At 36.9% G+C, this 64,244-nt stretch overlaps 4 protein-coding genes across 4 annotated transcripts; 2 read left to right on the forward strand and 2 right to left on the reverse strand.

The window, feature by feature from the left end:
• Window positions 13,132-14,280, reverse strand: LOC100513011 (olfactory receptor 10C1-like). The gene has a single exon (XM_013997598.2). It carries the CDS (start codon window positions 14,071-14,073, stop codon window positions 13,132-13,134), a length of 942 nt encoding a protein of 313 aa, XP_013853052.1. The 5' UTR covers window positions 14,074-14,280.
• LOC100737602 (olfactory receptor 10C1-like) lies at window positions 17,829-18,770 on the reverse strand. Its single transcript, XM_021091219.1, has one exon. It carries the CDS (start codon window positions 18,768-18,770, stop codon window positions 17,829-17,831), a length of 942 nt encoding a protein of 313 aa, XP_020946878.1.
• Window positions 28,523-30,075, forward strand: LOC110260841 (olfactory receptor 10A7-like). The gene has a single exon (XM_021093110.1). The coding sequence runs from the start codon at window positions 28,899-28,901 to the stop codon at window positions 29,847-29,849; it is 951 nt and encodes a 316-aa protein (XP_020948769.1). The 5' UTR covers window positions 28,523-28,898; the 3' UTR covers window positions 29,850-30,075.
• Window positions 46,335-47,274, forward strand: LOC110260842 (olfactory receptor 2AP1-like). Its single transcript, XM_021093111.1, has one exon. It carries the CDS (start codon window positions 46,335-46,337, stop codon window positions 47,271-47,273), a length of 939 nt encoding a protein of 312 aa, XP_020948770.1. The 3' UTR covers window position 47,274.

The raw sequence follows: 64,244 nt of genomic DNA on the forward strand, positions 1-64,244 counted from the left end.
AAAAAGATGTGGTACAAAACAAATACAATGGAATATTACTAAGCCATAAAGAAGAATGAAATGATGCCATTTGCAGCAACATGATAGACCTAGAAATTATCATACTAAGTGAAGTAAGAGGGACAGAGAAAGACAAATATATCACTTGTATGTGGAATTAAATGATACAGATGAACTTATTTACAAAACAGACTCAGACATAGAAAAGAAACCTATGGTTACCAAAGGGAAAGTGGAGGAGGAGTCACTTAGGAGTTTGGGATTAAAATATGCACATTGCTGTATCTAAAATAGATTACTAACAAGGACCTACTGTATAGCACAAGAAACTGTACTCAGTTTATTGTAATAACCTATAATGGAAATTAATATAAAAATTTATATGTATATATAATGTAAAAGAATGTATATATACACACATTTGTTTCAATTTGCTATACCCTTGAAAGTAACACAACACTGTAAATCAACCATATATCAGTAAAATTTTTAAGAAAGGAAAAACGCATTGAAAAATTGAAAAGAAATCTTATTTTGGTTTCTATGATTTTGTTATTATGCTGTACCACTACAGCATATATCATCATGTTCATAGTACTTTCAACTTTGGTACTCTACCTTTCATTTGTAATAGAATCAGAGTCAGGGCAGTTTGCATATATATATATATAAGAGAAATAAATGGTTGACAACCACAGTAATTCTCTATTCTAGCTTTTTATTATTTTCCTTTTCTTGATATTCATTTTAATTAATTAAATCATCAATACTTAGCTTATTTATGTATTATTATTTTTGTAGAATAACACAATTTTATATTTTTAATGCAAGGTATTTAAAAATCATAGTATTTTCAATATTGGTGTATTTTCATTTGATAATTTTATACATACTACTACATAAAATTATTTTCTGTTATCTCAAATTGCAAGTTTAATTTCTTAATAGAATTAAGGATTATTTTAGGTTTTGTTTGCTTTGTTTCAAAATTTGTTAATTTGAAGAAATTTGAGAAATTTCCTTTTTTTCTCTTTTTAAAATTTTTTTCATGTTTTGCTACAGTTTTTTTGAAAATTTCATATTGCCCTATATTTATGTCTTATAATGTTATTTTTTAAACTTAATGTGTTATCAAATCAATCATTTTCTATGGACAACTTTGGGGAAATGTGTTTTATGTTTGATAAATTGTTTAATATATATGTAACAGAAATTCATTGACTTTTCTTATTTCCCATATTTTAATTTGTCTACTTATTCTGTTGCTAATTATAGGAGTATATAAATATTCTATAATATAGTTCTAATTACAGTCAAATTATCCTTATATTTAAATTTTTAAAAGTACATTTTCTATGCTGTTCATATGAGATACATATTTGTTACTGTTTCCCTCTTGTGGATTGAACCAAAAACCAGTGTGAAGAAGAAAAACATGGCAATTTTTGAAGACTCACTTAAATGTGATAACTTGTGAATGACAAGCAAAATTGTGACTCTAAAGTGAGTACTTTAAGGGAGTTGGCAAATCTCTTGTTTTAGATGTTTGTTTCATTTTCTGTAAAATATGATAGGTATCTGGTCATCTGTGTTGAATATGATTCATCCAGGGGCATAGAGCAGGAAACGGAGCGTGCATTAGTTTGCATAGATTTTTAAATTTAGTCTTTAAAATAGTCTGTGATATAAGATTGGAATCCTTGAGAATTTTAAATAAGAAACCCTCAAAATGTGTTATGACTAGCCCATGTGCACATTTCTTATTGGTGTCAATTTACCACTAGAATCTAGCTCTCTTTATTCCAAATTCCATGTTTTTTTTTTTTTCCACAAAACCTTACACAAGATAGATTAGATAAGAAAAGATATTTCTTGATACTTATGGTTCCCCCCCCCAAATCCTGAGGATCTGTGTAACTGGTTAAGAGAATTTTCAGATTAATTTTTTTAGAAGAGAGTGTCCTCTTAATTATGCAAGAGGACCAAATCCCTGTATGATACCCTTTCATCTGAGGTGTCTAATGTGTCTTCTGGAGTTTATAGTAAAAAGAAAGTTACATCTTTAATGCAGTAAACCCTGGAGACCAATCAGAAACTCACATAGTACTTTTCTCTTGTGGCCATTAATCATCTGTATCCCTGGAGAGTATTTATAAGAATATTTTAAATTAAAGATGAAGTCATCCTCGGGGCAGGACGTTTGGAGCCAGTTCTACTCGGATGGCTTCCAAAGAGTGTGATTCCCCATGGATGTCTAAAATAACCCTGCATTTTCACAGCTAAGTGTGCCAGTTAGAGAGATACCTGGGAGAGATGGAATCATGCCTTAGAGAGGGTTAATTGAGAAAATGGGGCTCCATTTGTCTCAAGGTACAGTGGGGTGTAGTGTAGCTAATTTCTCAAACTTCTTCAGACAAATTGATCTGTTTTGCCATAATTAGTTATAGGTTACACCAGGGCAACCAGGTGATTCCCACTGGTAGAGGAAAACTTTTGTATCCTGCTGTGAATTATCTTAAATAAAGCCCATGTAAAATAATTCAGAATTTTAATCAGTTTCATTGGGCCCTATTAAAAAGTAAATTTAGGCAAAGAACAAAATTAGAAAGAAATTTAGGAAATCTCTGCGTAGGTGATTATAAGGCAAGACAAGCTTGAACTACTTTTAAGTGGTACAGTAGATGTTTAAAAATATAGAGTTAGAGACAAGTATTTACTTATGTTTTTATGCTTGTCATACCCACAGATACACGCAAGAATCTCTTGGGTGAATGTCGGTCTTTTTGGTGTCGTTTCCAAAGAGTTCATATGTTAAAAGTAATTTTAGTGTATATGAAAACACTATTATTTTCTGACTCCTTCCATCTTTTTGTTTTTTAAAATCTATTTGAAAGAGTGATTTATAGCCTCCTGTTTAAACTTATTTTACATTTCTTAATGTCTGGAAGTTAGTTTAGAACTTATTTTCATTTATTATTCTTTCAGTGGAAATAGTGGTCTTATATTATTCATCAGGTTTAATAAATATAATCTACAAAAAATGGGGAACATAAAAACTCTTTCTAAAACTTTTTTCTTTATATATGGACAAATTTGAATCATTGTTTCTCTTCTAACACACACATGTAAAGTAATATTTTACCCAATTCACACACACATGTAAGGTGATATTTTACCCAATTTCTTGGGATTTTAAATATGCATACTTAAATATATAACTTAAAAATCAGTTTGAATAGCGAGATGCAATTAAACCATTTCTCTTGAGAGGCTATTATTGGGACAATTAAAGAAGATATTTCCAATAGTCAATCAGATAAACACACTATAATCTTTACTTCATTCAGTTAATGTACTCATTATTTGTATTCCCTTCAAGGTCACATATATAGATTATAAATGTTTTATGTATATAATTTCCTCAGGGTTATTGTTTGATTGACTAGATTGAGCAGTTGCTTTGAACTACATTAGAATATGTTGTAGTATGATGAAGTGTTCTGAACTAGTTCTTTTAACCAGAGCTGCTATACAAAGAATAATGAATTAATTTCATCACTCATGATTCTAGGATTTGATAGCAACTAAATATCAAAATCATATCACAAGCAACCTTAATAACAATTAATTATACACAGGATTTGAGGAATGGCTACCAAAAAAATCCTCCAAATCTTCTCAAAGACACCTACTATATTCAACCATCTGAAGGAGTTTTCTTCCCATCACCCACCAAGTGTTTGGAATAAGTCTGGGAAGATAATTGTGGGGAGGAATTCTCTGACTGTGATGATTTAAATTGATAGATATGAAAAAGTGATTTGGTGAAACTGATGAGTCTAATTTACATAAAACAATATGTAAGGTATTTTTACTTATATTTTCGGAATAATTAAAAAGAAAAACAAAGCTCTTCATCAAAAATAAGACATTTTATGCCTTCTGAATGAACCTATTTCTAGACACTAAATATTTGAGCTATAATTAAAATGTTTCTTTTACATTTTCCAGAACCTCATATCATTTAGAGGTGGGGGATTGATTATTTTAAGCAAGAGAGATAATGTTTTAAAATTTAAAGTTTTTCCCTAAAGTAGATAGAGATTGTTGTTATTTTTAAGTAAGAGAATTTCAGGGTTTTTTTTTTTTTATTTTTTATTTTGGTAATTTAGAGCCGCACCCATGGCATACGGAGGTTCCCAGGCTAGGGGGTCAAATCAGAGCTACAGCTGCCAGCCTACACCACAGCCACAGCAAGGCCAGCTCTGAGCCACATCTGCAATCTACACCACAGCTCACGCCAATGCCGGATCCTTAACCCACTGAGCGAGGCTAGGGATCTTACCTGAAACCTCATGGTTTTTAGTTGGATTCGTTTCTGCTACGCCATGACGGGAACTCCAAGAATTTCAGTTTTGATAATAGGTTATCAGATGATTATGGGACAGAAACTGATTATTCTTAGTGACAAGTTTAATTGTATTTGTCTATCTTATAACATTCATGCATATAAGTTATCCCCCCAAAGATTGGAAACCATATTTCACCTCAAGATGGAGGGTAGTGATCAGCAAGGAGGGAGACAATGGAGATTTAAATTTTAGTTACCTTCCTTTAGTGTCTAACACCTTCAAATGCAAAATTTGTTGTTTTTTAGGTCAGGGATCGGCCTTAACTAATTTAACTTAAACAGTTCAAAGGGAATCCTTTGTATATATTTCCTAAATGAATAACTAATTAGGATATACTTGAATAGTTTCATCAATTGAGAATTTTGTATTTTTGAAAGTCAGCTATTTCAGTTTTAAGTGACGTTTTCTTCATACTAAGCAGAAGGGTGCTTTCCTCTAGGTTTTTCCCACTGTTTTTAATTCTACCCTTTTCATCTTTGAGAATAAATTAAGCCTCTTGTCCTTTTCATGTGTAATGATAACAGACTTCGGTTTTCTTGTATAATATTCAGCTTCCCTAATAACTTCGATCAAACCTTAAATATCATGACCAAACATAGCATTCCTGATCACCCTTGTGTTCTGGCTGTATTATTTTATCTGGGTCTTTCAAATGTACTAACACTTAGAATTGAACAGAATGCTTATTTATTTATTTATTTATTTATTATTTAAAAAATATATCAGTATTTAATTTTTTTTGTTTTTTATAATGATTTTTATTTTTTCCATTATAGCTGGTTTAAAAATACTTATTTAGTTTGTGTTCCTTGAAAGATGGAGATACAGTCTGAGAATCTCTTGGATTGAATATTTTGGAAATCACTGATGGAATTGATGATGAGAGACAGTAGCTGTCTCTCCTCTTAAGCAGCTTATAAGTTATTTTGTATATTATAACTTCTGGGAAGTTATAAATGCTATTTTAGGTAATTGAGTTAGGAGACAAAAAATGAATCATTTGTAACACACTCTTCCTTGGATGTATGCACAAAACAAAGAAGCAGAGGAAGGAATGACCCTCTTTCTTTGGGTAAATTTTAAATAATTAAATGAGGTAATATGTTTAATAAAATCGCATATGTAATATTATCTTGAGAGGTAAAATTTCACAAAGTATCAGATTTAAAAAAAAAATAAAGATATTCAGACTTGATCTATGTTCAGATACAATCACTACAAATTCTGTCCACCAGATGGCACTGCTGGAGGGGCTTTTCCATGGCCAAGTCCAGAGTCTTCCTAACTCCATACAGTGAAATAAACTGCCTCTGATTTTAACAAGCTGGTAGGATGGGACTATAGCTATATGTCATTACCTTCCTTAAAGGCATTTATTTGCAAGTTAGTATCTTGAAATTATTATATTGTTTATATTGTGAACACATATAATTTGGTATTAAACATACAAAATCCTATTCTGGGTTATTTTCCTTGCTGCCAAATTAGTCAGTGTTGCCAGATTAGTCAGTAATTATTAACCAGTGTTTGGCATCTGCTTTTCCATGGTGGCAATTGTATATGGAAATTGAGAAAACATTATTTTTGAGTCTTATCTAAGCATTATTTTTAAAAATTCAAAAATTAAAACAGAACGACAGTGCACATATCCACATCTAGGAAAGGTTCTAGACACTTTAGTCTGTGTATTTGGGAAATTTTTCTTAAGTCAGGTGATCTGTCACAAAGATTACTTTTGCATCATATAATTTGTTCTGTTTTTTCCTTCTGAGGAAAATAAGAAAACCTCATAAAATTACATGTATGTGTAACTGGGTCCCCATGCTGTACAGTGGGAAAAAAAAGTGTATTGGGGGAAATAACAATAAAAAAAAAATCCCTAGGAATCCAGCCAAATGGATGCCTCTGAATTGTTTATCCTATAATATATGAGTGACATTTGTTAGAGAAATTTGCATCATTCTTGACTTACTCTTAAAGGATTTATGGATGTTTGATTAAGTAATGGAATTTATTGAAATCTATTTTAATTCATGAAATTTGTGGGGAAAACCGCTGAATATTTTAACCATATAAAGACATATCAAGCTAGAAGAAGACTGTGTGGAAATAATTAATCTTTTCTAGAAGAGTAAAAAGGTAGAGTTAAAAAAAATAGCAGTTCTCTGTCTCCAGAACTTCAGTTAAAATGGCTTTTGAATTACTGAAGTTTTCATTTACTGGTGAGGAATGCCTCATCTCTGAAAGATGTAAGCAAATGGTAGAAGAGAGGGGATCATTATGGTCTCATGCAGTAGAGAACTGCAGAGTTTGTATGACTAAAGCTGGGTTTGCTGGCCTGCAAGTCATCCTGACTCAAGATAATGCAGCTCTGGGCAGTGTTTTCCTCCCATCGACATCATAGTCACATTCTCCTCTATCCTTTTGCTCCAGCCTTCGGGAGCTCCAGAGATATATTCCCAAGTTCAAGTCTAATGGAAAAGGTATTACTGTCTTCCATCAACCTAAATAAGAATTAGTTTGATTGGTGCTAGCATGTCATCTAAGAACTGGGAAACTGTGTCCAATGAAAAAGAAGGCAAAGGGACAATGGTTGCTCTATGGTGCTAGCATGTCATCTAAACTGGGAAACTGTGTCCAATGAAAAAGAAGGCAAAGGGACAATGGTTGCTAAGAAGATAAAAATTTGAAAAATATCTCTTACAGATTAGGATTAATAAAGGATATAGAAACGAAAGGATCCTGAAATGTATGATTAAATCGATTTCTTCCCTCCATCTCAGGGTTGGAGGAGTGTCAAGAAAATGTACAAATGGAGCATTTTATACACTTCTAATTTCCTATCAAATTTCTGAAATTACAAATACAAACTCACTAAGCTAATTTTGGGATTGGGGGTAAGATTAGGTATATTAATACCATATGACTGAATTGATACTCTGTATCCGTGTTGTTGCTTTAGCCTCTGGTTTCCCACCCTCCTTTTATGCTTAAGAAGCTTTATTTACCCTAACTAGTTTATTCTTCAAGTTCTAACTTCCTGAGTTCTCTGTTTCCATTATCAACAGAAAGCTTATATTTGGGATGAGGCCTAATCAGGCCCTGGGTATTTAGATAGTTGCCTGAACAAGTTATATGCTTTTCCAGTGTGCTTGCAAGCCTCATCACTACATCTATCTTATGACAATTGGGGAGTTTCCTATGAACAATTAACCAAAACATTTTAAGCATGTTTTATAAATGATTTTTCGTCATCTCTGCAATAAGCAGAAAGTGAAATACTACACCATTTAGCCACTTCTGAGTGTTAACCCTTAAGAAAAGGGTATAATTTGAAGAAAAAATGCAATAGCATGCTCTTTAAGATCATGAATTTGTCATTTATAAATGGCGCTACCATTGGTTAGTTTCTTAAATGCTCTGAAATAAAGATCATTATTTCATCTTTATAATGGAAATAATAATACCCTAATTGAAATGTTGAGAGATCCAAGGGAGATAGACTCTGTAAAACACTCAGGAGAATATCTGGCCAAATGAATATTTGATATAATTATTACTGTCCACCCTCTTCTAAGGAGAGGTAGCCTGAGGTGAGATCGACACTATGTTCTCACAATGGCCAGTTGTCTAATTATAGAGAAATATTTGAAAAGTACAAGGTCCTTGGAATAATGTTTGGAGAAGCAGTATAAACTCGAGTATCTTAAATGGGTTAAAATCTTGAAAATAACTATACCATTTTTTTTCTTACTTGTATACAATGAAATTAATTGAATGTCTAGAGTGATTAGGCTGTGAATTAAATTCTGGAATACAGTAATAAACAAGACATGGCCCTGCCTTCAGAAAGCTACAGTTAAGTGAAAACACAGATATTAATAGAAGAAACACAACTAAATGAACACTTAAAGCATGTTAAATATGGAAAGAAAACACGGGACCCAATGAAAGCTAGGCAGTGTCATAAAATATGTAAATAGGAAGAAGGAATGTCGTTATGGAGATAAAGGAAAAAGATTTCATAAATAAGTGATTATTGAATGGAGATTTGAAGGAAGAGTGTGGATTAATTCTATGAAGAGATGAGTTATTGGAGAGGGAGATTCTAGGGAGAGGAAGCACGATGAACCTTCTGTGCATGATGAGATGGTGTTCAGGAAACTAGAAGGAGTCATTGAAACTGGAACAGAGAGAACATCATGCTAGATAAGGTCTGTGAGAATAAAAAGGAACCAACTCATACAGAGACATTTTGGTCATGTTAATCATTTTATCCTAAAAGTTATGGGAACTATTGTATGCACTCAAACATAGTCGTGGCTTAATGAAATTTATGTTTTGGAACTATCACCATGACTAAGGTCAGTCAGACTGGCTGTAGAGGGGGAAATGATGACAGTTTGGACTATGCCAGAGAAATAAGGAGAAGTGAATGGGTTTTTATGGTTCCTGTGTATAATTGTCATTATTTTGTGATAGGTTGAACATGGTGACAAAGAGAGCTATGCTACAAGGACAACCTTAAGACTCCTGTCTTCCATACAGAGTGGATGGGATATTAGTTTGTGCTAAAAATGGAAAATTTTTACATAGTCTTCAAGGTGGGGTTCACGCTTAAGTTTGCTTTGGGCATGTTCAGTTGAGATGCCTTGAATTTCCGTGTGAGATATCAACTAGAAACTGGACTTCAAATTTCAGATTGGTGCTATGGGATGTTAGCGGTTAATGCACTGAAATTAAGATGAAGCAGAACATTTTATTTTTTTATTTTTTGCCACAGCCATGGCATGTAGTAGTTCCCTGGCCAGGGATCAAACCTGTGCCGCGGCAGTGACCCAAACCACTGCAGTTGCAATGCCAGATCTTTAATCCATGGTGCCACAAGAGAATTCCCCGTGGGGAGCATTTTAAATGTCATTGAAACATGTATAATACTGGAGACTACATATTATGAACCAGCTTCAGGAATTGATCTTTATGTTCTTACAAATCATTTACTGAAGGAGTTGGGTAAATATGAACTTTTGAGGACAAAATTGGGTTTAAAATGATAACTATCTTTAAAAGCTTTGCAGGAAACATTATGCTAATAAGCTTTTACCAAATGATATTTACAATTTCAAATATGCCCAACACCTGTTCTTCCTTTATTATTTTTCTATTGCTTTGAAATGACAGCTCCTTGCAATAAAAATGTTTCTTGATATGTGCTCTTAGAATGGCAAACATCTCCTTCTTCTATAACATGAGGTTTGGGTTTAATGTTTCTAGTATGCATTAAAGGCTTTCTTACTAAAATAGTTGAAAATTTTTGAAAGAGTAGTAAAAGAACTCTGAAGGTAAGGTAAGTTTTATGTACATTGTATTTTATGAATTTATAGCTCAGCATATTAATTATGAGAAAATTACCAATTTTCCATTGATAAGATCCTCATTGTTTTTGGTAAATTCTCGTACTTGGGAAATAGTGTGGGAATAGGTGATCTAGTCATTCAAATTTCTGCTTAAGCTAGGGTATAACATAAATGCTATATGTAACAGGCTTTCATATAACAGAATCAAATATTTGTAACAGAAAGTTTCAATTCGTTAGGAAAACAACTATGGAATGGCTTTAGTTTTTCCCAATCAACTGTTTCATATGGCTCTTTTGATTCCCCCTCTTATATATCTGAACTCTCTCTCAGTTTTGGTAACTTTCAGATGTCTTTTAATTATTGACATTTAGTGAATTGGTATTTTAAAACTTTCATCACACTTAATTCAGAACTCAGCCAATGCCTAACAGTTTCTAGACCCTATGATGTCCGGTAAATGGATGCTAGGGATGATAAATAGGAAAAGGGCACATTTCTCTACTGAGTGAGAAAAAGGCAATCATAGGGTGTAGTTTTTAGTGAGATCCAGTTGTTGCTATTGAAGCTGTTAGATTTCCATTTTTCTGATTCTTTGATTTCTTCCATCAGAGCTTTATAGTTTTTCTCGTGTCGATTTTATACATATATCATTAAGTTTATGCATAGGTTGATTATTTTTTTCAAGTATTCGCTACTCCATTCCTTTCAAACCCTGCTTTTAGAGATTCCTACAGTGAACCTCAAAAGTGCAGCAATAATAGGGTGTGAAACAGTTCTCCCATTTTTGTTCATAGAGCCCCCAGAGTCCAGCAGGTACAAGCAAGGTATGTCTAGAACATTCAGTCATTTGAAGCTCCACTCAAATGGGAGTACTTCAGCTGCTCCAGGGGCCACATTTCAGCAAGCATCCAGATGGTCCAACTGCACCTTTTAATAGGCATTCTGATTTCTACAGTGATTCTCTTTGAAGCACGCTCAACCTGCTCAATATGATTTGGTGAGCTTGAAGCCCCCACCCCCTTCCCATCTAGTGTGAGAAGCAGAAGGGAAAAAGCTCATCATGAACCTGCAGTTTAACAAGTACAACTGTTCCAACTTACCTCACACCCTCCTCAGTCAGCTTTATATACAGGTGGCTGCCACCCCGGAGGTGGCTGGGGTGATCTTCTGTCTTTTTAGGAAACCCACTTATTATTGGCTCATCCACAATCTTTTCAGAATTTAAAGACCCTCTTTCCTTGAGCTTTGTGCTCTTCTGGAATGGCTAAACAAGTGAAAAAGGTCCATTCCACACATGTCCCATCTTAAAAACATAGTTCCTGTGAATGTAATATTGAATTTACTTTATGATTTTAAAAAATGCTTTAATAATTAAAAAACAGAATGAGTCAGATTGTATCATGATGGGGGTCTTGTGGAGGTACTGACTACTGAAGATTCTGGTACTTAAAAAAATCAATTTGGTCCCTGGGAGAGATGTTAAGTAGTCTTGATGTGGGGGAGCTGTGTTGGGCACGTCTCCCAGAAGCAGGCATGGACTGGGAGGCATCTCATGGGTGTCCACAGCTTTCTATTATGTAAGCTCGAGATCTGCACACGTCTTTTTTCTGAGGTTGCTTTTTTGGAGCCTCCCCTCATTCTTCTAAACCAGCTGTCAGTGTTGATATGTCTCATGGTATGTGTGGAAAATGGTCTTTTAAATTTTTACCTTGAGGAGGAACTCCTTTGAAGCTCAAGCAATAACATGGCACTCAAGTTTGGTAAAGAGATTTCTCTCATCTCTTTTCCTGGGAATTCAGCCCCACTCTGAAATCCAGGAGAACTGGAGGTTGAGAAATACGTAGCCACTACTTCTGTCACAAGCATGGGTTTCTGAATAGTTTGGTAATAAGTAGCAACAGCCAGTCTTCTCTAAGTGGTTTTGGAGAACAGTGAGTGTTTAAAAATGAGGGCAAAGCAACAGAAGAGATCAGATCCTCTGTTATGACTGACAGTTGTTAGATTAACCTATATGTTTATGTGCACGCATGCATGGGCGTGTGCCCACATGTGCATGTGCGCACAGGTGAAGTATTTGTTTTGTGTCTCAGAGACAACTAACTAAGGGACCGCTTTGGAAGGGGAGAACCTCTGCTATAACACAGCTCTGCCTGTGGAGCCTCAGTCACTCTTCTTCTCCCTCCCATCTGAGGTTATCACACTGTCCCATGTGTAGTTACAAACACTCACTCTCAACTGGAGAGAACACATTCGCATTGTTCAGTCATGGTACAAATATGAGTATATTTGCCCAGCTTCTACTTCCGGTGGTGTTTAGTCTCTGAGTTTAAAATGTCCAGACGTGTAATTCTAATTGATAAATATTGCACAGTCTGACCATCACTGTCCTGAAACTTAGGACATGGGTGATGATGAGACTAGAATGATAATGTGAACAAAGCATTATACTGCATGTTCAATGCAGAGAAAGACATAAAACATGGTGACAAAAACACAACTACAGTTTAAAATGCATGCATAGTAGCACAGGATGAGGAAACAAGGGCTCATGGTAAACTGGACAGAGATAGCAAACAGCACAATTTCAAATGGGAGGCATCAACACAAGCCAGTTTCACTACAGGCAAGCTGTCACAAAAAAAGCACTGGATCTTTCCTGTTCCACTTGGCTGAGCACATATTTAACATACATTTCTCTAAAACCCATTCATTCATAAGAAAACCTATAAAATTAATGGATAACAGCAAAGGAAGAATCTAATTTTGGATAAGGAATCAGTGTCCCTCATTGAATTTCCTAGTTAAATACTTAGAGGGTGTATTATAGTGTACATCACTCATCAATATTTGTTAACAGTTGATTATTGAAGATGTGTGATCATTAAGATGTGCAGAGAACAGAGTAATTAGGGGAGTGTACTCCACTTAAGAAGTTAAATTATACAATCTTATACTTGTCACTGAATTATATTAATTACTTCATATTCATTTTGAATTTTTTCCACTAAAACATTACATTTTCCCTAGTCAAATGGTATGAAACATACTAACCTTAATACTCTTACCATTGAAGAAGGGAAATATGAATGGTGTCCAGGACACCGGAGATGCTCAGCAATTTTGTTGATTGAATATGGTTGATTGAATAAATGATAAACAGTTTAAATCATTTAATAAATATAAGGTAAACAAAAGAGCCTACCAAATAATTCCCACTTTCACAAACATAGTACAAACAATCCATGTCTTTATTGGTTCTCATGCTGTGAGTACCTTAGTGACAATACATATTAGAGGGGTCAGGAAACCTTGGGTAACCTCTTTGTACCACAGTGTAAGTATCAGCTATGAAGGCTGGTTTAGGCCATTTGCCTGAGAGAGTTCCTGTGCGTTAGTTTTTGGAAGGCTTCCTTCACTTCCTTGTTCCTCAAGGTGTAAATAACAGGATTCAGAGCAGGCGTGACCACCGTGTACATGAGTGCCGTTGCTTTATCTGATGCTGGAGTGTGTGCAGTCTTTGGTTGGAGGTAGGTGAACAAGGCAGTGCCATAGAACAGAGACACAACCAGGATGTGAGAAGAGCAAGTGGAGAAAGCTTTGCGTCTGCCGGCTGCTGAGGGGATTCTCACGATGGTCACCAGAATGCGCGCATAGGAGCACAGGATGAGGAAACAGGGGCTCATAATGAACAGAACAGAAACAGCAAATATCACAATCTCATTACGGGAGGTGTCCACACAAGCCAGTTTCACCACAGGCATGATGTCACAGAAAAAGTGCTGGATCTCTCCTGTTCCGCAGAAGGGCAGAGTGAAGATCCATGTGATCTGGGCTGCCTCCACCACGACCCCAGTGGTCCACGAGGCTGCAGCCAACTTGAGACACACTGGAGGGCCCATCAGGAGCGTGTAATGCAGAGGGTGACAGATAGCTATGAAGCGGTCATAAGCCATGGCTGCCAGCAGGCAGCACTCTGTCAGTCCCAAGATGCTAAATACGTACATCTGGGCTGCACAGCCTCCCACGCTTATGGTCTTGGTCTCCACAAGCAGGTGCACCAGCATCTGAGGCACCACGCTGGTGATATAGCACATCTCCAGGAAGGAGAGGTTCACCAGGAAGAAATACATGGGTGTGTGCAGGGCAGGGGTGACCCTGATCAAGCTGATGATGATGAGGTTTCCTCCCACTGTGAACAAGTAAATGGCTAAGACCAGCACGAACAGCACAGGTTGTAACTCTGCCAGAGAGGAAAATGCCACAAGTGTGAATCTGGTGCAGAGGGACTGGTTTCCACTCATCCTCGGCCCCGAGCCAGACCTCTGTGGAGACAGCAGAGAGGGCACCTAATATGTGAGGGAATCCAGACGCCTAGCCTACGTCTCTATGGAAGTCCGAAACAGGAGCTTTCCTAGGATCACAGGTCCGACATGAGAACCTCTCCATAGGAAACCCTTGGATACCTGGCTAAAGCTTTCAGCACAACTGCCCAATTTCAATGCATGCAGACTTTCTTCCTGATGTGGAGTTTTGGATTTTCACAGAAAGTTACATAAAGTAATTTCTTTAAATGACATAATCTGATTTTTTATCTTATTGTTATTCTAAACATATGTGCACATTATACCCATTCCTGTTATGATGTATATGTATGCATTGGTTCTTAATTCATTTTTCTTTTTTAATATACTGACTTTTATTTTTTCCATTACAGCTGGTTTACAGTGTTTTGTCAATTTTCTGCTGTATAGCATGCATTCTAATTGTAAAGGAGTCTCATGAAACCCAAGTGTCTCGAGGAAGATATAGAGGAGCTGTATTCAGTTCTTCTGGATTCCACAATTTTTGTTTAAAGCCACACTTAAGGTTTAGGAAGGGGGGATGGTGCTAGTCATTCACCTATTCATTTCCTTACATATTTTCTCTCCTTTGATTTGAAACAAATGAGGCCATAATTATGCCACTAAAATTCATCAAAGTCAAAATGAACAATCTCCTTTCCACAACCCCAGTGCCATTTAAGAGGAAATTTTGGATGGGAGCACGTACCTAGAACCACAAGGCAAACTTTCTGTTTCTGGTTGGGCCTCTAGATGTCCTGAAGTTCCACCTTATAATATGAGGCTATGATAGGCAGTGTTTCTACTCTGACAAGAGGCCGTAGGGATTGCATCCAGTGACCGGTTTAATTATGTCTCAAGAGAATTTGTTCCAAAGCAACAGTGATGAACATTAATGTAAATTTGGTTTTCATTATTTGAATGCATTTTCCATTGGTAATCTATTGCTTGTTAGATACATCACTTAAACATCAGTGGGAAAAACTAGAAGTTAGAATGGTTTTCCGTCTTTCAGTTTACATAATTATTGAACTGTATGGATATTTGCCATAGCCCTTGTCTTGAAGTTTCTCAAATGGACACTGACAGCTCAGGTTTGCATGATATCATTAGACCCAGTGCAGGGCATAAATTGGGGTCTATAAACCCAGAGTAGCATTCAATTTATTTTTACAGGCATTCTGATTTCTACAGTGATTCTCTTTGAAGCACGCTCAACCTGCTCAATATGATTTGGTGAGCTTGAAGCCCCCAGCCCCTTCCCATCTAGTGTGAGAAGCAGAAGGGAAAAAGCTCGTCATGAACCTGCAGTTTAACAAGTACAACTGTTCCAACTTACCTCACACCCTCCTCAGTCAGCTTTATATACAGGTGGCTGCCACCCCGGAGGTGGCTGGGGTGATCTTCTGTCTTTTTAGGAAACCCACTTATTATTGGCTCATCCACAATCTTTTCAGAATTTAAAGACCCTCTTTCCTTGAGCTTTGTGCTCTTCTGGAATGGCTAAACAAGTGAAAAAGGTCCATTCCACACATGTCCCATCTTAAAAACATAGTTCCTGTGAATGTAATATTGAATTTACTTTATGATTTTAAAAAATGCTTTAATAATTAAAAAACAGAATGCTGTCAGATTGTATCATGATGGGGGTCTTGTGGAGGTACTGACTACTGAAGATTCTGGTACTTAAAAAAATCAATTTGGTCCCTGGGAGAGATGTTAAGTAGTCTTGATGTGGGGGAGCTGTGTTGGGCACGTCTCCCAGAAGCAGGCATGGACTGGGAGGCATCTCATGGGTGTCCACAGCTTTCTATTATGTAAGCTCGAGATCTGCACACGTCTTTTTCCTTCCATGTTTTTTACCATGGGGCACCTTTTGAGGTTGCTTTTTAGGAGCCTCTCATTCTTCTAAACCAAAAGTTGGTGTGTGGGAAATGGTCTTTTTAAACTTTTACCTTGGGGAAGAACTCTTAGAAGCTCAAGCAATAAAATGGCACCCAAGTTTGGTAAAGAGATTTCTTCCGTCTCGTTTCCTGGGAATTCATCCTCACTCTGGAATCTGGGAGAACTTGAGTCACAAGCATGGGTTTCTGAATTGTTTGGTAGTAAGTAGCAAGAGGCAGTCTTTTCCAGTTGGATTTGCAGAGTAGCGAGTGTTTTAAAATGAGGGCAAAGCAGCAGAAGCGTTCAGACCGTCTGTTACGACTGACAGTTGTTAGATTCATGCGCTTGCGTGTGTGTGTGTGTGTGTGTGTGTGTGTGTGTGTGTGTGCGTGCTCACAGGTGAAGGATTTGTTGTGTGGCTCAGAGATAACTAAGGGACAGCTTTGGAGGAAGAGAGGGTCTGGTGTTGTACAGCTCTGCCTGTGGAGCCTTCAGTCTCTCCCCTCTTGTGAGTTTCCTGCCTCTGGTCTGAGGTTATCGCACTGTCCCATGTGTAGTCACAAATACTCGCTCTCAACAGGAGAAAGCGCGTTCACGTTGTTCAGTTATGGTATATGAACATGTATGCTCAGCTTCCACTTGCAGGGGTGTTTAGTCTCTTGAGTTTAAAATGTCCAGATGTGTTCTTTCCAGGTGTAATTCTATTGATAAATATTCCAGACTCTTACCAGCACTGCCCTAAAACTTAGGATGTGGGTGATGATGAGACTAGATTGACGACGTGAACAAAGCTTTATACTGTGGACTCAGTGCTGAGAAGGACAGGAAAATTGGCGACAGATACAACCACAGTTTAAAAATTAGGTAGATAGGGAAAAACGTGAATAACAGGGTCATGTATTTGTCATTGGGCAGTAAATACATATGTCTAATTTTTCTTTAAACTTCATTCATAAGAAGAACCAAAATACGAATGGATAAGTCTAGTTTTGGATAAAGAAGGCCCAGTAACGTACAACATGACAAATAAGGTTTATTGTTGCATATTATGCGTGAAAGTTGTTAGTAGTTTTAATTCTAAGATTTGGCAACATAGGAAGTTTTTTTTTTTCAATTTCTTTCATTTTGCATCTATGAAATGATGGCTGTCCACTAAATTTTTTGTAGTAATAATTTAATGATTACATGCAAGTTATTCATTATTCTGTATACCTTTAAGTTTATAAGGTGCTGAATGTCAGTTATGTATCAGTAAAACTGGAACAGAAAAAAATGTATCTGTGTTCCTCACTGGACTCACAAGTTAAATACTTAGAGATGTGGTATATAATATACATCACTCATATGCATTTGTTAACATTGATTACTTATGATGCATGATTATTAAGATGTATAGAGAGCAGAATAATTGAGAGAGTACTCCTCTTAAGAACTTAAATTCTAACAGCCTGTGTTTGAAACTAAAATTGTGTTAATTACTCTGTATTCATTTTTAATTTTTTCCACAAGAAGAACATTCATTTTCTACAGTCAAATGATGTGAAACATACTAACCTTAATCCTCTTCCCACTGAAGAAGGGAAATATGAATGGTGTCCAGGACACAGGAGATGCTCAGCAGTTTTGTTGATTGAGTATGGTTGAGTGATCAAATGATACACGACTTAGTGATCCTACAAAATAGTTGTCATTTGCTTAAAGACATTGTAAGACATAGAACAGATCCATCTGCCTCTTGGTTCTCCTGCTGTAAGTTAGTATGTATTGGCAGAAGGATCATGAAACCCTACCCTCTCTGTACCATAGTGTAAGTTTCAGCTATGAAGGCTGGTTTAGGCCACCTGGCTGAGAGGGCTCCTGTGCATTAGTTTTTGGAAGGCTTCCTTCACTTCCTTGTTCCTCAAGGTGTAAATAACAGGATTCAGAGCAGGCGTGACCACCGTGTACATGAGTGCCGTTGCTTTGTCTGATGCTGGAGTGTGTGCAGTCTTTGGTTGGAGGTAGGTGAACAAGGCAGTGCCATAGAACAGAGACACAACCAGGATGTGAGAAGAGCAAGTGGAGAAAGCTTTGCGTCTGCCGGCTGCTGAGGGGATTCTCACGATGGTCACCAGAATGCGCGCATAGGAGCACAGGATGAGGAAACAGGGGCTCATAATGAACAGGACAGCGAGAACAAACATCACAGTCTCATTACGGGAGGTGTCCACACAAGCCAGTTTCACCACAGGCATGATGTCACAGAAAAAGTGCTGGATCTCTCCTGTTCCGCAGAAGGGCAGAGTGAAGATCCATGTGATCTGGGCTGCCTCCACCACGACCCCAGTGGTCCACGAGGCTGCAGCCAACTTGAGACACACTGGAGGGCCCATCAGGAGCGTGTAATGCAGAGGGTGACAGATAGCTATGAAGCGGTCATAAGCCATGGCTGCCAGCAGGCAGCACTCTGTCAGTCCCAAGATGCTAAATACGTACATCTGGGCTGCACAGCCTCCCACGCTTATGGTCTTGGTCTCCACAAGCAGGTGCACCAGCATCTGAGGCACCACGCTGGTGATATAGCACATCTCCAGGAAGGAGAGGTTCACCAGGAAGAAATACATGGGTGTGTGCAGGGCAGGGGTGACCCTGATCAAGCTGATGATGATGAGGTTTCCTCCCACTGTGAACAAGTAAATGGCTAAGACCAGCACGAACAGCACGGGTTGTAACTCTGCCAGAGAGGAAAATGCCACAAGTGTGAATCTGGTGCAGAGGGACTGGTTTCCACTCATCCTCGGCCCCGAGCCAGACCTCTGTGGAGACAGCAGAGAGGGCACCTAATATGTGAGGGAATCCAGACGCCTAGCCTACGTCTCTATGGAAGTCCGAAACAGGAGCTTTCCTAGGATCACAGGTCCGACATGAGAACCTCTCCATAGGAAACCCTTGGATACCTGGCTAAAGCTTTCAGCACAACTGCCCAATTTCAATGCATGCAGACTTTCTTCCTGATGTGGAGTTTTGGATTTTCACAGAAAGTTACATAAAGTAATTTCTTTAAATGACATAATCTGATTTTTTATCTTATTGTTATTCTAAACATATGTACATTGTAATATAGACCCATTACTCTTATGTGAGTTATATATATATAATATTAGAATGAAGTCATTCTAATTGTAAAGGAGGCACATAAAACCCAAGTGTCTCGAGGAAAATATAAAGCCACTGTATTCTGGTCTTCTGGATTCCACGGTTTTTCCTGAAAGCTCTACGTACGTGTCAGGACTTGGGTATAATTCTAGTCATTCACCTATTCGTTTTCTTACCTATTTGGTTTGAAAAGGATGAGATCATAAGTAGGCCACTAAAATCCATGGAAATCAAACTAACAAGATCTCCTTTCTGTAACCCTAATGTCATTTAAGAGGAAATTTTGAATGGGAGAACATACCTAGAACCACAAGGAACTTTCTGTTTCTGGTTGGGCTTCTAGATATCTTACAAGTCCAACGTATAACATGGGGAAAGAACAGACAGTATTTCTGTTCTAACTAGAGACCATAGGGATTTCATCCAGTGCACAGTTTAATTATGTTTTTCTCAGGAGGAATTTGTTCCGAAGCAGCAATGATGAAGATTAATGTAAATTTGGTTTCCATTATTTGCATTTTCTATTGCTTATCTATTGCTGTTTAGTTACATCACTTAAATTACAATGGGAAAAGTAAAATTTTCTCATTGATTTTCATCTTGCAGTGCACATAATTACTGAACTGTCTGGATATTTTCCACAACCATTGCCTTTAAACTTCTGAAATACACAGTGACAGGTCAGGTCTTTGTGATGTCAGTAAACTCCGTATAGGACACAGAGTAGTCTCCATATATCCACAACAGCATTTACTTCGTTCATTGTCTATAATTAAATTTTAATAAATGCACCTAATTAGGGAAACAAAGTTTTTTAGATACTACATTTAAATGAGATCATATGGTATTTGTCTTTATATGTGTGGTTTACTTAGCATAATGCCCCCCAGTTAAATCCATTTGGTCACAAATGGCAGGATTTCCTTCATGTTTTTATGGCCAAGCTGTATTCTTCTTTAATATTGGTCTTGCAATTATTTTTTTCATAGAAAGTGGTAGACTACAGAATTGGAGAAAATACTTGCAAACCATATATTCAATAAGGATATCCCAAATATATAAAGAACTCAGGCAATTCACTAGCAAAAAATAAATTCATTTAAAACATAGACAAAGGACCTGAGTGTCCATTTCTCCAGAGGAGACGTATAAATAGCCAATATGAACTCAGGCAATTCACTAGCAAAAAATAAATTCATTTAAAACATAGACAAAGCCAATATGTACATGAAAAGGTGCCCAACATCCCTCCTCATTGAGATATCATTTCATATCTCGTAGGATAATGATTATCAAAAAGACAGAGATAACAAGTGCTGTGGTTCCCCTTGTGGCTCAGCAGGTTAGGAACAAGACAGAGTATCCATGAGGGTGCAGGTTTGATCCCTGACCTCACTCAGTGGGCTTCGGATCTGGTGTTGCTGCAAGTTGTGGCCATGGGTCGCAGATGTGGCTCAGTTTCAGTGTTGCTGTGGCTGTCGTGTAGGCTGGCAGCTGCAGCTCTCATATGATCCCTAGCTCAGGAACTTCTGTATGCCGCAGGTGCCACCTTAAAAAGGAAAAAAAGAGAGAGAAAATAAGTGCTGATGAGAAAAGGGTATCCTTGTGTGCAGTTGGCTGGAATGTAAATTGGCACAATCATGATGAACAACAGTATGGGAGTCCTCAAAATGTTTAAAATAGAACAACCAGATGATCCAGCAGTCCCTCTAGTGGGTATATAGTGAAAGGAAACAAAATCATTATTTCCAAAAAAAAAAAAAAAAAAAAAAAGATCTGCACTCGCATGTCCGTTGCAGCATTATTTGCAGTAACCAAGATGTGAAAACAACCCGAGTGTGTGTCTTTGACATGTTTTTATAGTCAACTATTGATGTCATAAAACAAAATAAATTGCTGATTCTACGTTTTTCTATTTAATCTCCATCTGAACTCTGTGTTGACTCTTTCTCAATCTTTGTTGACTAGTTCTGAAACCAGGGAAGAGGATTAAAAATATGAAATGTGTGCAGCTGGCCCTTGAACAACAGAGGTTTAAATGGCACATGACCACTTATATATGAAGTTTTTCAAAAAGTACCTGCTACATACCTACAACATGATCCTCAGTTGGTTGAATCCACAAATGCATAACTGCAGCAGATATGGAGAATGGACTTATGTGAAGTTATCCAAGGAGTTTTGACTTCCAGCAGGGGAGGAGTGGTGCTCGTTATCCTCTGTATTGTTCAAGGGTCACTCGTATGGTTGGGTATAGGATATTTAAAAATGAAAAGCTCTCTCTCACGCTGTTTCACATCTCTTTTTGCCCTGAATAACTTGGTAAGAGCCACACATTTGGTGAAGTCATGACCAGATGAGAATGAGCCCCACCCAGTTATAACAACAAAATACGGACTTCAGTTCTCATGGTAATTTCTTATATCCTTCTCTAATCTCATAGAACATGCGTTTATGAGTGGTGCTGAACACAAAAGACTTGGGATGAAAGAGTGGAAAATGGCAACAGCATTTTCTAAGGCAGAAAAGAGTATTTAAAGGAGTGATTACGTATACCAAATATTTCTGAGAAGTTGAGAAAAAATAGATTTGAGTCATCTGTTTATTTTTAGCTACACACTGGCCAGTGCCAACTTCAGTAAAAAATACTTTTGAAGGAAAGGTAAGAGAAAAAAAACAGATTCAAGTTATTTATGAATAAATAGAAGTTGAGAAATGGAAAAAAAATGGAAACAACATGTTGGAGACACTTGCCCATGAAAGGAGCGAGAAAGGCAGAGTGATTGCTACCTAAGGAAAAAAATAATAGATAAGACAAGACTACTTATGATTGTTGTTCACTGTGTTTTTAAGATGAAGAACCAGGAGCATATTTGTTAAATAGAGTTGAAGGAGTCATCTAAAATAAAATCCCTATGTATGTCCCCTGCATACACATTTTGAAAATAGCGTGGCATAACCTTATTTTTAGGGTTACTAATTGGCCCAATTTCAGTATTGTTGTGTCTTAGGGAACAGAGAGGCCCATGGAGAGAAGGGAATAGCCTGTCAGTCTATAGAATAGTCACATTTCTCAAGTTTTCCATCTTCTACAGGTGCAGTTCGTGGTACCCCAAAACAATTACAGTAGTAAAAATCAGAGATTACTGATAACTATTCAGCACAATAAAATGAGATATGCTTGTATAGTTACAATATTGTATATTAGATTCTTAGAACTTACTTATCTTATAACTGGACATTTATATCCTTTGTCCAACATGTCCCCATTCTTCCTATCCACCACCCTGCCTCTGGAAACTATTATTCTATTTTCTGTTTCTATACTTTGGCTTTTTAAAATTCAGCATATAAGTGAGATTGTATCTTGACTGCAACCTCGTTAAAAGTTCTGAGACAAATATCCCCAGATAAACTGTTCCTGAACTCCAGAACCACAACAATTGTGAGGTAATCATTATTTATTATTGTTTTAAGTATTGAGGTATTTGGTTACATGAATTTCATCAAATGAAAATTCAAACCATATAATTGGGAATCTGTGTCTCTTTCACTTTTCAGACTTACTGTGCCTGCCACCTGGTAGGTGAGCCAACAAATCTATAGGTAAAGAATCATTGATTTGTTTCCAGGAAAATTCAGAATTATAACAACCATTAAGAATTCTCAGGCAAAATAATTAAGATGGACTACCCACAAGATGGCAGTAATACATAGTCAGTGAATGCCTTGTATAATCTGATTTTAGGAATTATTTAATAAAGAAGTGAAATACTCTTGAGTGGTAATTTGGACATCTACACAGGGAGCTATGTTTTACCTGAATTTGGTGGGGAGGGGTAAAGATATTCATTTAGGAACAGATAAGGCAGAAATAACTCCATTGAAGTTCACTTCATCTTTAGATCAAGGGGTTTTCATCATCTTCTTCTTGAGATCTAATAAAAATTTTAGTTAAAAATTTTGAAAACAAAGCAAAAGCCTGAGACATGGGTCAGTAATGCACCATCTTTAATGCTGATTTTTCTTGCCCAGTGTTACAAATATATCCTTCATATTATACATATTTACAATGTGTATCTATTTATATATTTACAAATATGTAATTTTACATGTTTACAACTATTTATTACATGAAATAAGGTATGCAAATTATAAAATGCTGATGAAAGAAATCAAAGGTGACACAAACAGATGGAAAGATACACCATGCTCTTGGATTGAAAGAATCAGTTTTGTCAAATGGGTGTGCTCACCAAAGCAATCCCTGGATTTAATGCAATCCCTATCAAGTACCAATGACATTCTTTACAGAACTAGAACAAAACATTTTAAACTTTCTATGAAAACACAAAAGACCCCAAATAGTGAAAGCAATATTGAAAAAGAAAAATGGCACTGGCAGAATCAGGCTTCCTGACTTCAAACTATGCTCTAAAACTACAGTTATCAAAACAGTATGCTGATGGCACAAAAACAGAAATATAGATGAGTGGAAGAGGATAACAAGTCAAGAAATAAACCCATGCACCTATAGTCAACCTATCTATGACAGAGGAGGCACGAGCATACAGTGGAGCAAAGACAGTCTCTTCAATAAGTGGTGGTGGGAAGACTAGACAGGTAAACATAAAAGAATGAAATTAGAACATTCTCTAACACCATACACAAAAACTCAAAATGGATTAAAGACCTAAGCATAAGCCCAGATGCTATAAAACTCCTAGAGGGAAACAGGCAGAACTTGACATAAATTGCAGCAAGGTCTTGTTTGATCCACCTCCTAGGATAATGACAATAAAGACAAAAATAAACCAGTGAGATCTATTCAAACTTAAAAGCTTTTGCACAGAAAAGGAACCATTTAAAAAATGAAAAAACCCATAGAATGGGAGAAAATCTTTACAAATGGAACAGCTTTCTAGGGATTAATCTCCCAATTATAGAAACATCTCATGGATCTTTATATTAAAAAAAAATCCAAAAAACCCAATCGAAAAATGGACAGGAGATCCCAACGATATTTCTCCAAAGAAGACATACAGATGGCCAAAAACACATGAAAAGATGCTCAACACCACTAATTATTAGAGAAATGCAAATAAAAACCTGCTGAGTAGCATTGAGAACTATGTCTAGATACTCATGTCACAACAGAAGAAAGGGTGGGGGAAAAACTGTAACTGCAATGTATACATGTAAGGATAACCTGACCCCCTTGCTGTACAGTGGGGAAAAAAAAAAAAAAACTAATGAGGTACCACTTCATACCAGTCAGAATGGCCATCATAAGTGAGTCTACAAATAAATGCTGGAGCGGGTGTGGAGAAAAGGGAAACCTTCTCCACTGTAGGAGGGAATGTAAATTGCTACAGCCACTATAGAAAACAATATGGAGGTTCTTCAGAAAAGTATATATAGAACTACCATATGATGCAGCAATCCCACTCCTGGACATATATCTGGACCAAACTTGCATTCACAAAGACACATCCACCCTTATGTTCATCGCAGCACTATTCACAGTAGCCAAGACATGGAGGCAACCTAATTGTCCATCAACAGAGGACTGGATAAAGAAGTGGTATATATATATACAATGGAATATTGCTCATCCATAACAAGAAGGAAATAATGACATTTGCAGCAACATGGATGGACCTAGAAATTATCATGCTAAGTAAAGTAAGTCAGGCAGAGAAAGACAAATATCATATGATATCACTTATATGTAGAATCTAATAAAAATGATACAGAAGAACACTTAAAAAACAGACTCTTGATTTCAAAACCAATCTTACGGTTACCATATGTGAAACCACTGGCAGGAGAGAGGCATTGGGACAGTGGGAAAAAAGAATGGATATATTCATAAGTATGACTGATTCACTTTGCTCTACACCTGAAACTGATACAGAATTGTAAATCAACTATACTCCAATAAAATTAAATTTTTTAAAAAAGAGAAAAATAGATCAATTATATGTTACAACTTTTTCTTTGAAAACATTGCATATTCATTTTACTTAATTATTATTTTGTTTTATTTTGTTTTTTAGGGCTGTCCCTGTGGTGCGTGGAAATTCCCAGGCTAGGGGTCCAGTCAGAGCTGTAGCCGCCAGCCTACACCACAGCCACAGCCACTCCAGATACTAGCTGCATCTGTAACCTACACCACAGCTCATGGCAATGCTGGATCCTTAACCCACTGAGCAAGGCCAAGGATTGAACCCACATCCTTATGGATACTAGTCAGATTTGTTACCGCTGAGCCACAACAGAAACTCCCCATTTTACTTATTTTAAAGGTAGATATATCGAATCAAAGATTAAAAAAGGGATTTTTAAACTATTATACCATTGTTACTTAGTTTACTTAGAAAATAAAGATTAAGACATATTAATTTCCACAAATGTAGGAAGCTTCCCTTTTACTTTTCCAGAAGGAAGCAAAATTAATAGTAGTAACATTTCCTATTTAGTTATTTGTTAAATCTGCTTTTCATGTATACTTTAAACTCATGGGGCTCTTTTGAGGGTTTTTGCCCTTTAAAGATTTTGTTAAACTTTTTGAATCATTCTCATTATGCTAATTTATGACTTTTAAGTTAACTTTATTATGAGTTCGTTCTACGACCAAAATAGTAAAATAACAAGAAGATTCCCGGCAGCCTTGTTAGCTCATTACAAAATACTTCAAAGCAGAATGTTATGTCTCTGCCCACTAAATTAAAACAGCCCTTGAAATTAAAAGGATAAAATATTCTAAGAATTAAAAATTTTTTATCTCTTTATGGCAATAGCCATGTTAATATTATAAGATATTGCTTTCATGGAAAAATATATGAATCTTGGTAATGTTTCCAGTTTTCTCATAGTGAACCAAATCAATAGTCAAACTATTGAAGGCATAAAACAGCAATACAGTACATGCCAGTTATCAGCTTAACTTGCTTAGTTTAATCGTTTAAAAAGATCATTATAAGTAAAATACGTGTTTGAAGTAATACCATTTTTACTGAATTAAAAATAAAGTTCAAAATAATGTAAATTTCAAGGATGTGGTAGAAATTCACTCTATCAGTTTTGGACCAAAATCTACTCCACAAAAAAATACAAAACCTTTTTCAAGGAAAGCTTAAATATATATTTCTCATATCGTCATGGCCTAGCAATGTGTGAAATCCCAGGGGATTGACCAGTGTGGCCTATACACCCACCACAAATATCTATTATTAAGAAATGCATATGGAACTGCAGCCGTTGTGATTGAAAGGACATATAAGCAGTTACGTGAACATTCGATATTCTCTCCTATGAGGTAAAGCAGGTATTTAATTGGCAATGGTCCCTTCTATTAATATCCCAGGGATCATTTCCCTAAGGCCCGTCACATTTTTAAAATATTGTTCCTAGGATATATCCACCACTTAATGCCAGTGCAAAGCAGCTAGTCTGAGCTATTTGCTTAATTCTGACCATTTTAGTTACAGATTTCAAGATCAGTTGACAGTGCTCACAAAATACTAACTTACCTTTTAAAAAAGGCGTTAAATTTGTAATGAAAGAAGTATGGAGTTTTATTTGGTAAGATATATCCGGCTACAACTTTATGATTTGTTTCTCAATTTCTTAAAAAGTAGTTTTATTCGTGAATCTATGCATGACGCAAAAGTTTTCAGGAAAATAACTATAGGTGTTTACATGTGAAGGAAGGAGTAACTCGATGCTTTCTTAAAGTAAAAGAAAACAGAAAATAGTAGAGGTTTTGTCTAGAGAGCTATAGAATGCTGAAGAAGAGAGTACTAAGAAAACATGGTTGATATTTAAGAAATGCTGTGGATTATAAGCATACAAAGTATTTTCAATTCAGATATTGGGCTTATTTGCTCTCCAACTTTCACGAATTTACATTTTGGGTTGTTAGAAGTGCTGTTCCAGTTAAAAAACTTTTTTCCTCTTTTTTTTTTTAGGGCCACACCTGCAACATATGGAAGGTCCCAGGCTAGGCGATGCAGAATCCAAGCTGCGTCTGAGGCCCACACCACAGCTCAGAGCAACGCTAGATCCTAAACCCACTGAGCGAGGTCAGGAATTGAACCTGCATCCTCATGGATACTAGTCGGGTTCATTTCCGCCGAGCCACAGGGGGAATTCCCACTAGTCGGGTTCTTAACCCGCTGAGCTACAATGGGAACTCCTAGTTAGAGACATTTAATGATGATCTCAGCTTTAGGTTGTACTCCAGATACTGATGATGTAGTTGCATTAATGCGTAATCATTGTTATGAGAAAACAGGTATTTGTGAGAAAGCAGCTAGAATTAGAGATAAGGCATATTTTCTAGAAAATGTTGAGGCTGGCTTGCTGAATGGGAAGTGAAAAAAACTCTTTGGCCTCATTAGGGCATAGCCAGTTAAATTAGTGGACTTAAGATGAATGTCATTAAATTATTAAAATTTTGTTCAGCAAATGAAAGAGCACATCCTATTCTATATAGCAGTCATGACAACTACAGATTGCAAATTTTTACAACAGACGTCCGTAAATCTGTGGTAGCAACTGCAACATCAGTGCTAATGGGTCTTATTTATTTTTTTTAGAGGATTTATGCAAAGTAATCCGTATCCTATTTTTTAGGATAAAAAAGTATCCTATTTTTCAGGATAGTGAGAGACTGAGAGGGATAGTTGGAGTTGCACTCTGTGACATTATAAAGCTCTAGTTCTCCAAAATCTTACTGAATTTAAAGTTTCCATGCAAGGTAGAATATGTACGATGGTAATTATCAAATAAAGGAATGACAGTTTTCTATGATAGCCTTGTTTGCATCTCTGTTTCACTTTGTTTTGTGATCTTCTGCTGGCTCACCCTCCTACACTCCCAGACTCTACTCAACACATGTTATTTTTATCAAAGTCACAGTGCAGTGGGAAGCAGAGCTCTTTTGATGGATAGAAATTGAAATGAGTGTTGGAAGGAGGACTTCTACTGCAAGTCAGATTTATTCAGGATTTTGCCTTCTTTTAAAAGCCCAACTCAAGTGATATGACTATACCTATGTGCATAGTAAGAAACTGGGGAAACCTGGGCCCAGTGAAATGAAATTATAGTCCATATTATGGAGCATATGGTCCCATGTCCAAAATCACATAAACTAGCAGTCCCACGAAAGCTATGGAAAAGCACCAAAGTCATAAGTACGTGATGCTTATGTGTTTGCTTATGTTTATTTAGTAAATTTTCCTCATGTATCCATACATGTGTATGTACATGTGTGTGTGCACAGCGATGAATCTATGTGTGTGTGCGTGGTGGATGGAGTGGTGTCAAGTGCACTCCATTGAGTAGAAACAAGTCATTAATGTCATCTGAGACTAGAAAAGCTAAACTAGCCCATAATTTATCTCTTTGCATCTGCGGTACATTTTAAGATGACTCTGTCATTAGCCGTCTAAACTCTTTCTACTTGATCCTGAAACACAGCATGCCTCCCGATGATGAACATGAGCTGCAGACTATGATTCCAGATGAGAGAGAAGAACTGCATGTAGGTGGAAAGCAACTAGTAGGCTTCATGCAGAGAAAGAATTTCTTTTCCTCCGGCTTGGTCTCACTGTAAACATTCCGCTTCAGAGAAATAAAATGGTAAGGACAATTGAGGATAGAGATGTATTTATGGCTTTTCCTAATATATTTGGGGTTATATTTAAAGACGAGCCTTTGGTGCACATGCTTTGGTTCTTAGAAGTAAGCTAGTCTAAGATATGATTTGTGAAAATCACACCCAAGTGACTCAATTTATTCTTCTCGGCTTCACAAACAACCCTGAAATGCAAGTTTCCCTCTTTGTTTTATTCCTGCTCATCTATTTGGTCACTTTGTTGGGCAACTTCCTTATTGTCACCGTTACCAGTGTGGATCCTGCTCTTCAAACACCCATGTACTTCTTTCTCAGAAACCTGTCCCTTCTTGAAGTCTGTTTCACCTTGGTCATGGTGCCGAAGATGCTGGTAGATCTGGTGTCCTCAAGGAAGAGCATCTCTTTTGTAGGCTGTGGTACCCAGATGTACTTCTTTTTCTTCTTTGGCAGCTCTGAATGTTTCCTCCTCTCCATGATGGCTTATGATCGCTTTGTGGCCATCTGTAACCCTCTCCGTTATTCAGTCGTAATGAATAGGTCGCTGTGTTTGTGGATGGCTCTAGGTTCTTGGATGTCTGGTGTTCCTGTCTCTATGCTGCAGACAGCTTGGCTGATGGCCCATCCTTTCTGTGGACCAAACACCATAGACCACTTCTTTTGTGATGGGCCCCCAGTGTTGAAACTAGTCACCCAGGATACAACCATGTATGAAATGCAAGCACTTGCCTCCACACTGCTATTTATCATGTTTCCCTTTTCCCTCATTTTGGTCTCCTACACCCGTATTATTAAAACCATCTTGATGATGCCCTCTGCTACTGGCCGCCAGAAGGCATTCTCCACTTGTTCATCCCACCTCATTGTGGTATCCCTTTTCTATGGAACGGCCAGCTTGACCTACCTACGACCCAAATCCAACCAGACCCCTGAGAGCAAGAAGCTAGTGTCATTGTCCTACACTGTCATCACACCTATGTTAAATCCTATCATCTACAGCCTGAGGAACAATGAGGTGAAGGGGGCAGTTAAGAGGACTGTCACTCGAAAAGTCTTACGGAAGTTAGATGTGCCTTGAATTCTCCTGTGTAGAGTTTCTGTAAGCAAAGTAGGAGCACCAGAACCCATGAACAAAAGCTTAAAAGGAGTGGGGAGTTTGCTCTTATTTTGTCAGGGTCAGTTACCATGATGGGTGAACCTTATTGTCACCATTGGAGTCACAGTTCAAGTTGGGATAACTGCGAACATCTTTATGAAGGGATTATTGACAAATCGTGGGGCAGCTCATATGATGGAAATTCCATATCTCTTGAGCTGAAGGGCAAGGAGAAGAGGTAATAACTGGAGCCTGGAGAAGAGAAGTCATCTCAGCCTAATTCTGCTCTCATTCTCTCAAATGTACTGCTGGTGCATGTTCTTAATCAAACCAAAACTGGGACAGAGTGCAGGAGTGTCCACTGATGCCACATGTATGGGATAGGCATCTGGAGCACAAGTCAGAATGGAAAGTGATGAAGAGTAAATGAAACCATCTACCACAAACCATTGTATATTCTGCAGCTAATGTGATGCAAAGACTAATCATGTACTGTGTTTTGAATGAATTTTGAACAAAGATATTAAAAGGTGGAGATTTGTAATTCCCAAGGATTCCTGGTGCAAATTCTTTATATCTGTGCCTGGTTTAAATGAGGTTACTTAATAAAATAACCTTAGTATTAATATTTGGTGATATGACTTTGGACTTCTTTGATCATTGGATAAAACAGCCGTTAATTTGCATTAACCAGCTATGGGTTAGTGTTTTTTTTTCATTTTATTTATTTATTTTTTTTATTTTACTTTTTTTATATTTAGGGCCACAACCATGGCATATGGAGGGTCCCAGGCTAGGGGTCAACTAGGAGTTACAGCTGCTGGCCTACACCACAGCCACAGTGACACAGGATCCAAGCCACATCTGCAACCGAGGCAACTCTCAGTGGGATCCTTAACCCATTGAGCAAGGCCGGGGATCGAACCGGCATCCTCATGGATACTAGTTGGGTTCGTTATTGCTGAGCCACAACGGAAACTCCTGGCTACTACTTAGAATTTAAGCATCACACTTCGCTTGACAGTATTGTAAAAGTGAAAGAGTAAAAGTTAATAATAGCTCACAAGATTTATCACATTACTGCCTTCAACAAATGCACTTGCCGTGACCCAAGAGATAAGTTCTATTACACATTTATTCTTTATGAAAGACAAATTAGGATCAGAAAATTAATTTGGCAAGCAAAGAGTTATTGAGAGGTGGCCACAAGAATTTGATTACAGACCCTTCTGAATTTAAAATCCAATATGTTAACCTCTTAAAAATCTCTGGTCACATTTTCGTCATGTTATGTCCCCACTTACATGGGAATTTCAGGCATGAAATTGCTTTGAGACAGCAGAGAAGACCAAATGAGATTGAGTCAGTTTAATTTTGGAAAATCTCATGTTTCCACAGGGTATACTGGCTTTGAGTATGCAATTTATGTGTAATGATATCAGTTACTCTAAGTCTTCATTAGCCCATGTTTTTCTTGATTGTCCAACTTTCTCTTTAAGCAGTAACAACCCGCAATCATTCTTTGTCAATTTTCAGGAAAATTTAAAAGTCATTGCAGGTTTCCAGGTTGTGACAACTCTTTTGGTTTGTGATTCCCTGAGGTTTGCATCCATTGAATGTAATGGGAGTTTGGGGTAGGAAATACTGGTTCCTTAAAATCTTTCTCCTTCAACAGCCTTTTAATTCCACAAGCCCAACTGAGATATTTTGAAATTAATATTGCTAAGTTCAGTGCCCATCTGGTAAGACCGTTGCATTGGTTTCTTGCTAGTTATGTGTGATTCATTTGGAGGCCGTGAGATTATAAACTCAAGCGAGTAGTGTTTATCCTTGTTGCTCTGGTGGTATGACAGACTTTTTTTTTTTTGTTATAGTGAAGAAATGTTTTACATAGAGCCCTTCTTGTGTTTATAATGCCAAAGACCATTTCCAAATACGTGCCCCATATTCTTCTTCTTCTTTACAGGCAATTCTGGAAATATGTCCCCTAAATGTCTTTAAATTTAACTGTTAGATGTTGTCCTCAGAGACTGAATCTGGCACACATAATTGGTTGTTTAGTTTACATATTATCCAATGCTGTTACATATGTGGGAGCTGAGGTAAGAAGGAAAAGTGATCAAATGTACCTGATATTTCAGTGAGGTCTAAAAAGTCCATCTTGGGTTTATTTCAGTGACACTCAAGTCAATTTAATGAATCCAGTGCAATATATAACATAGCTTTGTATTTATATTTTAATGCGAAGTAAATAAAACTGCCCTACAAGAGTTTTAGATTTGTTTAGGAGACATAAAATAGGAACCATTAGCTAGTAAAAACGCATTTGTGTAACGAAGGCATAAAGCAAAATTCTCAATCTCCAGAATCAATGCAGTAATAGCAAATACATGCACATTTACTTTTATTTATTTCTCTTAATGGCTGCAGCTGTGGCATATGGAGGTTCCCAGGCTGGGGCTGGAATCGAAGCTGCAGCTGCCAGCCTGCGCCACAGCCACAGCAACGCTGGATCTGAGCCACATTTGCCACCTATGCCCCAGGAAGGGGAAACACCGGATCCTTAACCTACTAAGCGAGGCCAAGGATCAAACCTGCATCCTTGGGGATACTGTGTTGGGTTCTAAACCTGCTAAACCAGAACAGAACTCCCCCCCCCACATTTGTAAACTCTCATTGTAAATTAATATTGTGGGAGTTCCTGTCATGGTGCAGCAGAAGCGAATCCAACTAGGAACCATGAGGTTTTGGGTTTGATCCCTGGCCTCGCACAGTGGGTTAAGGATCTGGCATTGCAGTGAACTGTGGTGTAGGTCGCAGATGAGGCTCGAATCTGGCGTTTCTGTTGCTCTGGCGTAGGCTGGCAGCAGCAGCTCCTATTAGACCCCTAGCCTGGGAACCTGCATATGCTACCGGTACAGTCCTCAAAAGACAAAAGACAAAAAACTACATAAATAAAATTTAAAGATAAATGAATATTGATAGTGGGTATAGTGGATGTTCAAATAGTAGAGAGAATAAAATTTATGTCCAATGATGAATCACTGTGGAATGAAACCTGTAGACTTAGGAGTCAGAAATCACTTATTTGAATTTGGAATCCAATACTTCCTAACAGTTTATCCTCCCTGAACGTTCACTTCTCCCCATTTTTGTAGCAAAGTCACTTGAGTTTTTACTGTGCTGCCACAATTTACTGGGTTCATAAAAGAGGGGACTGTGATTTTTTATGGATCACTTAGCCTCTGGAGTCTTCGTTTTATGATTCTTAGGGGAAAGTAGAAACCATCTCCTATGGAGAAAATGGGAAGAGCAGATAGACTATATTTGACCAGTCTCCCTTATAGCTAGTTTGTGGGTGTGTAAGCTAAACTCAATTAATCACATTTTTGAATTGTCATTTACCCATGCAAAAAAATGGGACAGTGAGGATTCACATGAAGCCAGTGGCTCCTCGTGTTCAGGGACAATGGAGATTGCAGTGGCTGTGGCAGGTTCCAGTGGCCAGGGCTGGGAATGCCAGCTGAAGTCGTGGCATCTAGAGTCTGGTTGTGCCACAGAAGTGTGTTTATGCAGCTGATTCTGGAGCATTAATTTGGGTCTTCACTGTGGTCCTGTTTATTCTTGTATTTCCCTTCCCATTTTGTATGTGGTATGCTTCTAAATATATTTTCAGTGTTTCTCCTATGTAAATCATCAGGATTCATTTTAAGATTTTTAAATGAAGAATTCTAATGGATAAAAATCAGTCAGGAAACAAATGTCATTTGACTGAACCTATGTGTAAGTTTCATCAAGGTGGCTCACATGGAAGCCTTTTGGAAGGAACACTGTGAATCTAGCAGCAAAAATTGTTGCATATGTTGGTATATTCGGGATATACTTCTATGTAGAGATAGAACCTCCACGTCATCATAAATTAGATGTGGATACTCTTCTGTGTGTGTCACTGGGGCCTCTGGAAAGGCTACAGAAACCATTTTAAGAAGGGCTTTTAAATGTGACTTTAAACACTACAATGGTATTTTTTTATTTTTAGATTAGTTGAATGTGTTTTCATTTTTTTTTAAAGATTTTTGAATATGTTTTCTCTATATCCAGCCATTGGCAAATTTGGGGAAAAATGTCTTATAGATTTTAAAAATGAAAACTTTTCCGATCCGCCTACATTCTCAGGCTGTCCTTCTGAGTAGGGCTGCCCTAGGAAAGAGCCTCTTAGGTTCTCAGTGCCCCAGACAGCTGCTCCATCCCCCAGGGGGTGCTGCACTCCTGAGGAGCAGCTGCCCAACACCACCAACCCCCTGTAAGAACCCCACAGCCTAAAAACACCAGAGCAAGCTCTGCATGGCCAAGTGAAATCTGCTACCATCGCGGTGTGGACCTCCCAGTCCTGTCTGCCCTCAGGAAATCCTCCTTTGCTTCAAAGAAACACTGTTAGCCCCATCAACACTCCAGAAAAGCCACACTGCCTCAAAAAAGATTGACCAACAACGCCAGCCCTCAGGAAATATTCCACGGCAGTGACAAGGCAAACACTGCCCGATCACAGAGAGTACAACTCCCTCAGGAGAAAGAAAACAACAAGCAAGATGAAGAAGCTGAGAAACCACTCCCAGTCAAACCAACAGGAGAACTCACCTAAAACACTCAACAATGAAACAGATCTCTGCAGTCAGACAGACCTGGAGTTCAAAAGAGAAATAGTGAAAATACTGAAGGAATTAGGAGAAGATATGAACAGTAATGCAGATACCCTCAGAAAGGAACTAGAAAATATAAGGAGGAGCCAAGAAAAACTAGAACATTCATTTGCAGAGATGCAAACTGAACTAGGGGCAGTAAAAACCAGAATGAATAATGCAGAAGAACGAATCAGTGATATGGAAGATAGAATAATGGAAATCACTCAATCCAGTCAACAGACAGAAAACCGAATCAAAAAACTGGAAAGCAATATAAGAGACCTATGGGATAATATAAAGCGGGCCAATCTACGCATAATAGGAATTCCAGAAGGAGTAGAAAAAGATAAGGGAATGGAAAATATATTTGAAGAAATTATCGCTGGAAACTTCCCAAATCTAAAGGATACTGGATTCAAGATACAAGAAGCACAGAGGGCCCCAAACAAACTGAACCCAAACAGACCCACACCAAGACACATCATAATAAAAATGGCAAAAGTTAGTGATAAAGAGAGGATCCTAAAGGCAGCAAGAGAAAAACAGAATGTTACCTTCAAGGGAACCCCCATAAGAATATCAGCTGATTTCTCTACAGAAATACTACAGGCCAGGAGGGAATGGCAAGAGATATTTAAAGTGCTCAAAGGAAAAAATATGCAACCTAGAATACTCTATCCAGCAAGAATATCATTTAAAATAGAAGGGGAAATAAAAATTTTTCCCGACAAACAAAGACTTAAAGAATACAGCAACACAAAACCCAGGTTAAAGGAAATATTGAAAGGGCTTCTCTAAACCAAAAAGAAAGGAAGGAAAGGGAAGAAAAAAGAAAAGAAAAAAAAAAAAAAGAAGAAGAGGAAGAACTGGGACTGAGGAAACCGCAATCAGAGAGCAGTCACTCAAATAAGCCAGCATACAGATTTAATCATGAACATGCTTCAAACAAAATAAAATTAAAAAGAAAAAAATAAAAAAGAGTCATCAAAACCATAACATGTTGGCAAGGGATGTTAGGAGGTAAATAACCCTTTTTGTTTGTTTGTATTGTCTCTCTTCTTAATTTTAATATAGTAATGAAGTGTTTGAACTTACAGGACCATCAGGCTAAAACACACAATTATGGGGAGGGGTTAGCATACTTAAAAAACAGGGCAACCACAAGCCAAAACCAAATATTGCATTTGCAAAAAATGAAAAAAAAATACACCCAAGCAGATAATAACAGGAGACCATCCAACCAAAAAAAAAAAAAAAAAAAAAAAAGAAAGGAAGAATGGAGAACCATAGAATCAACTGGAACACGAGGTTCAAATGGCAATACATAATCATCTATCAATTATCACCTTAAATGTCAATGGACTGAATGCCCCAATCAAAAGACACAGAGTGGCTGAGCGGATAAAAAGGCAAAAACCTTCAATATGCTGCCTACAAGAAACTCACCTTAGGACAAAAGATACATATAGATTGAATGCGAAAGGGTGGGGAAAAATATTTCACGCCAATAGACATGACAGAAAAGCAGGAGTCACAACGCTCATATCAGACAAAATAGACTTTAAAACAAAAGACATAAAGAAAGACAAAGAAGGACACTACTTAATGATTAAGGGATCCATCCAAGGAGAGGATGTTACTATCATCAACATATATGCCCCAAATATAGGAGCACCCAGATACACACAACAAATATTAACAGACATAAAGGGAGATATTGATGAGAATACAATCAGAGTAGGAGACCTAAATACCCCCCTCACATCAATGGACAGATCCTCTAGACAGAAAACCAATAAAGCAACAGAGATCCTAAAGGAAACAATAGAAAAGTTAGACTTCATTGATATCTTCAGGACACTACATCCAAAAAAATCAGAATACACATTCTTCTCAAATGCTCATGGAACATTCTCAAGAATCAACCACATATTGGGACACAAAGCGAATCTCAATAAATTTAGGAGCATAGAAATTATCTCAAGTATCTTCTGTGATCACAATGCCATGAAATTAGAAATCAACCATGGGAAAAGCAAAGAGAAAAAACCTACTCCATGGAGACTAAACAACATGGTATTAAAAAACCAATGGGTCAATGAGGAAATCAAGAAGGCAATTAAAAACTACCTTGAAACAAATGATAATGAAGACACAACCTCTCAGAATCTATGGGATGCTGCGAAAGCAGTGCTCAGAGGGAAATTTATAGCAATCCAGGCCTTTCTCAAAAAAGAAGAAAGATCCCAAATTGACAACTTAACCCTCCTCCGAAATGAATTAGAAAAAGAAGAACAAAATGTCCTAAAGTCAGCAGAAGGAAGGCAATTATAAAGATCAAAGAAGAAATCAATAAAATAGAGACTCAAAAAACAATAGAGAAAATTAATAAAACCAAGAGCTGGTTCTTTGAAAAGGTGAACAAAATTGACAAACCCCTGGCCAGACTCACTAAAAAGAGGAGAGAAAGAACCCAAATAACCAAAATTATACATGAAAAAGGAGAAATCACAACGGATACAGCAGAAATACAAAAAACCATAAGAGAATACTATGAACAACTGTATGGCAACAAGTTTGACAATCTGGAAGAAATGGACAATTTTCTAGAATCTTACAGCCTGCCAAAACTGAATCAAGCAGAAACAGACCAACTGAACAGACCGATCACTAGAAATGAAATTGAAGAGGTCATCAAATCACTCCCTACAAATAAAAGTCCAGGACCAGATGGCTTCACAGGTGAATTTTATCAAACATATAAAGAGGAATTGGTGCCCATCCTCCTTAAACTCGTTCAAAAAGTTGAAGAAGAAGGAATACTCCCAAAGAAATTCTATGAGGCCACCATCACCCTCATTCCAAAATCAGACAGAGATACCACCAAAAAAGAAAACTATCAGCCAATGTCATTGATGAATATACATGCCGAAATTCTCAACAAAATCTTAGCCAACCGAATCCAACAACATACCAAAAAAATTATACACCATGACCAGGTTGGGTTCATCCCAGGTTCACAAGGATGGTTCACCATACGCAAATCAATCAGCATCATACACCACATTAACAAAAAAAAGTCAAAAATCATATGATCATCTCAATAGACGCAGAAGAAGCATTTGACAAAGTCCAACATCCATTCATGATCAAGACCCTCGCCAAAGTGGGTATAGAGGGAACATTCCTGAATATCATCAAAGCCATTTATGAGAAACCCACAGCAAATATAATCCTCAATGGGGAAAAACTGAAAGAATTCTCACTCCAATCTGGAACAAGACAGGGATGCCCACTCTCACCACTGCTCTTCAACATAGTTTTGGAAGTCCTAGCCACAGCAATTAGACAAACAAAAGTAATAAAAGGCATCCATATAGGAAGAGAAGAGATCAAACTGTCACTGTATGCAGATGACATGATACTATACCTAGAAAACCCTAAGGACTCAACCCCAAAACTCCTTGAACTGATTAATAAATTCAGCAAAGTGGCAGGATATATGATTAACATTCAGAAGTCAGTTGCATTTCTGTATACCAGCAATGAAACATTAGAAAAGGAATACAAAAACACGATACCTTTTAAAATTGCACCTCACAAAATCAAATACCTCGGAATACACCTGACCAAGGAGGTAAAGGACCTATATGCTGAGAACTATAAAACTTTAATCAAAGAAATCAAAGAAGATGTAAAGAAATGGAAAGATATTCCATGTTCCTGGATTGGGAAAATCAATATTGAGAAAATGGCCATACTACCCAAAGCAATCTACAGATTCAATGCAATCCCTATCAAATTACCCATGACATTTTTCACAGAACTAGAACAAACAATCCAAACATTTATATGGAACCACAAAAGACCCAGAATCGCCAAAGCAATCTTGAGAAACAAAAACCAAGCAGGAGGCATCACTCTCCCAGACTTCAAGCAATACTACAAAGCCACAGTCATCAAAACAGTGTGGTACTGGTATCAAAACAGACAGAGAGACCAATGGAACAGAAGAGAGAATCCGGAAATAAACCCTGACACCTATGGTCAATTAATCTTTGACAAGGGAGGCAAGAACATCAAATGGGAAAAAGAAAGTCTATTCAGCAAGCATTGCTGGGAAACCTGGACAGCTGCATGCAAAGCAATGAAACTAGAACACACCCTCACACCATGCACAAAAATAAACTCCAAATGGCTGAAAGACTTAAATATACGACAGGACACCATCAAACTCCTAGAAGAAAACATAGGCAAAACCCTCTCTCACATCAACATTATGAATATTTTCTCAGGTCAGTCTCCCAAAAGCAACAGAAATCAAAGCAAAAATAAACCCATGGGACCTCATCAAACTGAAAAGCTTTTGCACAGCAAAAGAAACCAAAAAGAAAACAAAAAGACAACTTACAGAATGGGAGAAAATAGTTTCAAATGATGCAACTGACAAGGGCTTAATCTCTAGAATATATAAGCAACTTATACAACTCAACAGCAAAAAAACCAATCAATCAATGGAAAAATGGGCAAAAGACCTGAATAGACATTTCTCCAAAGAAGATATACAGATGGCCAACAAACACATGAAAAAATGCTCAACATCACAGATTATAAGAGAAATGCAAATCAAAACTACCCTGAGATACCACCTCACACCAGTCAGAATGGCCATCATTAATAAATCCACAAATAACAAGTGCTGGAGGGGCTGTGGAGAAAAGGGAACCCTCCTGCACTGCTGGTGGGAATGTAAACTGGTACAGCCACTATGGAGAACAGTTTGGAGATACCTTAGAAATCTATACATAGAACTTCCATATGACCCCGCAGTCCCACTCTTGGGCATCTATCCGGACAAAACTCTACTTAAAAGAGACACATGCACCCGCATGTTCATTGCAGCACTATTCACAATAGCCAGGACATGGAAACAACCCAAATGTCCATCGACAGATGATTGGATTCGGAAGAGGTGGTATATATACACAATGGAATACTACTCAGCCATAAAAAAGAATGACATAATGCCATTTGCAGCAACATGGATGGAACTAGAGACTCTCATCCTGAGTGAAAGGAGCCAAAAAGACAAAGACAAATACCATATGATATCACTTATAACTGGAATCTAATATCCAGCACAAATGAACATCTCCTCAGAAAAGAAAATCATGGACTTGGAGAAGAGACTTGTGGTTGCCTGATGGGAGGGGGAGGGAGTGGGAGGGATCGGGAGCTTGGGCTTATCAGACACAACCTAGAATAGATTTACAAGGAGATCCTGCTGAATAGCATTGAGAACTATGTCTAGATACTCATGTTGCAACAGAAGAAAGGGTGGGGGAAAAACTGTAATTGCAATGTATACATGTAAGCATGACCTGACCCCCTTGCTGTACAGTGGGAAAATAAAAAAAAAAGACATTTCAATAAATTAATGTAGAATATTGAAAAGAAAAAAAATAAAATAAAAATGAAAACTTTTTCAATCAATTTTTTAAGTCCTGGTGTGCACCAGAACCATATACAAAGAAGACAAAAGCAACATGTGGTAGAAGAAATCTTAGTTTTGAAAACCCTAAGATGCATCATATACATCAACTAATATTTGACCAGAGAGCCAAAAATACTTAATGGAGGAAAAGCAGTCTCTTCAACAAATGGGGTTAAAAAACTGGATATTCATATGCAATAACGAAACTAAATCCCTAACTTACCCTGCTCACAAAAATGAACTCAACGTAGGTTAAAAACTTGAATCTAAGACAATAAACCATAAAACTCTTAGCAGAAAATGTAGGGCAGAAGCTTTTTTGACATGGGTCTTGACAGTGGTTTTTGGATGTGACACTCAAAGCAGAGCAAAACAAAACAAAACAAAACAAAAAATGAACAAGTTGGACTTCTTCAAACTAAAAAGCTTCTGCACAACCCAGTAAACACTCAACAAAAGGAAAAGGCAGCCAGAGACTGGGAGAAAATATTTTCAAGTTATGTATTTAGTAAGAGGTCAATATAGTATCCAGAATATGTAAAGAACCCCTACAACTCAATAGCAAAAAGACAGTCCAATTAAAAATGGGCAAAGAATCTGAACAGGTATTTTTCAAAAGAAGATATTCAAACAACCAGCCTTTGAGAGGTGCTCAGTGTCACTGATCATTAGCGGAATGCAAATCAAAATGACAGTGAGATACCACCTCATGCCTGTTAGAATGGCTGTTATCAAAACTTAATAGAGATAGCCAATGATGGAAGGAAGAGGAGAAAGGGAATGCTTGTGAACTCTTGGTGGAATTATCATCTGGTGCAGCCACTATGGCAAACAACATGGAGGTTCCTCAAAAAGTTAAAAATGCAGCTACCGTTTGATCCAGCAATTGCACGTCTGTTTATTTATCCCAAATAAACAAAACCACTGTGTTGAAGATATATCTGCACTCCTATGTTGACTTCAGCTTTCTTGACAATAGCCAAGCCATGGAAACAACATACGGGTTCATTAGAGATGAATAGAGAAGGAAAATGTGGTGTGTAGAGAGGCACGCACACACAATGGAACCCTAGAAAGCCATAAAAAAGAAGGCAATCCTGCTATTTGCGACATGGGTGGACCTCGTGGGCATCATGCTAAGTGAGATTGTCGGACAGTTAAAGACAAACACTGCATGATTTCACTTATATGTGGAATTTAAAGAAAACCAGACTGATAGAAAAAGAGATCAGACTTGTGATTGTTCAGAGGCAGAGGGTTTGGGTGGGGAAATGGGATGAATTTCGTCAAAATGTACAATGCCCAGTTGTAAGTACTGAAGATGTACAGCATAAGAACTATAGTTAATCTGCTACGTGGTATATTTGAAAGTTGCTAAGAGAGTAAATCCTAAAAGTTCTCAACACAAGAAAGAAATGATTTGTTTCATGACAATAGGAGGTGAAGGATGTTAACTGAACTTATTTTATGTGTATCAAAACTTTATTCTGTACACCTAAATTCGTATGGTATTATATGTCAATTACATCTCAAACCGGAAGCAAAGTAAATAAATAAAACTAGTGAAATCTAAAAATAAAAGCATACATGCTGTTTATGGTTATTTCATTAACTGTCTCAGCGACTTGCATCAAGATCAAAACTATTTGGGACTTTCCTTGATCATATGTAAAAGAGAAGTTTCTAGAATTATATAATACAAAAATCTGACAATAATAAATAGTATGGCATAAATTATAAATGGCAAAGTAGTTGGAGATGCGTTAGGATAAATATGGAAGAGAAGTTTAAATTTAAGTTGCAAGAGAAGCATAAGTGCTTGCCATAGGAATGCAGATAGTGGAGGACAAAAAGAATGAAGAGATCTGAGCTTGCATGTTAATTGGCATTTCCTTTTTTTATGTACCTGTTTATAGATTGGGCTTTTATATAATGTATGAATTTCCAGACTTATGCTTCTAGTGGGAATCAAGGAGTTTGATTTCTCTTAAGTACTTTTCATAAAGCACACACACACACACACACACACACACACACCCTGATTATAAAAAACACTGGTAGGTGCCAAAAACTTCCATAGGCAGACAGAGAAGGTAGTAACTACTTCTTAAATAAGAAGCGTAGTTCTTATATTACGCAGAATAGAAATGCTGAAGCAGAGTTGCAAAGGGAAAAGTGATTCAATGAAAGCAATTTTTAAAAAATTTGGTAGCATCCATGTGACCTAGAGTGAAAGAGCGAGCCAAGAGAACAGAGGGAGATGAGTAATCACTTGTCCTGTCACAATACTGAGTTTATTGCTAAAGAAGTCACATGAGGAGATAATATACCAAAGGAGGAAAGCATGGTATTTTTGCGGGTGTAAATCCAGGGGTGTTGAAGAGTGCAGTTGCCATGTTTCCCTGAGAATATATTGAAATAATGAACATGAGTATGTGTGTGAGAGTGTGGTGTCAGATAAGCAACAAGTGGCTATCTGGAAGAAGTTCAACTTGCATATGATATTTTTTTCATATTTCTATTTTGTGTGTAATATGATTACAGTCATTTGAGCCATAGGTAAATTTAGTATGTGTATATATATATATATATATATATATATATATATATACTCTCTATCTACCTATATATTTATATATATGTATATTTATATAAAAGCACTGAATATTTATGTATTATATGGTTTATTTGGTACAGTGCTTATTTTATAGACCCGATTATTTTTAAATATATGGTTGGTTTCTATGCTTCATTATTTATTTCTCATAAATTGAATTTACACTGAAGATTTACAGATGTAAACTGGGGATTAGAGAAATCATCTATATAATTCTTTAATTACAATTTATCTATATAATTTATGAAGAATAAGACAGAGTTAGGAATATAATGATAAAGGTGACATTTTGTTTCATTTCATTTTTCCTTGCATTTCCTTTGCCTCTAAACACTATTAACTATTTTGTTTGTGATGGTTGTATGTGGCTCCACATGATTCAATTAGAAGTATTAATCAGAATGATTTTTCAGGGAGAGATTTCCCTTAATGTTAGTCCCTGAAGGTGAAATGTTAGAGTGGACTCGATGTCCTTAACTGAACACTTAAGAGGGCCTTTCAAATAGTATATTTCAAATGCTTGAAAGAAGTGAAATGCTTACTTGGAGTTTGCTCACACTGTGATCTGTCAGCCTTCCCTTTTTCTATACTGAACTATTTGGGGGTTGATTCAGGGGAAAAGAATAGGTCCTTCAAAGACTATTTCTCGTAAAAGGTTAAGGAAGTATGACATCTAGGATGGCTCGTGCCTAAAGAAAATCGGTAGAAAATAAGATTCAGGTTAAAAGATGCAATCAATACATATTTATATAGGATTCTGAATATGTGCTAGTCACTTTCATACAGCATTCAGAAAAGTCCTTCCCTTAGAGGAGCTTACATTTTAATGAGGGTGATAGACAGTAAGCACATAAGCAAATAAAGAAGTAGTAGAATTTAGGAGTGATGTGAATAATAAAAACCTTCTCTGCATACAGTATCAAGGTTAATGTGTCAGACGGTGCCTAAGTGGTGGCTGTGTTGTGTGGCATGGTCAGGGACGCTTCCTCAAGGCGTGCCTGTTTCTGAGATCCGAGTGACGTGAGGGACCTAGGCATGTGATGTCTGGAGAAAGAACACCACAGAAACAGGAACAGCAGGTGCAGAGTTGGCAATGCTCTTACTGACCAAGAAATACCAAGAGATACACTCCGAGCAAAATGAATAAGAAAAACAGGGATAGATAAATGCTAAGAGTAAGGGAAGGGTAACAAAGGCTTGGCAGAGGATTGCAACCTGCACAAGTGCTCTACATCAGGACTGCCTTTTACTTCTTTTTACCTGCTTATCTGACCCACCTTTGTTGGGAGGGAAAGCCAGGCTGTTCCTAAGGGTTTTGAGGCAGGCAAATTCTGATGGCCCAGGGATGGTTTCCCAGTGGGCCCTAAAACTTTATATTCCCCATTTCAGCCACTTCAGAAGGAGCTGATTTGGATCAAAAGTAGAACTGGTTTACCTGCTTAAGGTAGGCGAGGTCTGGGGGCAGCTGCATTTAACTAGAGATGTAGCATCTTTTTATGGTGCTGTTTGTCTACCTCTCATGTTTGCTTGTTGACATAACTGCCCACACATTCTTTTTTTTTTTTTTTTTTTTTTTTTTTTTGGTGTGTGTAAAATTTTGACCGACCTAAACAAATACAGGTTAAAGTCTCAAAACATTACAGTTTAGAAGTGAACTGTATTTTCGGGCAGGAACTGCTACAGTGTACTCACACTGAATTAGAGGTTAAAGTGGTAAAATAAATCAAATCGCATTGTTTTCTGTTTTTTCCCATTTTTACTTTTCATGGATTCAGTTGTCTTAATTGTCCTTCTAAATGTAATTTAGAACAGTGCTCCATAAATAAATAGATAGATAGTTCTTAAAGCCTTGGTTTCACCACGGGAGGACACAGAGGCTAAACTTGAGAGTTATATATAATTCATTGTGGAGATGATTTTACCTTGAAAGAAGGAATTCATAACTAATGTTATCCAGCAATATTTGGGAATGTTCTTCAACATCTCCTCAACTCCAAATAAATCTTTTTTTTGGTCTTTTTTGTCTTTTTAGGGCTGTACGCATGGCATGTGGAGGTTCCCAGGCTAGGGGTCAAATGGGAGATGGAGCTTTCGGTTTACACCACAGCCACAGCGGCTCGGGATCCAAGCTGCATCTGCAGCCTACACCCCAGCTCATGGCATCGCCGGATCCTTAACACACTGAGCCAGGCCAGGGTTTGAACCTGTGTCCTCATGAATACTAGTCAAATGTGCTTCTGCTGAGCCACAATGGGAACTGCTAAATCTTTTTTTAAATCAGTGTCTTAGCAGCAAATCTTTTGAAGACACCTTTTTTTTGGGGGGGGTGGGGGCAAATGAGTCTTATTTGCATGAAGTATTTATTCTTTGATCATATATGTATAAAGGTGTATATAAAATATTATTGTTTTGAAAATAGCACCAATCTTAGTTTTAAAGGATTATCGTCTTTTATGATGCTGAAATACATGTTTGTTATATTTTTTCTTTTATGGTATTTTGTTCTTTTTTAATTAGACGATGCTATTGTTCATTTGAAAATGTTTTTGCTCTAAGTTTTGAATTCTTTTATTTATATACTGTTTCTATATGTAGGAATTATCTACAGATTTTTTGGTCAAAATACTATTTAAACCATGAAAACTTCAGAATATTCATGTGCTTTTAGTGCATTAGACTGGGTTTGCTAATTTGTTGTGTCTGTGTTCATCAGTGATGGTGGCCTGTGATTTTCTTTTTTTAGTGTTATCTTTGGTTTTGGTATCAGGGTGAGGATAGTCTTGTAGAGTGAGCATGGGAGTGTTCTTTCTTCTGCAATTTTGGGGAAGAGCTTCAGGCTCATCGGTATTAACGCTTCTGTTAATACTTGGTAGAATTGGCCCATGAAGCCGTCTGGTCCTGGACTTTTATTTATTTATGTATTTTTGGAAGTTTTTAAATCACAGGTTCAATGTAGGTACTTGTGATTGGTCTGTTCATCTTTTCTTTTTCTTCCCGGTTCCGTCTTGGACGGTTGTACCTTCATGAGAGTTTGTCCATTTCTTTTAGGCTGTCCACTTCATTGGCATGTAGTTGCCTGAAGTGGCGTCTTATGATCCTCCTTTTGACCTTCAGTAGATGCACAGAATTATTGTTCAAAATGATCAAGCTGAAATAAACAAAAACACAAAACAACAGAACCCAGAAAACAATCAAGTTCAGTTTTATTGCTGAGGTCATACCTTGGATTATGGGTATTTGTTGGCTAGTGAACTAAGAGATTAAAAGCTAATTTCAGAAATGCCAAAGAAAACGTACTCTCAAGCTTTTCTTTAGATTTGTCTATGCACATATGACAGTGTCCGATACTTTAGAGAGGGAACTTAGCATAGAAGGAATAAGAAGGAAAGTGCAGCAAGTGGGAAAATAATGAGAAACACCTATTAATACACTTTAGAAGGAATAGTTGAAAGTGTCCCTAAGAAGCAGAACCATTGTTCCCCATGAGTCAAAATAGGAAAGTGTCCAAATTGTTCCATTAGCCGATGTGTCATTTAAGAAATAAGGAGAGGGCGATTCTGAGTTTTCAAGTTTGCTTCCAAGTATTTTGAGTTTGCTAAAACCTGGAGACTTTTGTTTTATTCCAATCTTTATCATCACTATTATGTTCCCCAGTAATTTGTCTGAAGTTAATGATGGGAAACCAAACATCAGTGAGGGAGTTCATCCTTCTTGGATTGACAAGTGACGCCAAGCTTCAAGCTGTGATTTTCCTTTTTCTGCTCTTAACTTACATTTTAAGTATCACAGGAAACTTGACCATCATCTTTCTGACTCTGCTGGATTATCGCCTTCAAACTCCGATGTATTTCTTCCTCCGGAATTTTTCCGTTTTGGAAATATCTTTCACCTCCGTCTTTGTTCCCCAGATGTTAGTCACTATTGGAACTGGAAACAGGACCATCTCCTTTGCTGGTTGTTTCGCTCAGTATTTTTTTGCCATCCTTCTGGGAGCAACCGAATTTTACCTTTTAGCTGCCATGTCTTATGATCGCTACATTGCCATTTGCAAACCCCTGCATTACACAGCTATAATGAGCCGAAGACTCTGCTTTCAACTTGTGCTGTGTTCCTGGTTCTCTGGTTTTTTAGTCGTCATTGTGCCACATGCAATGACTCTCCAGCTGCCTTTCTGTGCCTCCAACATCATCAATCATTATTGCTGTGACTATACTGTACTGTTGCATTTATCCTGTTCAGACACACATTTAATAGAAGTGATCGAGTTTGTCCTTGCTTCCGTTACCCTCGTCTTCACCTTGATGCTAGTGATTCTTTCCTACACATACATTATCAGGACAATTCTGCGAATCCCCTCTGTTCAACAAAGAAAAAAAGCTTTTTCTACATGCTCCTCTCACGTGATTGTGGTCTCCCTTTCTTATGGAAGCTGCATCTTCATGTATATAAATCCCTCTGTAAAGGATGCAGCCACTTTTAATAAGAGAGTGGCTGTCTTAAATACCTCTGTTGCTCCTCTCTTGAACCCTTTCATCTATACACTACGGAACAAGCAAGTGAAAATGGCCTTCAGAGATATGGTCAGTAAAATAACAATTTTTTGCAGAAAGTAAGACTCCCTGACATTCATTATTAAAACAAATAACAAGTGTTTGGAAGACAGTAAATGTACATTATTGTCACTTAAAAATATGTTCCGTATTAAATAATTAATATTTCTACCTGAACACTGATACAATAAAACTTCTTATTTAATTAAGCTGATTTTATCATAACTTTACTGTTCTTAAAAATTTAGAGGTGTGTGTGTGCATGTGCATCCTCTAGCCCTTGTGTGCTTTTTTTCTTCACTTGCGTCTCACTTTTAAAGAGCAGATTTGGAGGAAGTTAGAACTGGACATATACATTTTAATAGCCTGTATTTTTACAACCAGACTTTCTTAATGTTCATTACCGTATTGTCCTCCATCTCTCTCTTCGTAACTGAATGATTAAATACATACACTAAAAAATTTGCTTTAGCTTGTTAAAAATATCTTAGGTGCTATATGAGTGAATCAACATAATTTAGTTGATTGTTTTCAAATTATAATATTCAGATTTAAAGTCTTTTCATAGTGGTTATTTAAAGAGAACCTAGGCCTATTCATTGAGGTAAGAAATTTCTAAGGAAGGGAAAATTAAAATATTTTTTTAACATTGATGGGGAAATGCTTACAGATGATTTATGCACAGATTAAACTGAATGAACCCATGAAAGCACTCAAGTGATGTTTCACATTTAAGCTAATTTGGAGTGTGTCATTATAACAGATTTCATATAATCTGGTGCTGTTCATGTCATCCTTCTGATTATCATTTACAGGAATATAAGATAAATCTACAATAACATTGTGTAAGCTGTTAACGATGTTACAGCCTTAACTGATATTTTTTCCGAAATTTCGTGCTAAACTTTAAATGTTTACAATCTGATATCCTTAGGCAGGGCCTCCATTGCAAGAAAAAGATGGCATTTACTGATCATTTATTGTCCGTATTGAATTTTGAGATATGGGCCAGATTCATAAGTAATTTTAAAACGTTAGGAAGCTCCAGATACTTCTACTGTAATCCCTTCAAAATTCAGATGAAGAAAATTGAGTCTGAGAGTTGTTAGCAAACTTTAACTAAGACACATAATTAATTGGTGCCAATTTTGTACTCTTGAATTGCTTTTAATACTGTAGAATCTACCATGTCGCAAAGAAGTTAGTAAAGTGATGTGTCTTGGGATAGGGTGCATTGCCTAAAGATAACGTTTTTAAAATAGTACTCAAAACCAGTTTGTGGAATTGCTTTGGGAGATTTCACCATGAAAGTGAATCGAACATTTAAACCTAGTGACTGAACAGAACAGGCTGTATCTCACTCAGTTCTTCTTAGAGAGTAAGAGGAACAATAACTTGTTGAAAATACCACTATGTGCAGTGTCCTTTATTAGGAAATAGTGTTAAGTCTTCTGGCTCCTGCCTGACTTAGGTTGAAGCTGAGTGTTTATAAAAGATCAGAAATATGTAGTATAGGAATTTAGAAAATTGACAGACCTGAGGAAATTGTTTTATTGCATGCGTTTTTCAAACTTTGATAATTTTCTGATTAAACTGGAGCCATGCATTAATAATTAATTTGGTAAATTTTTAAATTTATTCTTATATCCTAGACTTTTTTCCAAAGTGGTGCTATTTTGCTTCTAATAAAATGCTGACATTATGCTCAAATATGCGTTATCCAATAAAAATGTGATGTCAACAAGAGGAGTCTTGTTAGCATTATAATTACAAGGCTATAGCCATCTCTGTGCTGGTACAAAAGGTATCATTTAGATTAACTTCATTTAAGCCAAACATCCCTTCTTTCATTGTAGCGAATTACTGTCTTAGCACTCCTATTGTCAAAAAATCCATATCCTATAACTTATAGCAGTGGCATTGTGAGATTTCACATGAATAAAGCTGCCTTCTGCCAAAGTTTGCACTTGGGCATCTTAACATTGTTTGTGAAATTTCGGGATTTATGGCACCCATTAGCGTTTAAGTTCTCAGTGAAACTGTGAACCCAAGTTTAAAACATCAGTAGTTTAAATAGATATTAAACTTCATAAAGATAATTTTCTAATTGGGAGAAGGAGGTAAATATGAAGCAGTTAAGTCAATTAAGGAGAATCGTAGCATCCGCCAACCAACGACATTTTATCGGCTGACAGGCATTTAAAATCTTTGCCTATAAAACAGCAGCATAGCTAAGCCTTCAAAAAACCTGAGCTGAGATTTGAAACATCACTCTTATAAGGTGAGAGGGAATGCATAGTTTGGAGCCCACATGGTGTAATTGCTAGATTAACAATATTGTCAGAGGAATGTAACAAATCATATCCTACGTGACATAATATTTGCAATGTCATTGAAGGGTATGTCTGAAATTCCCAATATAGAAAACCAAGGAAAATGTGGCTTCTTCTCAAGGGAAAATAAAACCAGCAGACATCAATACTGAGATGGCTGTACTTAACTCTAAAGGGTTCAGACACGTGTCTGTAACTAGGCTCACTTAATGAATAAACTTCAGCAGAAAAATACAGGAAGGAACATGATAAAAACATTTATAACTGAAAAGTACAATATCTGAGAAAAATCACTTATGGGCATAAAAGCAGATGAAAATGGTAAAGAGTCAGGGAACTTCAAAAAGTCCTAAGGGAGAGTGGCTCAGGTGGCACAGTAGGAAGACCTTGAGCTCACTGTCTGCCACAGAAGTACCAAAATAACCATTTACAGAGAAACCATCGGTAATAATGACCTAAAGACTAGTAGAAAAAGTTTTTTTTTTTAATTAAGAAATAACTTTAATAGTTACTGTTATCTTTAACAGACTGGAGTGAGAGAATAATAAGAATAACATTTGCATTTCTGTAAATATAAAAGATTTCATTTTGTGAATATTTTTTTATTTATTTTTATTTATTTTTATTTTTTTATTTTCCCACTGTACAGCAAGGGGGTCAGGTTATACTTAAATGTATGCATTACAATTAGATTTTTCCCCCACCCTTTCTTCTGTTGCAATATGAGTATCTAGACATATTTCTCAATGCTACTCAGCAGGATCTCCTTGTAAATCTATTCTAAGTTGTGTCTGATAAGCCCAAGCTCCCGATCCCTCCCACTCCCTCCCTCTCCCATCGTGCAGCCACAAGTCTATTCTCCAAGTCCATGATTTTCTTTTCTGAGGAGTTGTTCATTTGTGCTGGATATTAGATTCCAGTTATAAGTGATATCATATGGTATTTGTCTTTGTCTTTCTGGCTCATTTCACTCAGGATGAGATTCTCTAGTTCCATCCATGTTGCTGCAAATGGCATTATGTCATTCTTTTTTATGGCTGAGTAATATTCCATTGTGTATATATACCACCTCTTCCGAATCCAGTCATCTGTCGATGGACATTTGGGTTGTTTCCATGTCCTGGCTATTGTGAATAGTGCTGCAATGAACATGCGGGTGCATGTGTCTCTTTTAAGTAGAGCTTTGTCCGGATAGATGCCCAAGAGTGGGATTGCAGGGTCATATGGAAGTTCTATGTATAGATTTCTAAGGTATCTCCAAACTGTTCTCCATAGTGGCTGTACCAGTTTACATTCCCACCAGCAGTGCAGGAGGGTTCCCTTTTCTCCACAGCCCCTCCAGCACTTGTTATTTGTGGATTTATTAATGATGGCCATTCTGACTGGTGTGAGGTGGTATCTCAGAGTAGTTTTGATTTGCATTTCTCTTATAATCTGTGATGTTGAGCATTTTTTCATGTGTTTGTTGGCCATCTGTATATCTTCTTTGGAGAAATGTCTATTCAGGTCTTTTGCCCATTTTTCCATTGATTGATTGGTTTTTTTGCTGTTGAGTTGTATAAGTTGCTTATATATTCTAGAGATTAAGCCCTTGTCAGTTGCATTATTTGAAACTATTTTCTCCCATTCTGTAAGTTGTCTTTTTGTTTTCTTTTTGGTTTCTTTTGCTGTGCAAAAGCTTTTCAGTTTGATGAGGTCCCATGGGTTTATTTTTGCTTTGATTTCTGTTGCTTTTGGGAGACTGACCTGAGAAAATATTCATAATGTTGATGTGAGAGAGGGTTTTGCCTATGTTTTCTTCTAGGAGTTTGATGGTGTCCTGTCGTATATTTAAGTCTTTCAGCCATTTGGAGTTTATTTTTGTGCATGGTGTGAGGGTGTGTTCTAGTTTCATTGCTTTGCATGCAGCTGTCCAGGTTTCCCAGCAATGCTTGCTGAATAGACTTTCTTTTTCCCATTTGATGTTCTTGCCTCCCTTGTCAAAGATTAATTGACCATAGGTGTCAGGGTTTATTTCCGGATTCTCTCTTCTGTTCCATTGGTCTCTCTGTCTGTTTTGATACCAGTACCACACTGTTTTGATGACTGTGGCTTTGTAGTATTGCTTGAAGTCTGGGAGAGTGATGCCTCCTGCTTGGTTTTTGTTTCTCAAGATTGCTTTGGCGATTCTGGGTCTTTTGTTGTTCCATATAAATGTTTAGAAAAAGTTTTTTTCCACAACTAAATATATAAGAAGAAACCACAACAAGATGAATAGGAGGGGCAGAGACTCAGGGTAGTTAAGACACACACCCACAGTGAAGTGATTCACAAGTGGTTGATTAATCACCACTGCAGAGATTCTCCCCATGGAGCAAGGGCTGAGAGTCACACACTGGGCTCCGCAGCTCGGAAGTCCTGCACTGAGATGACAAGACCCAGAACATTTGGCATTTATATGGGCAATTAATCTCCAACAGTGTAGCCAAGAATATACAATCAGGAAAAGATAGTGGTATTGGGAAAACTGGACAACCACACGTGAAAGAATCAAACTGGTTTGCTCCCTCACACCATGTGCACAAATAAATTCAAAATGAAGTAACGCCTTTAGAAAGTCCTGAAACATAAAACTTCTAGAAGAAGACCTAGGCAGTTCTCTTTAATGTGGGGTCATAGCAGTAATTTGTGATAATTCTCCCAAGGAAAAGTATAGAAGGGCAAAAATAAACATTGAAGTAAAAACTCCTTTTGCATGGTGAAGGCAACTGTCCACCCACAGAAACGAGCACCCTACTGAATTGAAGGTTATTACTAAGAATATATTCCATTGTTTGATATCCAAAATATACAACTCAGCATTAAAAAAACAATGACGTATTAAAACATGGGGAGAGGATCTGAATAGACATTTTTCCAAAAAAGACATCCAGATGGCCAACAGGCACACGAAAAGATGGTCAGCATCAGTAATTACGAGGGCAATGCAAATCAAAACTGCCATGAACTATGCTCACACCTAGCAGAATGGCTAATATCTTTAAAACATCCGGTTACAGTTGTTGAGAGGATGTGGAGGAAAGGGACATTGTGTGCACTGTTGGTGGGGTTGTAATTAAGTGCAGCCACTATGGAAAACAGTATGGCGATCTCTCAAAAGATTCAAAACAGAGCTACCATATATGATTCAGAAATTCCACCCCCGACTATATCCAAATAAAAATAAAACAAAAACCAGAATATACCTGCATCCCTATGTTCTTTGCTGCATTATTTACCATAGCCACAATATGGAAGTAACCTCAGTGTCAGTCAATGAATGAGTGATAAAGAAGGTGTGGTATCTATATCTATAACTGTATTTTATCTGTGTTTCTATCTACCTGTCCTCAATATAGCTATACACTGGAATATTACTTAGCCATACAATAGAATGTAATGTGCCATTTGTGACAACATGGATGAAGCTAGAAGATATTATGCTAAGGGTAGTAAGTCATAGAGAGAGAGAAAATGATGTATGATTTTACTTATATTTGTAATCCTTTAAAAATGAACAAATATAGCAAAACAGAAACAGAGTCATAGATACAGAGAACTGGTAGTTGCTAGAGGGGAAGGGGTGGAGGAAGGAGTGACATACATGAGAGAGATTAAGATGTACAAACTTTCAGTTTGAAAATGAACATCATGAGTATGCCATGTGGATTGTGGTATATATAGTCAGTAATTACATAGTATCTTATAATGGTGAGAGCTGACAACTAAACTTTTCATGGTGATCATTTTGAAATGTATAGAAAAATGGAATCACTGTATTGTGTTCCAGGAGCTAACATGGTGTTCTAGGTCAATAATACTTTAAAAACAAACAAACACACAAACAAAAAAACACACCGCAACCCCGCATAAGGCTATCAGCTGATTTCTCAGAGAAAACTCTACAGGCCAGATGGGAATGTCAAGATATATTTAAATGTCTGAAAGGGAGGAATATGCAACCAAGAATACTCTATGCAGCAAGGCTCTCATTCGTATTCAGCAGAGAAATCAAAAGCTTTACAGATAAGCAAAACCTAAAAGAATTAAGCACCACCAAGCCAGCTTTCTAACAAACACCAGGGGAACTTCTCTAGGTTGAAAAGAAAAAAAATGCCACGACTAGAAACAAGAAAATTATAAATGGGAAGGCTCACCAGTAAATGTAAACACAAAATAAAAGTAGGAAGCCATCCATAGACGAATATGTTATCCAAACCAGCAATCATGAGAAGAGGAAAGGATGAACGCAGACTACTGAAAAAGCTTTTGAAATGAAAAGACCAGCAACTTAAAACAATGTTGTGTATGTATACAAAACAATTATATATCATCATATATTTTATTACATATTATTTAATATATATTAATATATAACAATTATGTTATTATAAAATTACATGTGTGTATATATATATAAATCTAGAGCAAAGCCTCATGGGAACAACAAACCATAAAACACCTGACACACCCATAAAAATGAAAAAGCAACTGAAATATGTCTGTAAAGAAAGTCATCAAGTCACAAGTGAAGAGAGCAAAAGAGGAAGGGAAACGTCCAATGGTACGAACTCCAAACAATTAAGAAGATGGCAATATGTACATGCATATTGATAGTTACCTTGAAGGAGAATGAATGAAATGCTCCAACCAAAAGACGTAAACTGGCTAAATGGATACAAAAACAAGACTCATGGATATGCCGTCTACAAGAGACCCACACATACAAACTGAAAGTGAGGAGCTGGAAAAAACATATTCCATGCAAATGGAAATCAAAAGCGAGTGGAGTAGCAATACTCATATCAGACAAAATATATTTTAAAATAAAGAATGTTACAAGAGACAAAGGACACTACCTTGATTGGTCGAGGGATAAATCCAAGACGAAGATAGAACAATTGTAAATATAAGTGCACCAACACAGGAGCAACTCCATATACATCAGGCAGTTGGTAACAGGCATAAAGGAGGAATCAACAGTAACACAATAATAATGGGTAAGAGTGGGGGAACTTTAATACCCACTTGCAGCAATGGAGAGATCATCCAGACAGAAACTCCATAAAGAAACACAGGCCTTAAAGGACACAGTAGACCAGACAGACTAAATTGGTATTTGTAGACCATTTCACCTAAAAGCATCAGAATACGCTTTCTACTCAAGTGCACATGGAACATTGTCCAGGATAGATCATATCTTGGGCCACAAATAAAGCCTCAATAAATTTAAGAAAACTGAAAGCATATCAAGCATTTTTTTCTGACTGCAAAACCACGAGACTAGAAATCAACTACAAGAAAAGAACTACGAAAAACAGAAACACACGGAGGCTAAATAATATGCTACTAAAGAACCAATGGATCCCTGAAGAAATCCCCAAGAGGAAATAAAAAAATTTCTAGAGAAAATTGACCACGAAGAAGCCACCATGGTCCAAAACCTGTGGGATTCAGCAGAAGCAGTTCTAAGAGGGAAGTTTATAGCAATATAATCTCCCCTCAGGAAACAAGAAAAATCTCAAATAAATGGCCCAACCTTCCACCAAAAGCAACCAGAGAAAGCAACAAAGTTAGCAGAAGAAATTGAAGAGGGCAAAGAGATGGAAAGATATATCATGCTCTTGGATTGGAAGCATCAACATTGTCAAAATGACTGCACTGCTCAAGGCAATCTGTGGATTCAGTGCAATCCCTGTGAAACTACCAATGACATTTTTCACAGAACTAGAACAGAAAATTTTTTAGTTTGTAGGAAAACACAAAAGACAACGAATAGCTAAAGCAAGCTTGAGAAAGGAAAACAGAGCTGGAGGAATCAGGCTCCCCAACTTCAGACTTTACTACAAAGCTGGTCGTCAAACAGTATGGTACTCGCACAAAACCAGAAATGCAGATGAGTGGAATAGCATAGAAATCTCAGAAATAATGCATGCACCTGTGGCCAGTCAATTTATGACAAAAGAGGGGGTTCTCACTGTGGTGCAGTGGGCTGAGAGTTTGACTGCAGTGGCTTAGGTTGCTGTGGAGGTGTGGGTTCAATCCCCCACCCAGTGCAATGGGTTAAAGATTTGGAATTGCCACAGCTGTTGCTTGTATTCAGTCCCTGGTCTGGGAACTTCCGTATGCCACGGGTGCATCCATTAAAAACGAAACGAAACCAAACCAAACCAAACCAAACCAAAACAAAAAAACTACAACACTATAACCCAGAAAGCAGGAATATACAATAGAGAAAAGATAGCCTCTTCAATAAATGGTGGTGGGAAACCTGGGCAGCTACATGTAAAAATGAAATTAGAACACTATCTGGCACCATGTACAAAAACTCAAAATGGATTAAAATCTAAGCATAAGCCTGGATACTATAAATCCCAAATATGTAAAGAACTCAGGCAATTCACTAGAAAAAACCAAATTCATTTAAAACATAGACTAAGGACCTGAGTGTACATTTCTCCAGAGGAGACGTATAAATAGCCAACATGTACATGAAAAGGTGCCCAACATCCCTCCTCATTGAGATATCATTTCATATCTCGTAGGATAATGATTATCAAAAAGACAGAGATAACAAATGCTGTGGTTCCCCTTGTGGCTCAGCAGGTTAGAAACAAGACAGAGTATCCATGAGGGTGTAGGTTTGATCCCTGACCTCAGTCAGTGGGCTGCAGATCTGGTGTTGCTGCAAGTTGTGGCATGGGAATCTGAGTCGCAGATGTGGCTCAGATTCAGTGTTGCTGTGGCTGTTGTGTAGGCTGGCAGTATGCTCCCTAGCTCAGGAACTTCTCTATGCCACAGGTGCGGCCCTAAAAAGGAAAAAGAGAGATAATGAGTGCTGATGAGAAAAGGGTATCCTTGTGTGCAGTTGGCTGGAATGTAAATTGGCACAATCATGATGAACAACAGTATGGGAGTCCTCAAAATGTTTAAAATAGAACAACCAGATGATCCAGCAGTCCCTCTAGTGGGTATATAGTGAAAGGAAACAAATCATTATTTCCAAAAAAAAAAAAAAAAAAAAAGATCTGCACTCGCATGTCCATTGCAGCATTATTTGCAGTAACCAAGATATGAAAACAACCCGAGTGTGTGTCTTTGACATGTTTTTATAGTCAACTATTGATGTCATAAAACAAAATAAATTGCTGATTCTACGTTTTTCTGTTTAATCTCCATCTGGACTCTGTGTTGACTGTTTCTCAATCTTTGTTGACTAGTTCTGATACCAGGGAGGAGGATTAAAAATATAAAATGTGTGCAGCTGGCCCTTGAACAACAGAGGTTTAAATGGCACATGACCACTTATAATGAATTTTTTCAATAAGTACCTGCTACATACCTACGACATGATCCTCAGTTGGTTGAATCCACAAATGCATAACTGCAGCAGATATGGAGGATGGAGTTATCCAAGGGGTTTTGACTTCCAGCAGGGGAGGAGTGGTGCTCGTTATCCTCTGTATTGTTCAAGGGTCACTCGTATGGTTGGGTATAGGATATTTAAAAATGAAAAGCTCTCTCTCACGCTGTTTCACATCTCTTTTTGCCCTGAATAACTTGGTAAGAGCCACACATTTGGTGAAGTCATGACCAGATGAGAATGAGCCCCACCCAGTTATAACAACAAAATATGGACTTCAGTTCTCATGGTAATTTCTTATATCCTTCTCTAATCTCAAATGAATCTTGGTAATGTTTCCAGTTTTCTCATAGTGAACCAAATCAGTAGTCAAACTATTGAAGGCATAAAACAGCAATACACTACATGCCAGTTATCAGCTTAACTTGCTTAGTTTAATCGTTTAAAAAGATCATTATTAGTAAAATACGTGTTTGAAGTAATACCATTTTTACTGAATTAAAAATAAAGTTCAAAATAATGTAAATTTCAAGGATGTGGTAGAAATTCACTCTATCAGTTTTGGACCAAAATCTACTCCACAAAAAAATACAAAACCTTTTTCAAGGAAAGCTTAAATATATATTTCTCATATCGTCATAGCCTAGCAATGTGTGAAATCCCAGGGGATTGACCAGTGTGGCCTATACACCCACCACAAATATCTATTATTAAGAAATGCACATGGAACTGCAGCCGTTGTGATTGAAAGGAGATATAAGCAGTTACGTGAACATTCGATATTCTCTCCTATGAGGTAAAGCAGGTATTTAATTGGCAATGGTCCCTTCTATTAATATCCCAGGGATCATTTCCCTAAGGCCCGTCGCATTTTTAAAATATTGTTCCTAGGATATATCCACTACTTAATGCCAGTGCAAAGCAGCTAGTCTGAGCTATTTGCTTAATTCTGACCATTTTAGTTACAGATTTCAAGATCAGTTGACAGTGCTCACAAAATACTAACTTACCTTTTAAAAAAGGCGTTAAATTTGTAATGAAAGAAGTATGGGGTTTTATTTGGTAAGATATATCCGGCTACAACTTTATGATTTGTTTCTCAATTTCTTAAAAAGTAGTTTTATTCGTGAATCTATGCATGACGCAAAAGTTTTCAGGAAAATAACTATAGGTGTTTACATGTGAAGGAAGGAGTAACTCGATGCTTTCTTAAAGTAAAAGAAAACAGAAAATAGTAGAGGTTTTGTCTAGAGAGCTATAGAATGCTGAAGAAGAGAGTACTAAGAAAACATGGTTGATATTTAAGAAATGCTGTGGATTATAAGCATACAAAGTATTTTCAATTCAGATATTGGGCTTATTTGCTCTCCAACTTTCACGAATTTACATTTTGGGTTGTTAGAAGTGCTGTTCCAGTTAAAAACTTTTTTCCTCTTTTTTTTTTTAGGGCCACACCTGCAACATATGGAAGGTCCCAGGCTAGGCGATGCAGAATCCAAGCTGCGTCTGAGGCCCACACCACAGCTCAGAGCAACGCTAGATCCTAAACCACTGAGCGAGGTCAGGAATTGAACCTGCATCCTCATGGATACTAGTCGGGTTCATTTCCGCCGAGCCACAGGGGGAATTCCACTAGTCGGGTTCTTAACCCGCTGAGCTACAATGGGAACTCCTAGTTAGAGACATTTAATGATGATCTCAGCTTTAGGTTGTACTCCAGATACTGATGATGTAGTTGCATTAATGCGTAATCATTGTTATGAGAAAACAGGTATTTGTGAGAAAGCAGCTAGAATTAGAGATAAGGCATATTTTTCTAGAAAATGTTGAGGCTGGCTTGCTGAATGGGAAGTGAAAAAAACTCTTTGGCCTCATTAGGGCGTAGCCAGTTAAATTAGTGGACTTCAGTAAATGTCATTAAATTATTAAAATTTTGTTCAGCAAATGAAAGAGCACATCCTATTCTATATAGCAGTCATGACAACTACAGATTGCAAATTTTTACAACAGACGTCCGTAAATCTGTGGTAGCGACTGCAACATCAGTGCTAATGGGTTTTATTTATTTTTTTTAGAGGATTTATGCAAAGTAATCCATATCCTATTTTTTAGGATAAAAAAAGTATCCTATTTTTCAGGATAGTGAGAGAGTGAGAGTGATACTTGGAGATGCATTCTGTGACATTATAAAGCTCTAGTTCTCCAAAATCTTACTGAATTTAAAGTTTCCATGCAAGGTAGAATATGTACGATGGTAATTATCAAATAAAGGAATGACAGTTTTCTATGATAGCCTTGTTTGCATCTCTGTTTCACTTTGTTTTGTGATCTTCTGCTGGCTCACCCTCCTACACTCCCAGACTCTACTCAACACATGTTATTTTTATCAAAGTCACAGTGCAGTGGGAAGCAGAGCTCTTTTGATGGATAGAAATTGAATGAAATAGGTAAGGGAGGAGCCAGTATTTTTTTGCTGAAAAATAGAAAAAAGACATGTAGTTTTTTGTTCAGTAATCAAAAAAGACTGCTAGTTGCAACAGCAGACATCTCAAGTTATGATTTTAGTGCTTTTCTATATGTGGGAAGATGCAAGAATCTGGGCTTATTTAGCCTATTCCTTGACATGCATCTTTATCATATGGGAGGGCTGCAATGGCTGTGGCTTGATGACTGCAACATCTTTTGTTTACTTAAATGCAGGTGGCATTCTTTGTCCACAGCCTCAAGTTTAAAGCTTTAATTTTGACAGGCATTTTATATGTTAAATCTGTAGATTCTTGAAATATTTTGCATCTTATCTTTATTATTGACTAAAATATAGAGTTATAGTGTGAAATATTTTTTCAAACTCATCATCATATGTACATTCATTTTTGTTCTATAATAGAGCCTAATTTTAATTTCACATAATAGGTTTCCAAGGTATTGAATTGAATAAATCTGGGAATCATTTTTTCCCTACTCTCAGATACTCCTATAAACCAATTCAAAATTCCAAAGAAATATAAAGAGAGAGATTATATTATAAAGCACTAATAAGGGTAAAAGTAAGTTGGTATATATATGCAAGCCAGTTTTCAGCTGGATTTTAGAGAAAATTCAAAAACTTATCTCAGTCAGAGACTTGGAATTTGACTTCTGGCATTCATTTGATTTTCCTTCAATGAGTTGCAAAACTCACTGTTTTCTTATGGAATTTGAACTCAGGTATTTACCTTTTTTTTTTTTTTTTTTTTTTTAAAGGTATAGCAATAGTTTACTTTAAAATCAACTTGGTTAATAGAAAGAAAAAATTCTACTGACTTCACTGACCTTGCTGAGATTTAGCCTGTATTGCGATCATTACCAGTAACATCACCATGTGCTCAGGAACTAGACTAGACTATTAAAGTGAATTTAGTATATATTGGGAAAATAAGTATTACATTCTAAATAGGAATGTTTTAGATAGAGAAAATAGCTTTATTCAACGGGAAGATTCTGTGGAAGAAGCAAAACATACTTTAGGCTTTGAAGTAAGGCAATAAGTAATTTCTTACATTATAATTCAACTCACAGGCATCTATAGATGATATCTATTAATAAATTAAAAAACTTAGAATTTTAATTAAAATATTTTCCATTTGGTGGTCATATAGAATTTGATTACTTTTTTATCGCATAAACAGGACTGCTAATTTATTGTCTAACTGAATAAAAAATATTTCATAAACTAAATTATTATAATAGTATATCTCCAAATTCTTAACTTGTACAATCTGCTAGCCACATTAAAAATATATGCAAAAAAATTTTCAGAGCATAATTGTTATGTGTAATATAACTGAACTTTTTTTTTACTATATAACTGATTTTGTGGCTTCTGTCAAATGGTCATTTTTTTTTCTAAAGAATATGATTCCACATACAAAATTCTATTTACATGCCAAGTTCCAAAAAGGTATCCAACTATTTGCATAGCAAAATCTCATAAACTTTTATATTTACATGCCATTCCAAAAAGGTATCCAACTATTTGCATAGCAAATCTTTAAACTTTATATTTAAATCTAATATAAATATATTATTGTCGTGGTCTCTAAGTTAGATTGAGAAAACCAGAATAATTTTTTTTTGTCCTGGTTCTGTCTGTTCATAATGTGAAGCTATTGCAAAGCAAATGATGTTCCCATGATTTTTCAATGAAAAGTCATCATTTCAGGTGCTATGCATTTGTTCTGTGTACATCTTCTGCTTGGACATCAGCTATGGAAATGAGGCTGCTTCTGTTCAGTAGAATCCTTTGGAAAATTGTGATCAGATCTAGATTTGGAAATCAAACCTCTTAAAGCATTTTTAAAAGGCATCTTATAGAGCTCATATAGAGCTTATTGAAAACATTTGTATCACACAAATTTTAGATTAATATAATTTATATTATATAATTTTATGTTAGATTATATTATGCTAATAAATCTAAAAATATGTGAGAAGATGACATTCTAAAACACGATTAAAGGGGGAACATTTTAATTCATTTTTTTCCTTCATACTTTTTATAATTTTCTCATTTGTTTGAAGCAAATAAAAATTTTTGGACCATGTCCTTAAAGGCCTGTTTCACTTGCTGGTTCCTTAGGGTATAAATGAAGGGATTCAATAGAGGGGCAACTGAGGTGTGGAGCATAGCTACCCCTTTGCTTAGATCACTCTGTCATTTGCTGATGTTTTTATGTACATGAAGATGCAGCTTCCATAAGAAATGGAAACTACAATCATGTGGGAAGAACAGGTAGAAAGGCTTTGGTCCTCTGCTGAGCAGAAGGGAATTTGAGAATTGTCTTGATGATAGAGCCATAGGAGAGAATCACTAATGTCAATGTGACCATCAGTGTCACCACAGCCAGGAGAAAAGACATGAGCTCTAGAAAATGTGTATCTGAACAAGAGATCTGTAGGATGGGAGAAGAGTCACAAATAAAATGATCAATGACATTTGAATCACAGAATTCCAACTTGAGTCCTAAGATCACTGGAGAAAGATGAGCAGGAATCCAGTTGCCCAGGAGCTGAGTACAAGTTGGTAGCAAACTTTGTGCTCATAATAGTGGTATATGTAGAGGTTTACATATAGCTGCATAACGGTCATAGGACATGGCAGCCAGAAGGTAAAATTCAGTTACTCCCAAAAAGAAATAGAAAAATAACTGAGCCATACAACTCATGTAGGAATAGTTCGATCCTTTGTCACAAGGCTCATCAGGAACCTTGGAATACAAGAGGTTGTGAATGAGATTTCTAAAAAGGAGAAATTGCGTAGGAAGAAGTACATTGTGTCTTAAGGTGGGAATCCAGCAGAGTGAGAATGATGATGGTTAGTTTCCAGTCACACTCAACATGTAGGTAACAGACAGAGAGAGAAAAATTACAATCTGCACACAGGGTCATCAGTCAGACCCAAAGGACGAACTCGTCTGCACTGAATGATTCCTCATTTCTCACTTATGGTCTAAAGTAGACAAAGAAGAGTTAAAAAAAAATAATGGTCAGAGTTAACTATTAGAATCAATCAGAAAGAAGAAAAGACAAGAGAGAAGCTAACATTCGTTGATCACCGACAATGTGCTAGGAACTGTTTGGAGATGTCATGAAGTTTCTTATTAATATCTCCAAAGACTCTCTTTGAATAGAGTATTACCATCCCCACCTTGTGGAGAAGAAAACTGAGGCTCAGATTAAAGACTTTGTTTGGGGTATTATATCTACGTGCCAGCATTCTATCAGAAAGCTGTGAATCTTTAAACATAAATACCCATGAACAACCGATATAATCCATTTGAATCCCGTGGGTGAGTTCTAGGCATTTGTATTTCTACAAACTTTTCAAGTTCATAGCATAATGGAGAAGTACTGCATTAGTAATTTAGCTCAAAATTGAACTTAAAGCCTTGTATGTTCTACATCTTTGCTCTTTTTTAACTTTATCATACCAAATACAGACTGTAAGATCTTGGCCTTGAGTACGTGGATAGATTTCAGAATGTTTGGGACACCCTTAAGTTCTATGGAAATGATGATGAGGAGGGGACATATAAGGGTTTTTTGTTTTGTTTTGTTTTTTGTTTTTTTGTCTTTTGTCATTTTAGGGTCACACCTGCAGCATATGGAGGTTCCCAGGCTAGGGGTCTAATTGGAGCTGTTGCCACCGGCCAATGCCAGAGCCACAGCAATGCCAGATCCGAACCGCATCTGCAACCTACACCACAGCTCATGGCAACGCCGGATCCTTAACCCACTGAGCAAGGCCAGGGATTGAACCTGCAACCCCATGTTCCTAGTCGGATTCATTTCTGCTGCACTACAGTGGGAACCAGGTTTTTTTTTTTTTTTTAAATAAAGGCAAATGACACACAATATGTTTAAGACTCACTGCCATATTATTACTACTTCAAGAATGGCACCAACAAGAACATGATTCAAAATCCATCTCAGGTGGTGCCAAATCAGAAAATTGCAGACTGGACCTAAAATTCATAAAACATAGTCACAGCATCTAAGAGAGTTCATAGGTAATTTTCTAATCTTGACATAAAGATAAAATTCTCTCTGCAAAATGAAGAAAGATATCTATTTACCAAGGTTTTACTTTTAGGAATACAATTATGATAGTTATAGATTTTACAAATAAAAATATAGAACATAAATATAAATAAAAGGGTGAAATCCTGCTATACATTTGGAAACAGACATAGTCTTGCAACACATTTTCAATAGCAGTTTTCAATTCCCTAACATAATTTTGAAATCAACTGCATTATTTGTAAGACCTATATCAAGACTTTTCTTCATTTTCAGAGTGTTTTGTTAGCCAGATTGTGTTTGAGTTTGGCTTCTTCCATATGGGTTCACCATAAACATGATTCCTAAGAAACATAAAAAAACCCAAAACACAAATAAGTTTAAAAAAAAGCATTTTCTGTTTTTTAGAATTATCTTTTTTATCTGTGAAACTGAATTGCTGGTGAGACTCTTTTCTCAATATGGTCAACTCTTCAGTTGTTTTCTGAAACCTATCATATCCTAAAATTTTTATACCATTTTTGTTTTATTTCCTTTTCCCATGGCAAAATTTATGCCTACTTAGGACAAGTACACATTGCTTCCTTAATAGTTTTCTCCTAGTTTGATTAAAAAAATAAAATTTGACCTGGTCCAGAGGGTTTATCTGAATATCCCAGTGATTTCCAGAATCAAATTTAAAAAGACTTAGATAATTAAAGACAGTGTATGTGTCTAAAGCTGCTTTGTGTTTATTGGCCACCAAATGAAAACAATGAATTC

This window comes from Sus scrofa, chromosome 5 (genome assembly GCF_000003025.6).
Source record: "Sus scrofa isolate TJ Tabasco breed Duroc chromosome 5, Sscrofa11.1, whole genome shotgun sequence".
In the NCBI taxonomy this organism is placed as follows: domain Eukaryota; kingdom Metazoa; phylum Chordata; class Mammalia; order Artiodactyla; family Suidae; genus Sus; species Sus scrofa.

What these genes read in the sequence shown, in the direction of transcription:
- LOC110260842 (XM_021093111.1), top strand. Translation starts at nt 46,335, where the DNA reads ATGGGAAACCAAACATCAGTGAGGGAGTTCATCCTTCTTGGATTGACA.
- LOC100737602 (XM_021091219.1), bottom strand. Translation starts at nt 18,770, where the DNA reads ATGAGTGGAAACCAGTCCCTCTGCACCAGATTCACACTTGTGGCATTT.
- LOC110260841 (XM_021093110.1), top strand. Translation starts at nt 28,899, where the DNA reads ATGATTTGTGAAAATCACACCCAAGTGACTCAATTTATTCTTCTCGGC.
- LOC100513011 (XM_013997598.2), bottom strand. Translation starts at nt 14,073, where the DNA reads ATGAGTGGAAACCAGTCCCTCTGCACCAGATTCACACTTGTGGCATTT.